General features: G+C 41.8%; 1 protein-coding gene across 1 annotated transcript; it reads right to left on the minus strand.

The window, feature by feature from the left end:
* Positions 1 to 4,107: 4,107 nt before the first annotated feature.
* OPRD1 (opioid receptor delta 1) lies at positions 4,108 to 45,901 on the minus strand. The gene is made up of 3 exons (XM_077480983.1): positions 45,520 to 45,901; positions 10,855 to 11,207; positions 4,108 to 7,818 (listed from the first exon to the last, which is right to left on the minus strand). Exons 1-3 carry the CDS (start codon positions 45,744 to 45,746, stop codon positions 7,286 to 7,288), a joined length of 1,113 nt encoding a protein of 370 aa, XP_077337109.1. The 5' UTR covers positions 45,747 to 45,901; the 3' UTR covers positions 4,108 to 7,285.
* Between the last annotated feature and the right edge of the window lie 26,188 nt (positions 45,902 to 72,089).

Genomic DNA, 72,089 nt, shown 5'->3' on the forward strand with positions numbered 1-72,089 from the left:
ACTAGAAGTGCACTGCAAGTGCAGTTGTTCTAGGCCTGAGGGGAAGCCCTGAAATGAGGGGAAGCTCTAATGATTTCTATCATCAAATCATGTGCAAGCAAAAAAGCAGTTTTTTAAATCTTCCTTGCATGTTCCCCTCAGATCTGGAGAAACTGCACTTGCAGTGCACATGTGGGTGCACTTTCAGTGCACAGACTCTTTACCTTTAGTAAATCAACCCCGCTGTCTCTCTTCCACGCCACAGCCCCTGTGGCTCTACCCATGACTCCCTTTATAGCCCCAATCCAGGCAAGGCGAGTGGCAAGGTACACTTATTGCAACAATCTAGGTAGAACCATCCCTAAAAGGGCCCTACAAGCTTCTTACACTCATGCTCACCAAAAAAATGGTTTGGCTGATGATGGGCCTTACTAGTAACGGAGCTAACTGCACATCCTAATGCCCTTGAGGAGTTCTGCTCACAAGACGGCTCAGTGGATACTGTGAAAGAGAAAACATTCCTTGAATTAAACATGTCTAAATGATGAGTAAATCCAAAGATAAAGGCAACTGCAACACTTCCTCTACTTAGCAACCCTTACTGATCAGCCAAATGACCTACAGTATCATATTAATGACATAAGGAGGTTCCTGAGGCAGAAAGGGGTGGGTCAATTTGGACTTTTACAGGAAAAGTCAACATTTACAAATAAATTTAGCTGCCCAGTCTTTGAATCTTTATTTTCTGAAGGTCTGTTTGGTTGAACTGCTCGGGTCTGCATCAGGTTTATTTTAAAGTAGACTTCTCATGAAAATGCAAGATTATATTATCTGGGAGCCTCTACACCCCCAAAAAATACTAAACAAAAGCTGAAAAAGCAGACCATTTTAGGAAAAAAGAAAATAATACTTACCTTTGACCCAGTTTGTGTCTGTTTGCTAAAGGTGCCAATGATGTCAATGTTCACTGCTGCCTCCTGGGGAAGGACATGTATTTTCATGGGATTTCAAGCTTTCAGCTTGCTCAGAAAGCAGCAGTAAGATGCAGTGACATCACTGGCATGTTCAGGAAGCTGACAGAAGCTGTAGTCTTAAAGCGGAGTTCTACCCAAAAATGGAACTTCCGCTTTAAGTGATGGTGACCCCCTGACATGCCACATTTGACATGTAATTTTTTTTGGGGGGAGAGGGTACCCTGTTTTTAGAGGCAACCAGCTCCCACTTCCTCCCATGGTACCGTGGCGCCGGAGGTAAGATCACCCCCCCCCTCTCTGCAATCTTCTGGGACAAGCCACAGGTCCCAGAAGATTGGCTGGCTATTCACAGCATGGCTCGCGCATGCGCAGTGCATGCCTGGCTGTAAAGCCACAGCCGGGCGCCCACAGTTAGAATGCCTTCACAGCGGAGAGGAGGGGGGAGAAGATGGGAGCTTCATGCGCCCGCAGAGCTGGACCATGTAACAGGTAAGTGTCTAATTATTAAAAGTCAGCAGCTACACTTTTTTTAGCTGCTGACTTTTAAATGGGTGGAACTCCGCTTTGAGTAAGTATATTTTCATTTTTTTTCTCTATCTTTCATTTAAAACAAATCAAACTATTCAGTTTTTTGGGTGGGGTAGGGGTTTCCAGATAAGCAGATGTTGCATTTTCAGGCAAGATTTGCTTAAAACAAAAAAAGTTCAATATTTTGGCGATGTGTTTTACATTAAAGCCAACCAGAGGCAATTTTCTAGCATACACAAGAAAGCGGTTCCTGCAGACAGCACCTTTACTTTCTAATCATCTGTTCTGTTGATGGTATAACGATCTTGCTAGCAAAGCAGCTTATTCTGAAGATCAATACATTTACACCAGGGTTTCTCCGAGCTGAATAAAAATGTTTTGGTTTTCAGATTCTACCCATATACTACTTTCTGAATCACAATGGAGTTCATTAGCTCTTTTCTTTTTACAGTGAATTCTTTGAAGGCTGGCATTGCTTGGTCAGATGAAAATTTCACAGTATGTACGTAAAGTTTTATGGTGCATTTCCACTCATGGCATCATAACCTTAAAGATTAACTGAACTTTCAGTATAAATCAGATAAATAAAGGTTCATCAAAGCAAAAGGTCTTAAAATTCATCTTCTTTAGAAAACAGCCACAGCCTGAGTCCTCTGTCAAGTCCTAACATGAAGGTCACTTGTTCTCTGTGTGGAAAAAATAGCCTCTCTGCAAAGGTCCAGCATGGCCTGTGATGCATTGGAGCTAGAGCTCTGCAACGCTCATGACATCGTAGCACATCCTTCTTCCTAGTTTTACTGCTGGATTTAGCCACAGATAGCAAGACGTTGCTAGCAGAGGCATACAAAAAAGGAAAAAATGATCAGGGGTTGTGACCTGGTGATGCCCCCTCTTTTCCTACCACCTTAGGCACTAGCCCATGGGTGTCTTGTGGTAATAGTAGCCTGTAGAGTAGAATCAATACAGATATAGTTACTGAACTTGCATGCATAAACAGATGTTTGAATGTAGATCTACAACCTTAGTATAGCCAGAGGGTAGAGGAAAACGAAGGCAAGTAGTGCAATATAAGTGTAGTGTAATGAGTATGCGCTATGTCTATGAATTTAGTTTTTGCCCAAAACTATAGTTAAGTTTTGGGGTTAATTGTTCTAAATTATGCTTTGGCATCAGTTTGGTTGGGCTGTATTAAGGTTCTGCCTGGTCATAGGTGGGGTTCGCACCTGTGAGAGGCATTAGAACGCAGTCTGGCTGGACGCATTGGGTACCAATCTCTCTCTCTGAGCCAATCAGTGGGCGTTTGTCTCACTGTGTATTCCAGGAGAGGGCACTTAAGGTGCTGAAGTCATGCGGTTCTGGGTTCCGGTCCAGAAGTTGTTGCTGACTCCGTGGTCCTGATCCTTCTGACCAGCTCCCAGAGGCCCTCATGGCCTGGGGTGTGGATCCATACGTTTCCGAGCCTCAGAACTGGCTAGTTCGAGGCGCAGTAACTAGAAGGAGGATTCCAAGGTGTTTTCCGGTGCCGTCTCGGGTTTGGAGAGGCCCAGCAACTCCTCATGCAACCAGGGGAGCACTCTTCAGTAAGAGGGCCATGCATGAGGCTGGAAGCTGGGCTGCTATGGACATTGATTGAATCCACATTTCTTACGGTTTCGCTGGACTAGCTGCAAGATTCTGGTACAGTAAGAAAAGTTCCTACCGCTATCCTTCCGGTTACAACTACGTTTTTCAACCAAGTCTGTGTGAGAGACTTTGCAAGGCTAGAATTACTTGTTGGCTGCTAGATCCAAGGTCAAGGATGTATCCAACAGTTAAGGAATCCAGTTGCGGGTGGCTATTCCCTGGATTATGTACAGAGAGACCTTTTTTGAAGTCAGCAGTTCCAAGCACCTGAGCTAAACTTTACCCTGATACCCTCTATTCCCAACTGAGAGACTGAGTTTGTTCAACTGTTTTATGCAAAATAAAAATCCTAACAAGGAATCGAAGTGTCGGTCTCTACAGTTACTGAGTCATCAACACTGGGAACCCCTAGACAAGGACAACGAGTATGAGCTGGTGGAGGTAATCGGTAAGCCCGGAAAAATTCAGCCCCTCCTTCGGGGGTAAGTGCTACATAAGGTTAGAATCAGACAAGTACAGATCCCCTTAGAAAATAAATATACTCAGTTTTGTTGGACAGCAACTGTAGATAAAACTTGCACCTAATAACACACCTAACCCTGAGAATGTCATGCAGGAGGCAGCGCTGTTATTAAAATGGCACACAGACTTCAGCCAGACTTGTGAAAAAATCCACTTATTGTCCTTTTGCAGCTATCCAACTTTCCCAGCCAAGCAAAACTGCAGGGGGCCCATTATCAGTAGCAGTGCCATTGCTGTCTCAACAGCTAGCATCTGTCACAGTTACAATGAGCACAGATGAAGATTTTTCATCTGATATAGTAAATGTTTTAGCGACTTTTAAAAGGAACCTGTCAGGATAGAAATATGGGAACTGTCTTCAATTACTTATTTTTATTGGACCTAAACGTAAAAAGTGAAGAATTGCTATGTAATAAGGAACATTTAGAAATTATGTTAGTTGTACCTAAGCAGTATCCGAAAAAATACCTTTTGTCTTGAGATTCTAAACAAATAGCTATGTACTTCCCTGTATGTGAGTGTGCCTAGGCACTCCTGCGCTTACAACCTCATTGCTGTAAATCAGCATTATGAGCCCTAGGCACTTCTTATTTCAGGAGATTAAGAGTGAGATGTGATGGTGTCTTGCTGGAGTAAAGGAAGCAAAGCTCTTTGTCTACCGAAATGGTGGCCTTCGCATAGAGACGCAGTGCAGAGTAAGGCATAGTAAATCAGTATTGGTAAAAGATCAGCTGCATGGAGTTTACAAGCAACATCGGTAACTATTCATTTGCCCTTTGCCTATTTTTTTTACATATTTCCATATGATACAAAGCTGTATTTCTATTCTTGCTTTACTACTTGATGGGTCATTGACCTTAAACAAGCATGTGCTTACCAGATGTCAGATCATCTAACATGCACCTGCTTCTTCTGTGTCAATGACACACTTGGGAGTGAAATCAGGATGATAATTCTGGAGCACGACCCTTAAAAAAGGAAGCAAGTTCAGCTCCCATATGAACAGATGTTTTTCAGAAGTATGCTGCAGTCAGTTCGAACAGCCGCTCTCTAACTTCTCGTCTACATAATAATTCCAAGGTAGTAAAGCTGAACCCATAATGAGTATGTGATTTGATAATGAGTGACCACTTTTAATTAAAGTGTTACTGAACCCAGAGCCGGTGTTCTGACACAAAGTGTCCGCCTATCGAATAGTGTCCAGGCCATACTGCGCAGGCTCAGCGACAAGGAGAAGCCGAACATCTCAGAAGGAGAACGGCGCCTGTGCACTGAGTCCAGGTTAAAGGCCCAGCATCCAAGTGAACATTGGGTTGCTGATAGTAACAGGACCCCTCGCAGGCTCACTTCGCTCGCCACGCTTCAGGGCACGGCCTCGCTTCGCACGGCTATTTTATATTCTAACTCTATGTTCAATTGGATGGTGGGGCTTGAACCTGGACTCTCTGCGCAGGCGCCGTTTATCTTCGAAGATGTTCGACTTCTCCTTGTCCCCCATACTGCGCAAGCGCAGTACAGGGCGGGCACAATCTGATGGGGGACACTATCTGATCAAACACCGGTCCCCCACAGTAAACTAAACATGGAAATGCAATTATTTTAGTAAACATAAACTGCTAAATACCCGTTCTCATCATCATCATCATTCTCAGCAGTATATAACAGTGTGACTTCTATTAGTGCCTGGTAAAAGCTTGTAGGAAAAGTTTTCATACTGCACTGGCTGTTCTATCAGGATGCAGGACTTCTGACCCTCTGTCTGAACAGAGCTGTTTGGCCCTGTGCTGATCACATGCATTCTCCCAAAAAAGAAAAATCTCCAGCAATACACACCAAACGGAGCATGTGCAGCCTGACTCCAGTAACTCTGTCTTATCCAGACATGGTTTGAAGTCAGTGGAAGAAGGGGAGGATCTGTGCATACAGGATTAAACAGCCTTTTTACACAATACAAAGGATTAACCCCTTAGGTTCCAAAATGAGTATTACAAGCGTGCTTTACTGCATATACAGACTGATTTTATGGTTGTGGGTTTAGTAACACTTAAAGAATGGAGTTTACCTATTTGACGGGTCTGTAGAAAAGTGGCAGATTCCTTCTAAAGAACAACAAAATATGAGTGGGAAACACATAGCTGTGCTCAAGGTTGGTGATTGAGCAGTAAGCGTCTATCAGGGAATATTATCTACCATGCCATTATTGGAATATACTTCTATTTCTACATTGTGCATGCCCATCAACAAAATGGGCACAAAAAGCCTAACAATACTGCCGTTTCAAAATATATCTTCCTGGCGACTTTTTAAAGATGGAGGAGGGAGCAGAAATATTTTGAGTGGAAAATTTTCAGACAGTTTTGGCAGTATAATATAATATTCATATATAATTTATATCAAATATTCATAATTAATGTATATACATGTTTTGTACATAGCCAAGTAAGTAGAAATATGTACATCTTTATCAAATTTAGTTCTTTCTCTTCTCTTTTCTTTCTCTCTCACTATACTTATTTGGGAATATTACACAGCAATATCAACGCCACTTCTTTTAACAGACCTTGACATGATTTACATCTTATTTACATAAACTTAAACCCTGTCTGCACTCTAAATATCCCTTTAAGGGACACAATACAAATTACTAGGCAACAGACCTTAGTAATAACATCAATTAAAGTCTTGTTCCATTGCCATTTTGTGATGTGCATCTTTCGAATACTTCTTATAGAAAGATAAAAATATATATAATGATAATGGGATTGTATGCACCTTTTGTGAAATCTACCAAAACGTACAGCTGTTTTATTTATATACTTGAGGTGGCAGTAAGTCAGTTATGTATAAAGTCAAAGGACTAAGAAGACTCTTCTGTATTCAACCGTATTTCTCGTAAGAGAATTCAAGTTCTTTGTGCAAGTTGTTTATTGCTTCCTTTCTGAAAAAAATCTGATTGATTCAGGCCTTTCAATGGTGTTTGGCCCTTGCCCAGATAAAATTCTTAAGCATACATTTCTGATAAGAAGCTGACTATTTGTTTGATGGTAAGTTCAGGTACCTTTCTTCTGTTTGAGTAGATGCTTTGTCCTGTACTGGCCATAACAGGTCTTGTTCAGCAAGACCTGATAGACTTTAAAGACAATCAAACAACACCTGAAAAATGTCTTCATTCTGCACAAGGCTTGAAGATTTGTAAAGAAGAAACTCTTCTTTTGAGGATGTAGAGTACATTGGCTCAAGGCAAAGCAGAGATATTAAAACTGAGATCAGGAGGAAAATGTTGTAGTCCATGGACTGGACTTGCTTTAACTGTGAAATCTTTCAATGATTGGACACTTGTTCACAGCTAAAAGTATAGTCAAAAATTCAATTATATGGAAGATATTTAGGTAGCAATATCACTTATAAACTCTTTACCAAGAAAACGAGTCTGATTGTCTGCTCTGTAGGAAGAGATTGAAGGAGTTTGAAGAAATCCAGAACACAGTAGTAATCATAGGAAAGTGTCACAATGCCTTTGTATTCTGGAACAGCATATAAAGTTAGGCCCAATGTACCTACTGCTAAAATTCGGTGGTACTGGTAACCTGAGTTACTTCTGAGTTCAGATCTTCTCCTCGTCGGCCTCGGGATCCTCTCCTTCGGCCATCCATGTCTAGTCATACCGGCTTGTCTGGAGCATGTGACTGAGCACAAGTGGATACTTGGTCCCGGGTAGTGTTACGGGCTCTGCTGAAACTACTCTGTTCAGCATGCGTACGAAAGGGTAGGCAGAACTCTCGGAAACATCTTTTGAAATTTTCATCTAAGAAGGCATAAAGCACTGGATTTAGGCTGCTATTGGTGTATCCCAGGGCAATACAGAAATGCCAGCTTGCCACAACGTAGGGATTCCTCTTGTCAATTTCCACCATGGTCCACACAATAACAAAGATATGGATGGGTGTCCAACAGATGATGAAGGCAGCCACCACTACTAGAACCATACGCGTTATGCGGCGTAGGTTGCGATCTTTCTCTCTTGATCCAGACAGGAGGCGTACACTACGAAGGCGAAGGATCATTAACCCATAGCATACTGTAATTACCATGACTGGAATCACAAAAGCGAAGATGAAGACACAGATTTTGGTAACAGTATCCCAGTACCAATCGGGGCGAGGAAATTGAAGCATGCAGGTTATTGTACCAGCTGTAGAAGTAGAGGAGATAGGAACTTGTTAGTAACTGATTTACCCTCTGTTATTACACATAGAAAAAAACAAAAACGAATTCCAAATATGGTAGCGCCGTCCTCACCTTAAAGTAACTTTATTTATAGTAACGGACAAATAGAAGCCCTATTGGTGGCAGCTCAATTTGTTCTGTTTTTTCTGTTTATTTTTACGTTCATCAAGTACAGGTGTTTTCACTATACATAAAATTTCTAATTGAAATTACATAAAACATTCCTTCTTCTGAAACCTGCTGCTAAAGTCTGCCCATTGCCTAGCAATGTCAACATCTTTGCACAATTGTGCCAACACGAGTTCCCACAATAGAAATGAATGCTGATCCACGTCTGTTATAAACACTTGTGCAGACACAGTAATGTAGCGCCCTCTAGTGTGTGCTAGTTGTTAATGTAGGTTTGTTAGTATGTTTTTTTTAGTGTAGGTAAATTTAGTCAGGGCTAGGGGCTAGGCCTGAGCTGTGAATCTGGGTCAGGGTTCAGTGAGTCAGAGCTGAATGACTCATCCTGACAGCTGCTCTGGTGCCACCCCCAGTCTAGAATGTTATAGAAACTTCTAGAGCTAGTAGGTGGAGATTAGGAGGAGCTGCCTGGAATATTTATGAGAATCTTGGCCAATTCCCTGTAAAGGGCTGGCAGGGGGCAAAGCTTACTTCATAAATAGGCATGAGCCATGCCAGCAGGGGCAGTAGGGTGGAAGATGTAGATACAGTGCTGTGGAGGCTGTCGTGGCCCTCTGGGGTACCCCCAAGTCTAGGGGGTGATCATGAGCTGGGTGCTGGAAGGATCCTGCCATATAACATGGAGGAAGCCCGTCCTGGCGGTACGGGAGCAAGAGAGGGACAGTGTGAGTAGAGAAGCCCTACTTGGGATTTACTACCACATGTAGCCAGGTCTCCCTAAAGACAGTGGTGTGTCAGCTCTTCATTCCTTCCCTGGGAGATCTCCTGCAGAGTCACACGGGTGGGTTAGTGTGAGTCAGTCTGGGGGACTGTGGAGGAAAGTTAGTCTGGAGGGCTAGTGAATGGGGCAGCTGCAGCCAGGTGGGTTGGCAGTGCCTGAAGAGGTGATGCTGGGACCAGTAGCCATAGGAAGGGAAAGTACAAGCTGATTCTGCTACACAACAGAGGGCTTCGGGTTCCTGCCTGCAAAGGGCTATTGCTAAATCTGACTGTGCCTGTCAGATCCATTAACAGTGATCCAGCTGCAGTCTGCAAGCAAGTGAAGTGCAGGAGGAGTGTCAAGGAGACTGTATATAGACTGTGTATAGGAAGATGTCCCTGAAGTTGTTGCCAACGTTTTGTTGCTGAAGTCAAGTGGGCATCCCATAACCTCCCATCCCCATCCAAGTTATTAACCCTCAATAAACCCTCAATAAACCACATAAAACAAAGCCATGGATTGTTCTCTGTCTCTGGAGTGCCTGTGAAAATTTGGTTTGCCTGGCTGTGCAGGGTGGCGGACCCCAGTTCATCTGCGGCTCCTAAGGGGGTGCACTTCAGTAACATAAATAGACACTGAAGAAGGGGCCATTTAAGTAATGACTATCAAAAACAAATTTTAACAGAGGGTGACATTTGGGTGGAACTCACATATAATCTCGGTTGTACTTTACCGCAAACATGTGCTTTACCCAGTTAGGGCAGAGGAACAGGTTTGCTTTTCCCATCCACTAGCTGGCAACCCAGAATATACGTATTTTTCCTTTGCTTTCCCACTGCATTGTTCAGCATTGGAAGCCAAAGGAAGTACCTGGTAAGTCACTCTATGTGATAATGCTGGCCTAATTAGTGCTGTCACACCGGGACTCCACAGCCCTGTGTAAGCACGGGCTTTTTTTGCTGTCAATATCTTAACAAAGTGGCATAGTAATAAAAGTAAAGAAACAATATGCTGCTTGGGTGGATAAAGTGAACCTCCATTGGTAAAGTACAGGTTCAAGTCAAGGGCTTATATGTACATGTGTCCTTTTTGACACATAAATTGTTATCAGAAGATGCAAATGATATTAAATATATATATATATATATATATATATATATATATATATATATATATATATATATATATAATAAAATACATTTATCTTTATATTTAAAAAAAAAAAAAATGCATTATTATGCATATGCTTTTACATCCATCTGAAATTCCAAATGAAGTGTTGTTTGTATTTACATGTTACATACAGTACACTGACACAATTTAGCATACACATCCTTCATCTGCATAGGACTGCAAAAAGTGACTTATATCAGCATTTTTGTACAGAAGATGTAAAAGAAAATTGGCTCCCTTTTGTAAACAATGCCAATGAATAGTAGTATCCACACATTAGTACAAATAATCTTTGGCTTATGCTGGCTGTTGTATAAAAAAAATTCAAAATGCTGCCATATTTGTATCAAACATACACCAATGGCAAAAAATGAAAAAAAAAATTAAATCAAATAGTGTCTTTTTGTATATAGAATTGTACTGTATATCACATGAAGGTTATCCAAAATGAAAAAAAGTTCTGCCTCATAAATAGTCGAAATTGCAATAGTTAATTATAAATAATGATTTTTTATAGTGTGGTACTGATTGCCTAATGCCATTTTTAAACGAGACTATATGCAAATAAAAATGGAGGAAGCTGTGATCTGATTGATACTATAGTCAGTAAGTTTAAGGAAATGTTAACTATTTTCTTTTCAGTGTATGGACCATTCTTATACTTTATATTACATAGTTACAAAGTTATGTATGTTGAAAAAATGCATACATTCAAGTTCATGTTTTAGAATTCCCATGATATTTAAGGATCTTAAACTATTACCTTAAAGTGATTCTATCACTCTAACAAAAACAATCTACTGACAGGTAAAGTGTGTAGGCACCTAGGCCTACCATAGGTATCTATAGACATCTCTGCACTACAATTTGGGGCATAGTTTAATTCAGTATTAGGTATTCCTTATCATGCCATGTACAGACAACATTAAAGCTCACAATTACCTTTATTTGTTTTGGTGACTGCCATAACCATGATTGGCACTCCAATAATTGATGACAGAATCCATATGCAGACATTTACAGCTTTGGCTTTTGAGGGGGTTCTAAAGTCCAATGCTCGCACAGGATGGCACACAGCTACATAACGATCCACGCTCATCATGGTCAGGGTGAAAATACTGGTGAACATGTTGTAGTAGTCTATAGATAATACGACTTTGCAGAGAACTTCTCCAAATGGCCAGGTTTCCATGAGATACTTGGCACTTTGAAAAGGTAAAGTGCTGGTTGCCAGTGCATCGGCCAAGGCAAGATTGAAGATGTAAATGTTGGTTGCTGTCTTCATCTTGGTGTATCTGTGAAGAACAGAAAATACTATAATCTTAAAGGATAATTTTCTGCAAAGAACCCTACATTTATTTGTTACAGGTACCTGCAATATATAGTACTGCCAATGTATGCAACACTTTACATATATATTGTACATTAAATTTCACATCAGTCCCTGCCTTCAAGGAATGTACAATCTAGGTCCCTAACTCAGTTTAGGGTTAGGGTTATGTTTGTATGTATGTTCATACTGTACATACACATACTAGGGCCAATTTAGACAGGGGGCAATTAACCTACCAGCATGTATTTGGAGTGTGGAAGGAAACCCATGTAGGCACAGGGAGAACATGCAAACTCCAAGCGGGCTGTGCCACGGTTGGAATGCAAACCAACGACCCTGGTGCTGTCAGGTGGAAGTGCTAACCACTTGCTGGCACATAGCTAATACAATTCCAGCACATAAAAGCAAGACATGGCTACCCTTTTTTTTTCTTCTAATGTCACTGGTTGTACATAGGTAGGGAGGAAAAGGGTATTGTCAAAGTGATTCCTTTTAGTGACTAACTAAAATGACTGAAACATATATTGCTGCTGATTGGAGCTATGTGCAGCTGCTGTCCGACTCCCCTATGTGCTGCCAGCATAAGGTACTTTAACCCCTACTAAACACTGAGCAGTTACTACAAAAAAGTAAAAGAATCCCATATTTATTACTGTATATGCAGGCTGACTGCATTTTAGTAACAAAATATGAAGTGGGCTTTAAAAATAAGACTAGTCTGTTTTTTTCACTGATAAAAATAAAAAAGTACCTTAGATGTCAGAAACCCTAATTTAGTTCTAACCCTTAGGTTGACCCTAATACATAGTGTCAATAAAATCTTGTTTCATTATCATTGTATAAGTAAAGATTGCCATAGTGATTCTCATCGCATTGGTTTGTGCTTTTGTAAAAAAGCATCAAAATTCGGTTTTCTATGCTTTGGGTTTTATTGCCCCAAAATTGTTGAGGATGGCATCTCTGAAATTCTAGTCTGGGGCTGAAGCAGTATATATATATATATATATATATATATATATACTATGGTGGTTACATGCAATGCCTCCCTCTGACTACATTTTTCCAAGGAAACATTGCATTATGCGTAGGCATTATTCTGGTACCTTCTGCCTGCTACCTCCTGGTACCTGCCTTAGGGTGCCAGGAAAAGGGGGTGGTAAAATCCAAATCCCCAGCCACTTGCTGGGGTTTTTGATTTTCACAGTGCTGAAGATGTGTTTTTTTACATACTGCCGGCTACTATAGTGTCGGGGAGTGTGTGTACTTTAGTAAAGTCGACTTTCATGTGGGAGTGATAGAAGCAGCTGTGAAGCCACCTATCACTCCCACCACTGCTGCTATGTGCCAACTTCCCCCTCATCATGCTCACAAGGCTCCGCTATCCCACCTGTAGGCCTGGTGCTGTCATGGCGGGTATCACTGGGGCAACGGGAGCTTAGCGGACCTCCGTTTTCTCAGCCTCCATCTTGTACACAGACCGAGAGGTGATGTGTATGACATCACTTTCTGGACTGGAGCTGTCATTCTCTGAGATCAGTGCTGGGGTAAACAGCTGATGGAACATGGTCTGTGTTCCATCAGCTGCAGTAGATTAGAGAAGAGACATCCAGGGTCTAACAGACTGCCGGTGTCTCCATAAAGAGAACCTGTCACCTATATGCTATCACTTAGAGGGCTATTGGTCCCCTATGTGATAACAATAAAAGTTATGTAACAATAAATAAAAATGAAACCAAAATTATTTTAACAATATAAGGAGGCATGTAAAAAATAAATAATTTTTTTAGAGTCCCCCCACATACACACCCACACGTACCAAAATGTGTGCGTTGGGGCACCTATGTATAAAAATGGCAATTATCCTGCACATGTTATATATCAGCTCGCACGCCAGAGTGAAAGCAATCATTTTAGCACCAGTGCTCCTGCATAACTCTAAACTGATGACCTGTAGGGGTTTTTAAAGCGTTGAATGTTAGAAAAGTTTTAAATGTTTATTGTGTGATTATTAAAAATACCCGAGACTGATTTTTAAGATGGTATCTGAGCACATGTTGTATTAACTTGCTATATCTTTTGTTTTAACTGACCCCATAGTAAAATATAGAGTGATTAGGCTTTACCATATATGGTAACCAGGGCCGCCATCAGGGGGGTACAGGCATTACACCTGTAAGGGGCCCGCCTATCTCCAGGGGCCCAGAGCCCCCCCCCAACAATCAAGGTGTTACCATTGAGCAGAGAAAAAAAGAGATCACAAAACTTAACATCGCTAGCACAACCCCCCTGCTTATCTGTTATCGGCTCACAGCAGGAGAGGAGGAAAGTAAATATGAAGAGATCGCCTTTGCTACCACCAGCACTAACAGTTTATCGGCTGAGGAGGAGGATAGAGGAAACATTAAGAGATCACTAATGTAATGTTCGCCAGCATCCCCCCCCCCCCCCTGCACCCTCAGTTTGCTATTGGGGAGAGGAGGGGGCGGAAAGAAAAAGAAAGCTTGCAGAGATTACACTCACAGCGGCTAATTCTCTGCTTATCCATCCCTGTGGAGGCAGAGCCTAAGGATTTGCTGGACTTGGACTGTGATGGGCAAGACAGGGCCAGGGGGAGTGCAAGCTCGTCGACAGTGCACATGGGCAGGGACACCAAAAACAGATCGGAGAGTGCAGCATGGAGGGTAAGTCGCAATTTAATGTGTCCTGCTGACTGTGCCCCCATGTGCTGTTTATCTCCTTTTTCTTGGATGGGACACCCTAAGACCCCTTTCACACTGTGCCGCCACCATCATCAGCAATAAGGCAGCGCTGCTTTACCGTCGTCTTAGCAGCGCTATTCTGCCACTAGTGGGGTGGTTTTAACCCCCTGCTAGCGGGCAAAAAGGGGCTAAATCTGCCCGCAAAATGCCGCCGGAGCGGCGTTTTTCTGGTATCGCAGCGCTGCCCCATTGATTTCAATGGGCATGAGCGGAGGAAGAGCAGTGAGTTCACCGCTCCTTCATCACTCCAAAGAGGCAGCTGGCAGGACTTTTTCGGATGCCCTGCCAGCGCACCACTCCAGTGTGAAAGCCCTCTGGCTTTCATACTGGAGTGAATGGAGCCGCTTTTTTCAGGCGCTATGCAGGCGCTATTTTTAGCGCTATAGCGCCTGAAAAATGTCTGCAGTGTGAAAGGGGTCTTAGGCTGACTATATGTAAGAGTGTTAAAATAAAAATGGGTGCACCGAAGAACTCGTGGGATGGTCAGTGGGCCGATTCAGTGGGACGACCAGTGGGCGGGCCCTGGAGAATGTTGGGGGTCGTGCCCCGGGGGGCCCAGGCCTAAAGCTCTTTAAGGGGCCCCAAAATTTCTGATGGCTGCCCTGATGGTAACAGATTGTACGGGAACACTGATTAGCAAATAAAGTATGTACCATGATGAACCAGGAGCTATCAGTGTTTCCTCAGCCAATAGAAGCATTATAGCTGTATTATTGTAAGCATTAGGAGGGGGGCTGTACATCCCTCTGTGTGATTTCTGCTCCATCCTTTGGCTTATAAGCATCACTCAGAATGTACTGCTACATTTTGAATAAATTACCTTCACCTTGAGAAGCCTGGAGTTTGACTGATCACAGGGGAAGAATAATCCTAACATCATCATCTTTTATATTTTGTGAAAAATTAAAGGTTACGGCGTCAATAACTAAATATCCCAGTGCTGCACCTAAAATTATTGATATACCGTATTTATCGGGGTATAACACGCACTGGCGTATAACACGCACCCCAAGTTTAGGAGGGCATTTTAAGGAAAAAAGTTTTAGGAGGGAAGTTAAGGAAAAAAAAAAACTTACATTTAAATGCCCGTCAATGCAGCCTTATCAGTGTGCATCTGCAGCCTTGTCCATCATTGCAGAATGATCAGTGTCATTTGCAGCTTGCCCAGCATCATTTGCAGCTTGCCCAGCGCTGTTTTCAGCCTTGCAGAGTGTCATTTACAGCTTGCCAGTGTCATTTCCAGCTTGCCCAGCGCCGTTTGCAGCCTTGCCCATGTTTAAATATCCCGCCGCCGAGAAAGACCGAGCCAGCGCCGCCGAAAAAGACCGAGCGCCGCCGAAAAAGACCGTGCCGTCTACTCGGCTCCGCTCGTAGTCCCGCCTCCCTGCTGTTTATGGAGCGAGCGCTGCCGAAAAAGACCGAGCCGACTCTACTGTGTATTCAGCTTGGCGGGACTGCAAGCCGAGCCAAGCCGAGTACACAGTACAGTCGGCTCGGTCTTTTTCGGCAGCACTCGCTTCAGAAACAGCAGGGAGGCGGGACTACGAGCGGAGCCGAGCAGACGGCTCGGTCTTTTTCGGCGGCGCTCGGTCTTTTTCGGCGGCGCTCAGTATTTTAGACTCCCAGACAGTGGGGATCTGCGTATAACACGCACCCACGACTTTCCCCCGATTTTAAGGGGGAAAAGTGCGTGTTATACGCTGATAAATACGATACTAATAATTCATGAAAAAGTGTGTATAAAGGGTGCTACCTGGATAAAACTATATAAGTGATAAATTAATAATTCCTTATATACTGGTAAATACAAGTGATCAAAAAAACACAATTCATCAATTTACATCAAAGTCCATAAATGTCTATATAGACAATTCTTCAATGTATGCTCCAACACAGTGCTTCTAAAATAATATGTGCTCCCAAACTTCAAACACAATAGTGCTTCACCCGAAGTGGCTTTAAAATGCACTCACCAGAATTCCTCGGCCAACAAGTGACCATAAAGCATGTAATGTGAGAACCTCCTCAGTTCATAGGTCTATCTCCACATCTATTTCACTCTTCCATGTGTGGCTACCATACGATCACAGTCGGATATGCAGTGGAACGTGGAAGAAACTCTTTCCATTATCAACTATCATCTGTCTCCCATCACGAGACTCTGTGGAATTGGCTCAGCCACAAAGAGCCACAGAAGGCAGGTATAGTGTAATATTGCTTTTTTATTTTAAAAGCTGCTCTTACATATGTCCATTCAGATGCAGAAAGGCACAAAAGCAGCTCGAGGGTTTGTATAACCAGTCCCGCACCACTGTGTGACTAGCGGCGTGTGTTCCAACTACCCAGCAGAAGTGGAGGGCTCCTTTCAATTTACGTGTCAAGCCTCTCTTTTATGCATTTCACGCTCAAGCGTGCGTCATCAGGAAGTGAGGCTGACGCCATTTTACCAGAGCCTAAATAGTAGTTAGCCAGACGCCATTGGTCAGGATCAACCAATATAAATTTTAGCATCTCTAATTTTCTCTAATTTGTGTCGCATTGAATGTGCCAAATGTAAAAGTGGAGCTAATTAAGACCAATTCTCTTTTAGCATATAGAGAAAAACTGGCTCAGACAGATTTTGCGAAAGTAACAAAGCATGAGCCAAATTCAAGTACAAGTTCTAGACAGGTGATGTATATGAATTTAGTGCATTCTTTACTGTACTTTTAGAAGGCATGAGAGACACTTTTGCAAAATCTGCATGCACCAGTCTTTATGAAGTCCAGGGATTCTGTTAGTTCCCAATTATATTCCAACAAATGCATTATCTAAAGCAGGGGTCTCAAACTAGCTGTTGTGAAACTACAAGTCCCATGAGGCATTGAAAGGCTGACAGTTACAAGCATGACTCTCACAGGCAGAGGCATGATGGAACATGTAGTTTCGCAAACAGCTGGAGGGCCACTAGTTTGAGACCCCTGATCTAAAGTCTTCAATACAGCCTGTTCTCTTTTCCCACTCTGTCTAGGGATACATACAGGTTGCCCCTGAATAGGGATGAGCCGAACACCCCCCCGGTTCGGTTCGCACCAGAACTTGCGAACGACCCCCGCGTTCGATACGAACGTTCGAACCCCATTGAAGTCTATGGGACTCGAACGTTCGAAATGGAAAGTGCTAATTTTAACGGCTAATATGCAAGATAGTGTCCTAAAAAGGGTTTGGGGACCTGCCTCCTGCCTCAGGGGACATGGGTCACTGCAAAAAAAAGTTTTAAAAACTGCCGTTTTGGCGGGAGCACTGATTTTAATGACGATTAAAGTGAAAAAAAAAAAGGTGAAATATTCCTTTAAATATGGTGCCTGGGGGGTGTCTGTAGTATGCCTGTGAAGTGCCACGTGTTTCCCGTGTTTAGAACAGTCCCTGCACAAAATGACATTAAACAGAAATAACACCATTTAAAACTGCTTGCGGTTTTAATGTTATATCTGGTTCCTGCAATATGGTTGAAAATCATTGAGAAAAATGGCATGGGTAGCCCTCCCTGCCCATTACCAGCCTATTTGGGTCTTGTACGCATATTAAGGGGAACCCCGTACCCATATTAAAAAAAGGAAATGCGTGTGGCCCCCAGGCCCTATATACTCAGAACAGCAGTATACAGGCGGTGCAAACAAGATAGGGACTGTGTAGGTTTGTTGTGTTAAGTTGAATCTGTTTGTAATTTTCAACTGGTACATTTTTAAAGTGTAGCTCCAGTCAAAAAAACTATTTTTAAGCTTTTTGGAAAACATAGGGAAGGGTTATCACCCCTGTATAATTTGTTTTGTCGTCCATCTTTTTTCATCTCACTTGCTGCTGTCTCCTTGCGTTTGCAAGTAGGAGATGTTTGTAAGTTGGATGTTTGAAAGTAGGGGCCTGCCCTATATTATAGCGGTATGTACTGGGTACAGAGCACGCAGATAGCACGCACTATCTCCTAACACTACTGACTGCAAGCTCTATTATTAACCACTTGACCACTGGGCACTTAAACACCCTTAATAACCAGACCAATTTTCAGCTTTCGGTGCCCTCACATTTTGAATGACAATTACTCAGTCATGCAACACTGGACCTATAGGAAATGTTTGTCCTTTTTTTCACACAAATAGAGCTTTCTTTTGGTGGTATTTAATCACCTCTCAGTTTTTTATTTTTTGTGCTATAAAAGAAAAAAGACCGAAAATTCTGCGAAAAAATTAATTTTTCTTCGTTTCTGTTATAAAATTTAGCAGATTAGTAATTTTTTCTTCATAAATTTTGGCCAAAATTCATACTACTACATATCTTTGGTAAAAATAAGTACAAATTGGTGGATATTATTTGGTCTTTGTGAAAGTTATAGAGTCCACAAGCTATGGTGCCAATATCTGAAAATTGATCACACCTGAAGTACTGACGGCCTATTTCCTTTTTTTTTTTTTCCACAAAATTGTCATATTATCAGGTTATTTCACACACACAGCATATGCATACCAAAAGACCCTGGAGAATACAATGGTGGTCGTTGCAAATTTTTATCTCACACGGTATTTGCACAGCAATTTTTCAAACGCGTTTTTTTGGGGGAAAAAACAGTTTTGTGCTTAAAAAACAAACAAAAAAAACAGTAAAGTTAGCCCAATGTTTGTATAAAGTGAAAGATGAAGTTATGCTGAGTAAATAGATATCAAACATGTCACTCTTCAAAATTGCACATGCCCGTGGAATGGCGCCAAACATTGCTACTTAAAAAATCCCCATAGGCGACGCTTAAATTTTTTTTTACTGGTTACATGTTTTGAGTTGCAGAGGAGGTCTAGGACTAGAATTATTGCTCTCGCTCTAACGTTCTCGGCGATACCTCACATGTGTGGTTTGAACACCGTTTTCATATGTGGGCGGGGCTTACGCATGCGTTCGCTTCTGCATGCGAGCACATGGGGACATGGGCGCTTTTTTTTTTATTGTTCATTTTACTTTATTTATTTTAGTTTGACATTTTTTTCCCCAAAAATATATTTTTAATTCAATCTTATTTTATTCAGAAAAAAAGGGTGAGAAAGAGAAGGTAAACAACACAAGCAGTAACAAGATACACCAACAGTATGCTTCGTATATGCCTGAACAAAAACATGTCTATGTTACATATAAATGGATTGACAGCACGTAAATAAGGCCTTCCAGGAAACCGTCAATGAGACCAATCCATGTTTGCGGGGGAAGGGGAAAAGGAAAATAGAGAAGAAAAAAAAAAAATATATATATATATATACATATACATATACATACATATATATACACATAAGCAAATACATACAGAAAGAGTAAAATAAATACATCGTATAATCTAAAGAACCTTTCGTCTTCAGTACTGCCAGGGGGGTTCAAAACTGGCCCCCGCGCAGAACTCCGGACGAAGTTATATAAAAATCTGCAGGGAAGATATTACGTAGGGTTCTTACACCAGTTCAGGAACATTAGATAAGTCGGAGCCATGGTACATTAGCTAGATGTATTCCTAGGGGTGTATGGAAATATATAAAAAAGAAAGAGAATCAGGGACATAGAAGAGGGGGCACAGAGATAGGGGACGAGAATCGCTCCATCATGGACCCAGTGCGACGTCGTCCAGGCCACGCTCAGCCCAGGAGATAAACTCAGAGGAATATCGGAACATGGACCAAGATGTCCAGGTGAGAGTAAACTGTTCATTTTTACCACATTCCTCTGCCAACAGACGTTCCAGGTCCCTTATGCGGTCCACCTCCATAGCCCAGTCCCCAAGGGAAGGCATGATCATCGATCTCCAGTGACGGGGGATCACTACCCTGGCCGCCGCCAGGAAGTGTCGTAAAATATCTTTTTTGATGGATTTGAATGTACCAGGGAGTATAGATAAGAGAGCCACTTCAGGTGAGGGGTGTATAGAGGTCGCCATCAGCTTACAGTAAAGTTTGAATATCTGTTGCCAATACTTTTGTACCGGAGGGCATTCCCACCATATGTGTAGCATGGTTCCCCGGGAGCTAAGACACCGCCAGCAGGTATCTGGTACTCCCGGGTTGAAATGGTTTATCGTCGATGGGCATCTGTACCATCTCGTCACCAGTTTAAATCCCTTTTCCTGGGTCTTAGTGGCCAAAAATATATTTTTGATCACTTTTATTCCTATTACAAGGAATGTAAACATCCCTTGTAATAGGAATATGGGGTGACAGGTCCTCTTTACAGTGAAATCTGGGGGTCATTATGACCCCACATCTCACCTCTAGGCTGGGAAGCCTGAAATAAAAAAAAAAAAAAAAGATTCTGGCTTTGATCGTACTGGCGAGTTGGTAGAAGCACCGGAGGGCGGTGAGGGGTGGGGGGCGTCTATGGCTGGGTATTTCAGGGTATCACTGAGTATGGCTGGGTATCTCCGAGTATGGCTGGGTATGGCAATTTATGGCAGGGTATTGCAGAGTATTGGCGGGGTATTGGCGGGGTACTACAGAGTAATAGCAGGGTACTGCAGAGTATTGGGGGGTACTCCAGAGTAATGGCAGGGTACTGCAGAGTAATGGGGGTTACTGCAGAGTAATGGGGGGTACTTCAGAGTAATGGCAGGGTACTGCAGAGTAATGGGGGTTACTGCAGAGTAATGGGGGGTACTGCAGAGTAATGGCAGGGTACTGCACTGCAGAGTAATGGCAGGGTACTGCAGAGTAATGGCGGGGTACTGCAGAGTATTGGGGGGTACTGCAGAGTAATGGGGGGTACTGCAGAGTAATGGCAGGGTACTGCAGAGTAATGGGGGGTACTGCAGAGTAATGGCAGGGTACTGCAGAGTAATGGCAGGGTACTGCACTGCAGAGTAATGGCGGGGTACTGCAGAGTAATGGCGGGGTACTGCAGAGTAATGGCAGGGTACTGCAGAGTAATGGGGGGTACTGCAGAGTAATGGCAGGGTACTGCAGAGTAATGGCAGGGTACTGCACTGCAGAGTAATGGCGGGGTACTGCAGAGTAATGGCGGGGTACTGCAGAGTAATGGCAGGGTACTGCAGAGTATGCACTGGTATTGCAGTGTATTGGCAGGGAATTGAGGGGTTAAATTCGGTGAGCAGCGATGTGGGCACTGCAGATGCAGCCCAAATCGCTGCTGACACCGATCTCTTTCCCCTCCGCTGTACCGATCGGTACAGAGAGGGGAGGGAGGAACCGGCGTCATAACATGACGCCGGTTTGTTTACAAGTGATCACTCCGTCATTTGACGGAGCGATCACGTGGTAAATGGCCGCGACGAGCGGCCGTTTACCGTGATCCGTGATGCGCCGGGTCCTGTGGACCCGGCGGTCACGGATGCTCTCGAGTGCGCGCCCCAGGGGGCGCGCGAGAGCAGAATTCTGGGAGGCCGTTAATTAACGGCCTCTCAGAGTTAAACAACCGCCCTGAAGCCGTTAATCGGCAATGGGCAGTTGTTAAGTGGTTAAAGCTAGATCACTAGCTATATAGGTGAGGTGAATATAGTGATGTATACTGCGGTCAGGGCACAGACAACAACCACTACACAGCAGCAAGATAGGAAATCAGCCAAAAACGATTGGTGTGTACTGTGTTGAAGGTACACAGAACACCCACTGCTTCAGATGCTAACACACTACACGAGGCCGCCTCAAAGGCGGCCTTATATAGTGTGGGGCGTGCACTACACAGCCTGAGCTATGATTGGCCACAGGCAGGATGCCTGTGGCCAATCATGGCTCTCCTCGCTGCTGGCGCTACGATTGGCCAAGCATGCGGGGTCACAGTGCATGCTTGGCCAATCATGAGCCAGCAATGCACTGCGCCACCGCAGTGCATTGTGGTCCGCGCACGCCACTCGAATTTTGACGCGAACGGCCCAAACGTTCGGAATTCGCCGAACGGCCGAACAGCCAATGTTCGAGTCGAACGTACGTTCGACTCGAACACGAAGCTCATCCCTACCCCTGAAGCAGTAAAAAAAAAATCCATGCCGTAACTTACAATATGTGTAAAGAGCAAAAGAAATCCTTAGCTTTTATGCCTGCAGTTTCTAGCAGACTTATTTTCATAGTGTCTCTCAAGCTAGCCATAAACAGCGAGAATAATGGATGTTCACGTGTTTGAAAAATAAAGGTTTGCTAAGATTTGGGCTCCTATTACCTTGTCATCAGATTTAATTAAAATTACGGTTGCACAAAAGACATCATCAAACCATGGATCAGTTATCATCACACATAGTGGAACCAATGTATGCACATATGCAAATTAGAAGGTAATTTGCCCTGTAAAGTGGAAGTACTTGTCACACACTACAAACAGACATTGTAAGTAAACAAAAGCATACTTTAGTATCTGACATTGACAGTTTGACATGAGTGAATGCATGTTCACCCACCAGGTTTCCTAACAGCGTTTTTTCTTTTCAGACAAAAATGTAAGTGTTACTAAACCCAGGACCCTGCATTCACTATACCTAATCTCCCACAGTACACAGAACATGGAAATGCAATTATTTTAGTAAATATAAACAGCTAAATACCTTTTCTCATCAGCAGAATATAGCAGTCTTGTGATTTCTATCAGTTCCCGGTGCAGCTTGTAGGAGGAGTTTTCATACTGCACTGAGCTGTTATATGAGGCTGCAAGACAGTACTGATTGGTCCTGTGCTAATCACATGCACTCCGCCTAGAAAAAAAAAACCTCTAGCAATACACACCAAACTGAGCATGTGCAGGCTGACTCCAAAGGCTCTGTGTTATCTGGACTTGTCCATGGGGACAGCGCAGGGAGGGGAGGATCTGTGCATACAGGATCAAGCAGACTTTTTACACAATGCAAAGGATTAGGTTCCACAATACGTATATCAAGCATGCTTTACTGCATATACAGATTAATTTTACTGGTGTGGGTTTAGTAACACTTTAAGGCTTTAGAACCACTTTAAGGCGTCTCTCTTATCAAAGCCAATTAACCCAAATGTATTAGCCACATATAACTGTTGAGAGAAAAATGAGCCTTCCGCTTTTTAAAATATCAATTTTTACTTCACATTTGGCACGTGTAATTGCATGCCATCATCAACAGATAATGTTGTTTAGCGTATGAGACGTTGGACAAAAATAAATGTTGTATGTCCAATTGTTTGTTGTGGGAACATCACACAAACTTGCCAATAAACCAGATAAATTGGTTGCGTTAATTCTTCGATTCTTAATCAACCTGTTCCATTCTCATCTATAGAATTTAGTGACCAGTTTTTGTAGTCTCAAGCCGCGTACACACGGGCGGACTGTCTGGCCAACTAAGTCCGTCAGACAATCCAACAGACAGTCCGTCCTACTTTCGAATGAACGGACTTGACCACACACGATGAACAAACAGTCCGCTGAAAGCTTGCACGATGACGTGTACAGCACGTACGACGGGACTAGAAATACGACGTCCAATACACTGCAATGCAACCTTTCGCCGTGTAAATCCTTTCTGAGCATGCGCCATACTTAGTCCGTCCAACTTGCCTACTCACGAGTGGACTGTCCGCTGAAACCAAAGTTGGACGGACTGTATTACGGAAATTCCGAAAGACTTAGTCCGCCAGACTGTCCGCTGAAAAAGTCAGCTGAAGCCCACACACGAGCGGACTGTCCGCTGAAATGTGTTTCAGCGGACTAAGTTGGACAGACAGTCCGCCCGTGTGTACGCGGCTTCACACTACTGTCTTTCCCATTATTTCTTATTCCCATTGAAAGCTCTTATGATCAGGACTTTAACATGTTTTTATATTCTTTATTGAGCTAAGTAGTTTGGATATATTGTTGCATATTTTTTTGGCGTTATTTTATCTTTTTCGATGCTGGGCACTTTTAACCCCTTCCTGCCCAGGCCATTTTTCAGTTTTCAGTGGTGTCGCACTTTGAATGACAATTGCGCATTCATGCAACACTGTACCCAAACTAAATTGGTATTTAATGACCACTGAGTTTTTTACTTTTTGCTAAATAAACGACAAAATACTGAAAATTTGGGGGGGAAAAAACGTTTTCTTTATTTTTTGCTATTTTTTTCTTGATAAATTTAGGCCAAAGTGTATTTTGCTACATTGCTACATTGGTGAAAATAAAGTCCAGAAACTGTGGTATATATCTGAAAATTTAGCAATCCTGATGTACTGACTGCCTATCTCCTTTCTTGAGGCCCAAAAAAGTAAGGAAAGTACAAATACCCCCCAAATGACCCCTTTTTGCAAAGTAGACAGTCCAAGGTATTTAATAAGAGGCATAGCAAGTTTTTTGTAAAGTTGTAATTTTTTTGTCACAATTTTTTGTGAAAGGAAACAAAAAACAAAAAAAATTCAACATATTTTCACCAGTGCACTACAGCAGGATCTTTTACCGGGTGTGGCAGTAATCAGGGAAACGGACTGGTGACAGTACAAAAACATATTTGTTTTAAATAATTTTTTTTCAATTTGTTTCAATTTTTTATTACATTTTCTTCCCTTTTTTCTAACACACTGTGACCAGAGCTATATAATGTTACCATAGTAACATTGTACTACTCTTGGAAAGTGAACAGGATTTTTTATTTTTTTTTATACATTATGTTTGCATATAGCAATGCAATACATTGCTATAAGCAAGCATTTTACTGAATGAAACTGTTTTATTCAATCAGTTTTGTTTTGATTAGCTGTGATTTGCTAGAGCTAATCACGTGGTACAGATGGGCTGTGATTGGCCCTGTCTGTACCATGTGATCACACTGACCAATCACAAGCTTGCAACACAGTTGTATTCAATGGATGGCATGAAAGAAAGCGATCAATTGTTTACAACTGTCATGTGACCTGCTGTGATACATCATGACGATCACATGATACACGGCCGATGACAAGTCACGCTGCTGCGTGGCCCCGTGGCTGCACGATCGGCACAACCTGACAGGACATCATATGACACTCAGTCAGGATAACTGAACCACCACTCGGCTGTCAGTTTGCTATTGGGTGGGCAGGAAGGTGTTAATGCCAAACTCAGACAAATAACTAAATACACAGTTGAAGAACCCCAATGGGAGTTGTTTTACCTGCCAAAATATTTGTGTTTCTGTCCATGCAGTCCTGAGATTTACACAGCATAGCCCTGTTAGGTCAAGCAGGGGACCTGATTTTTCTCTGCTGCAGTTAACCACTTGACCTCCAGAAGACTTACCCCCCTTTATCACCAGGCCATTTTTCGCTATGCGCCCCTGCGTTAATTTAACTGACAATTGCGCGGCCATGCAAAGCTGTACATTAATATATCATACTTTCCCCCACAAATAGAGCTTTCTTTTAGTGTGGTTTTTTTTTCTTTTTTTTTTGGCGCTATAAACAAAAAAAGACAGACAATTTCTGAAAAAAAACACTATTTTTTATTTTGTGCTCTAAAACATGTCCAATAGACATGTGCAATTCATTTTGTAATGAATCAAAATTCGGCTAAATATATACGAAAAACTATCTGAAAAAAATAACGAATTTTTGACTAATACGAAAGAAATTATAGCGAAAATAACTAATGAATTCGGCATGATTCGTTCATTCATTAAAGGTCTAACGAAACAAAAGATCAACTCAGAGTAAATCTTAGTGCTGGTTCACACAGGGGCGACCTGTCAGGCTCCATGCATTACAATAGAACCCTTCTAATAGGAGTGACTCAAGTCGCTCTGACTTAGAAAAAGGTTCCTGTACTACTTTGGGGTAACTTCGGAGTGGCTTGCATTGACTTCTATACACTTTGAAGCCGCCCCTGTACAGTCCAATCAGCTGTTTAATTTTGTGCTGGAGGTTGGATTGCTGACAAAATTCATTCCTGAGAACTGAGTGAGAAGGGTGTTGTATTGTATTTGAGCAAAGGAGAAGAGATATTGTCATTGTTTGTGTTAATGGATTCAATATACAAACCAGTTTCCAAACTACGAATCGTTATCACGAATATATATACACAGTATCTCACAAAAGTGAGTACACCCTCACATTTTTGTAAATATTTTATTATATCTTTTCATGTGACAACACTGAAATAACAATACAATGTAAAGTAGTGAGTGTACAGCTTGTATAACAGTGTAAATTTGCTGTCCCCTCAAAATAACTCAACACACAGCCATTAATGTCTAAACCGCTGACAACAAAAGTGAGTACACCCCTAAGTGAAAATGTCCAAATTGGGCCCAAAGTGTCAATATTTTGTGTGGCCACCATTATTTTCCAGCCCTGCCTTAACCCTCTTGGGCAAGGAGTTCACCAGAGCTTCACAGGTTGCCACTGGAGTCCTCTTCCACTCCTCCATGATGACATCACAGAGCTGGTGGATGTTAGAGACCTTGCGCTCTTTTACCTTCTGTTTGAGGATGCCCCACAAATGCTCAATAGGGTTTAGATCTGGAGACATGCGTGGCCAGTCCATCACCTTTACCCTCATCTTCTTTAACAAGGCAGCGGTTGTCTTGGAAGTGTGTTTGGGATTGTTATCATGTTGGAATACTGCCCTGCGGCCCAGTCTCCGAAGGGAGGGGATCATTCTCTGCTTTAGTATGTCAAAGTACATGTTAACATTAAAGGGTTCCCTCAATGAACTGTAGCTTCCCAGTGCCGGCAGTACTGATGCAGCCCCTGACCACGACACTCCCACCACCATGCTTGACTGTAGGCATGACACACTTGTCTTTGTGCTTCTCACTTGGTTGCTGCCACACACGCTTGACACCATCTGAACCAAATAAGTTTCTCATCAGACTACAGGACATGGTTCCAGTAATCCATGATCTTAGTCTGCTTGTCTTCAACAAACTGTTTGCAGGATTTCTTGTGCATCATCTTTAGAAGAGGCTTCCTTCTGGGATGACAGCCATGCAGACCAATTTGATGCAGTGTGCGGTGTATGGTCTGAGCACTGACAAGCTGACCCCCCACTCCTTTAACCTCTGCAGCAATGCTGGCAGCACTCATATGTCTATTTCCCAAAGACAACCTCTACATATAACACTGAGCATGTGCACGCCACTTCTTTGGTCGACCATGGCGAGGCCTGTTCTGAATGGAACCTGTCCTGTTAAACAGCCGTATGGTCTTGGCCATTGTGCTGCATCTCAGTTTCAGGGTCTTGGCAATCTTCTTATAGCCTAGGCCAGTGATGGCAAACCTTGGCACCCCAGATGTTTTGGAACTACATTCCCCATGATGCCCATGCATTCAGCAGAGTAGTTGAGCATCATGGGAAATGTAGTTCCAAAACATCTGGGGTTCCAAGGTTCGCCATCACTGGCCTAGGCCATCTTTATGTAGAGCAACAATTCTTTGGCATGAGGTGCCATTTTAAACTTCCAGTGACCAGTATGAGAGCATGAGCAATAACACCAAACTTAAAATACCTGCTAAACCATTCACACCTGAGACCTTTTAACACCAACGAGTCCCATGACACCAGGGAGGGAAAATGGCTAACTGGACCCAATTTGGACATTTTCACTTAGGTGTGTACTCAGTTTTGTTGCCAGTGGTTTAGACATTAATGGCTGTGTGTTGAGTTATTTTGAGGGGACAGCAAATTTACACTGTTATACAAGCTGTACACTCACTACTTTACATTGTAGCAAAGTGTAATTTCTTCAGTGTTGTCATATGAAAATATTTACAAAAATGTGAGGGTTGTACTCACTTTTGTGAGATACTGTACATACATAAAAATTTAATTGAATCAATATACATACAAAACGAATCGATTCGGTATAACGAATATCGACACTCTACAGAAATAATGAATTATCTGAAAAAAAAAAGTAACATAACGGATATAACAGAACGAAATGATATATTTTACGAATTAAAATGAAACCAAACTAAACAAAATCTCCTAAAGTCTAAAGTGCAAAAAAAAAATTTTAAAGATAGAATTTCTTCATACATTTAGGTCAATATGTATTCACAAAGTGGTTAAGTGACACTCAAAAACCTTTTCCCTCCCCCAGCCTGTGATTGGATAGTAAAAGGATAAGCTCATCTCTCTGTCACTCTGCACTCTCTATCAGTCAGTTCATTGTTAGCACATAAGCACTGCATCACAACTGATTGGCTCCTTGTGTTGCTTCTCTGAGCTCTGCTGTAAAGAGAGAGCTAACACTCAGTCAAATTCAGGTATTTGTGCTACATGTAATCTTAAAAAATGTGAATATAGAACAAAGCATTGCTGAGCAAATATAAAACAAATAAAATAAAAAATAAATATAATAATAACAACAATTAAAGTGAACCACAGAGCTGCCTTATTTAATAAAAAGATGGTGGGTACAGTTTCCCTCATATCTTCTGCTCATAAGTACATAAACAGTTTTTCCAGACAATATTTATTTCATGATTTTTCTGAGCCTCTCTTGAAGGCCATTTTGAAGTGCTTATGGATGTATATGGTATCTACATTTCTGTTTTACAGCTTTACTGTTTTCAGAACAAGTCTGCTTTTAATCAATATTCAGGGACGCATTTGATGTGATGTTCCTGAGCTTATCAAGCACAATATTGTAGCACTATCCTTGTAGAGCTTGCTGAATGTGGACTTCATAGGTCTCTTCCTAGTTACCTGCAGCTGGTTGCCAATGGTTCCCACTTAGGTGCAGAGGGTTCCTACTTAGGTGCAGAGGGTTTCCCACTTAGGTACAGAGGGCTCCCGCTATGTTGCTAAGGGTCCCCGCTTGGTTATGGAAGATCTCCTACTATGTTGCTAAGGGTTCCCGCTTGGTTGCTAAGGATTATCCACCATGTTGCTAGGGGTTCCTGCTTAGTTGCTGAGAGCTCCTGCTTGCTAGCTTAGGATCTCCCACTTGTTCCATCCTGACTCCCGCTTGCTTGTTATTCAAAGATCAGTCCGGGGTATTTGTTTTTTTTTTGGATTTCATTTGGAATTTGGATGGGAGAAGGAATGAGTGGGATACTCCAACCTGAACTATTCACAATAGATGAGGACAACCATTGCGAAGAGCGAGTAAATATATGTTTATTATTTAAAAAAAAAACGCATTTACAATCATTTTAAGAGCTTCAGGAATGCTCCTTGAATTTTTTCCCAAAATATTTTTACTATATATTGTTTACAAAAAAGAAAAAAAATAAGAAAAGAAAAAGAAAAAGAGGAGTAAAAAATGAATTAAACAATCACCACAAATCAGCAGTGGTTAAATTGTCCCACATCACAGATATCTGGAGCAGCATCCATAATACGATCAAATAAAATTATGAGTATATCAGAACAACTGACAGACATAAATCAGGTTAGTTTCAATCATCATGGAGCATGCTCATTGCTACTCAGTACCATCTTATCAGGGCTGGGCTCAACCCTTTCTTCTCTGAGCTGGCAGCTCAGCTGTCGGCTAATTGCCAGCTCCTATCTCTCCACAGTGACTCACCTGTTGATGATATCTTTCTTGTCAGTCCTGCCTTCTTAAGCCGTCCAGCCAGGATGATCTCTGCCTTCACCTTGGTCAACATCACAGAGACTATGTCCTGCCTTTCTGTTTAAGACTTGCTTGGCTGACATTACTTCTGGCTCCAGATCCTGCTTGGGGTTCCACTACGCTGATCCCTGGCTTCCTGACTTTCTGGCTTGTCTGACTATCTTTTTCCAGTTACCGAACTTTGGCTATGTTTTGGCTATGTTTGTTCTATTTACTTTTATTATTAAACAAGTGTGATTTAAAGCTGAATTTTTTTTTGACCTGCAAGGGAAAAGGCATAATGAGCTAGTATGCACGCATACTAGCTCATTATGAAATACTTACTTTAGAACGATATTGCCGACGATCTACGCCGAGGGAGCTGACATGTTCCCTCGGCGTGTCTTCCGGGTATCGTGGCTCCGGCGCTGTGAGTGGCCGGACCTGCGATATCGTCACTCCCGCGTGGGAGATTTCTTTCTGGCAAAGTCCGGCGTCTGCCGGGCTTTCAGCCGAAAATCCCCTGTGCGCATGCGCCACTGCTGTCAGCGGCTCATTGCGAGGGGAATATCTCCTAAACCATACAGGTTTAGGAAATATTTTTTTTACCTACAGGTAAGCCTTATTATAGGCTTACCTGTAGGTAAAAGTGAAAAAAAAACCTGTATACAACCGCTTTAACTGAACTTTTGTCTTCGTCCGATTCATGGTTTCTAACACCTCTACACACAAAATGTGAACTTGAGAGCCAAAAAAAGTGTCAGTAAATGTCAAACCAGGAGAAAGGATAAAGGAACATTCTCACTGCTACCTCCAGTAATGGAAACCAGTTAATCACAACAAAAGTGTGCCTGCTCACAGAGTATCCCAACCACCCACGACTGCCAATGCTACACACCAGACCCTCCAGCTCATATAGCAATAACAGTAGTTTCAACATTGAATAATCTGCAACCATACCAATGCTAAAGGGGCTATACTTGGAATCTGCAGCCATGGACGTAGATGTAGAGGAAAGCCATTTTAACATAATGCTCTTGCGTGCCAGAAATAACAATCTTGATATGGATGTCTGGGCTTTTGGTGTATATAATTCCTCATCCAAGAATCCCAGGATACAATTTAATGGGTCATGTTGTAAAGCAGTCTGGAATGTAGTATCAATAATGGAAATAACACAATGCCAATAATACACCAGTTTGGGACATCTCTAGAGCACATGCATTAGATCTGCATGAGATCCTCCCCGTTTGGGACAATCTGGAATCTTTCTACGGTGCCATTGAATTTATATCCCGTTTTATAAGCCCTGTACATGACAAAAAGTTGTGTTGGTGAAATGCAAGCAAGTAAAACCTTTTCCAACACCTCTTGTTACATCTCTCCATCTAAACCAGCAATATGTTTATCTAATTTTTTCCTGCCCGGGAGCTGTTAATTACCAAGAGAACTATCCAATAGGGATTTATACATGGAGGAAATTAGACTTCACGCTGAGGCAGTCATCAGGCGTTTTAGCGCAAAAAATATAAAGCATCTGAAAACTGCCTCCCATTCATTGCAATGGGTGCTTTCACACCTGGACAGTGTGCTTGTGGGATGTTAGAAAAAGTCCTGCAAGCAGCATCTTTGTGGCAATAAACGGGCAGCTCTTCTGAAGCGATTGAAAAGCACTTTGGAAGCGCCGTAACACGGGAGTTTTTTTTCATATTCTTTATTTAAATTATCCAGCATACACAGAACAGCAAATCCTTTTATTCCGATACATGGATAGAGTGATCATAAATCAAACCAGTACAAACCGGAAGAACAACATCAGTTATGATTAATATAAGTGCATGGACGGCTGTACTGGAGTGCCCAGTAATCATAAAATCTGCAGAACTTAAACTGTTAAAAGAAGAAGCAACACTCTTAGTTCAAGTAATCATTGCCGCCATGAATGCAGGCATAAGGTAATTTTCATTAACTCCAGTGAGCTGAAAAGATACTAGCTAGAAAGAGTAGGAGAGGAAGAGAGTACAGTAGGGGGAAGACACAGGAGTTTTTAACCCCTTTTTTAGGGTTAAAAGCGCCCCGCCAGTGACCGAAAAGTGCCGCTTAAACATTGTTAAATCGCAGCTAAAATGAGCAGCGCTTTACCGCAAATGCACGGGTGGCCCCAGTGTGAAAGGGGTCTTATCTGTAGCGTTAGCTAACTGTTCCATAAATGAGACAGCAATCAATCTAAAAGAAGATTCCATGAATTGGGCTGAAAGGGTGTGATGGAGTTGAAGGTATTTGATAAAACCTATGAGAGGGGATTTCAAATTCCATTTGTATATCGTGAAATGATTTTAAATAGTCCTTAGCACATAATTGAGATAGGAACCAGACACCCCTAGAGTAGCAGTTATGAAAATTATAAACATCGTCCCTCCCAAATGGGTACATAATATAATACCCCACAATATCTCAATATTAGCTTCATCTCATAACAAACCTTGGGCATAAGGGTTAAGGTAGGATAATGAGGACATTCCCAAAGCCTGTCTGCCTCCAATTGCGCCAAAAGTGAATACTGGAACATGACAAAGGAACAGCTTGGATAGGATCCTTATGGTTCAAAACGTCCTAACCAGCAAAGTGTTGTAATTGAGCAGCCAAGAAATATATTATTGCAGATGGATCAGCTAATCCCCTACCATCTTTGGGTAATTGTAGTATAGGTCGACAGATTCTTGGATTTTTACATTTCCAAATCAAAATTCTAAAAAGGGAATCTATTTTTTAAACTATTGTAAATTGATCCATACTGGTGCATTATGTATAACAACTGCGGTACCCGGATCATTTTAATCATATTTTCTTATTCTACCACAGACAGCAGAAGTTTACACCATGTTTTACATTTAAGTTTACATTTTTCCAGAAGGACCTATACTTTAGGTTATATTGTAAATACTCCTCTACTTTGGGATGAGCCAATACCCCTAACTATTTAAAGGAGGACACTACCTTAAGCCCTGTACACATGGGCCAAATGTTGGGAGACATTGGCCGGTAAAAAAAAATGGCCAAAATTCCGCCCATATGTATGCCACCCTCTTCCACAGAAGCTGGCTGGCTTCTGTCAGATGAACATGCTGGAAAACCAGCAGCCGTCCGACTCTTGATCAGCACTTTCTGCCAGTGGCATCCCCCTATCAGAACCCAACAGCTCAACAGGGAAGATCGCTTTACTAACTTTTCATAGTTACTGTAGTACAGCGGCTCCGGCTAGGGCTGACAGAATGAAAAAAAAACTCATAGTGTGTACCAGGCTTTAATCTGTTGTGCACAATAGGGGTGTCACCTGCTGGGAATCTAATAGAAGAAGCACAGATTTGTCCCAATTAATTGTGAATCCAGAAAAGAATACAAATATTGAGATAGTGAACATAAGAGAGGACAAGGACTCACCAGTATCTCACAGAAACAGTAGTGCGTTGTTGGTATAAAAGGCAGCCTACAATAGAGTCGGACTGACAGATCGCCGTCGTCAGCGGCTCACTCACAAGTGCGAAAAGGAGAGGGGAAAGTGAGCACCCCTGAAGTGTGCTCCTTGAATTTTAATGTTTATTTGCTTTGTTTTTTTACTTTTATTTTAATTTAATTTACCTTATTGTATCTTTCTCAGTGTTTACATGCAGATGATGCTGTCCAGCAAAAGTGGCAGTGAGAGATGTTTAACAGACTGTAACATTTCCATTGGTGGTTACATCTGTCACATTTTATTTACAAGATTCAAACCTTATTTAAAACAAAATATTAAACTGTTGCGGCAACTACTGTAACACCCCTAGCAGTGTTGTGTGTTGTCTCCTAACCACAGTCACTTTCGCCCTTTTGACCCTATTGCATATTTTCTCTTACTTCCTGTTCAGTGAAATCATTGCCAGAAAGACAGGAAATAAGGGTAAATCTCATTAACAAAGCCCTGGATAGCAGAACAAAGAAACAATAGAAGCTCTTATTCTTCCCAACTCTATCCAAAACTAAAAATAAAATGTTTTTGGCTGTCCCATTGGTCGGACTTATCCTGTCCTTATAAATGCAACAGGCAGCAAGAGAACATTCAAAGTGAGGGGAATTCCCCTCTTAAACAGTCATTGGAACAGGTGCTTCTATTGCAGGCATCACACTAAATGGTGGACCGCAGTCCAAATGCACGGTCCAACCATTTAGTAGCTTTTTCTATCCCTTGCCATCGCTTTGTCATCCCCACAGAGCTGGCAGCGGGAGGCAGGACAGTTCTGGATGGAGGGGGGAGCTGGCCGAGGTTAACAAGCAGGTGATTGGCAGCTAGGATGAAGGGCTGTCCTAGCAACTAATCACTATCTTGTAACCTCCAACCTCCATCCAGACATGCTGCGTCTCCCTCCAATGTGTCGGTGTAAGGTAAGACAGTGAGGGGGGTAAAGATAAAGAGAGTGGGGACATTAGTGTGAAGGGTGGCTAAAAAGGAGCAGATGACTGAACGTTGGGGGGGGGGGGGGGGTGAGGATTGTAATATGGGAGGGTCTAAGCATATTAGTGGGGGGGTGCTGAGGACAGTGATGTTGGGGGGGGGCGGAAGACATTGAACTTGGAGGAGCCCGAGGACTGTAATGTGGGAGACTGATGACATTGAAGTGGAGGGGGCTGAGGACTGATGGGGTGGGCTGAGTACTGATGTGGGGGGCTGAGGATATTAAAGTGGGGGGCTGAGGACGGTCATGTGGGGGGCTGAGGACATTAAAGGGGGGGACCTAAGGACTGGAATGTGGTGGCAGCTGAGGACTGGAATATGGGGGGAGCTGTGGACTGGAATGTGGGGGAGCTGAGGACATTACAGTCGGGTGAGCTAGCTGATGTGGGGGGCTCAGACTGATGGGGGGGTTCTGAGTACTGTAATGGGGGGCTGATGACTGTAATGTGGGGAGCTGATAAATGTAATGTGAAGGACTGAGGACTGTAATGTGGGGGCGCTGAGGACTGCAATGTGGGGGGATGATGTAAATAGGGACAGATGACAGTACTGTTGGGGGAGAGGGGGGGGTCATGTCAAGTAATTGTAAGAAAACTACTCTGGTAAGGGGCGGAGTGGTCTGATGTAAAAGGGGAGCTGAGGACACTCATCAAGAGGAGATCATGATGTGAAGGGGGAGGGCACTGTTATGTGCAGGCCTCTGCTGGAATACTTTTACTGACCATACCTCGTTGAATTTTAATAATACCACTGCTCTATTGGAAGATGTAACCACCACTCTTGATCTGGTGATAACTGTACAAATGTTAATTTCCCATCATTTACTGTCTCGGTTACAATGGCCCGAGATCACATGGGGCCAGAGACAAGGGATCTACCTAGCAGTAATAGAGACAAAGAGACAGCAATGACCCTACCATACCCTATTCAAAACTAAAAAAAGTTTGCTATGTATACACTTTATCTGCATAGATCAGAATATCACAATTCCCCAACAGAGGTCCTTTGACAAAGTTGCATAGTCATTCCTAAAGAATAAACCCTTGTACACACGGTCAGACATTCCGAACACAAAATCCGTCAGATTTTTTCCGACTGATTTTGTCCGAAACTGGTGTTGCATACACACGATCGTTCGGAACGTGATGACGTTCGTTGGTTACGACGGGACTACGTTCAGGCTAGTAGCCAATAGCTTTGGTCTCGTAGTTTGATCTGAGCATGCGTGGCACTTTGTCCGATCAGAATTCTCTACAACTCTGTTGTCGGAAAATTTTATATCCAGCTCTCAAACTTTGTTGGTTGGACATTCTGACAGAAAAAGTCCGATGGAGCCCACACACGGTCGGATTACCCGACAACACGGTCCGATCGGACATTTTCCATCGGAATTTCCGACCGTGTGTACAAGGGCTTAGAGTTTCCTCTGCACTTGTCCTATGTACAAAGATTTAAATACTGTACAGTTGACATCTTTTTAGCTTGCCACTCATTTACCAGTTTTTACAGATGTACAAAGTTAAAGCAATTGTAAAGGTAAATGAAAAAAACAAACAAACAAATAAACAATATAAACATGTCTATACTTAACTGCTCTGTGCAATGTAATTGCACAGAGCGGCTGTGACTCGCCTATTCTCGGGGTCCCCTGCCGGTGCTCCCATAAGGGCACTGATGTGTGCTTGCTCCTGAGCCCCATTGCTGTTCCATTGACACAGACAGTGAGACTCGGCCCTGCCCCCCGCTCCCTCGTCACTGACTTTGATTGACTGCACTGGGTGTCAATGTCTCCCGGTGCCCCAGCAAAGCCATCGAGACCCGGAAGTGAGGGGAGAAAAGGGCTGCAGATGTGCACAGGGCTGGAATGAATGAGGGCTCAGGTTAGTAAAGGGGGAAGGGGGGATAATGATACCTTAACATTTTTTACCCAAATACATGGAATGCATTAATTTAAAAAATGTTTAAGCTTTAAAACCCCGTTAACTGCTTCTCATACATTACCAAGTGAGACCCTCCATTATTATAAAGATCTATTTTATTGAACCTTGCAGAAAATTATTCCCAACAGAAACTGTATAATTTTCAAGCTCTTGGGAGTGTTCGACTGGACCTAACTTAGCTTGAGGATATTTTGTTGTGCAAAATAAATATCCCTTTGAAATAGAATAATGGTTGGTTCTAGCTTGAGACGTAGGAAGTGCCTGGGGCAACAGAGGCAGAGGCAATCTTCACCTTTCATATAGGTTATTTAAATGTAATTTGCGATGAATATGAAGCCAATAAAATCTGAGAAGTAAGAATCAATATGACTAGTTATACTGTATATATATATATATATATATATATATATATATATATATATATATATATATATATATATACTCTCATTTTTGTAAATTATTATTATTATGTATTTTATTATATCTTTTCATGTGACAGTCCTGAAGAAATGACACTTTGCTTCTGAAGGACGTTCGGTGCGAATTCAATCCAACAGCTTCGATGTAAAGTAGTGAGTGTACAGCTTGTATAACAGTGTAAATGTGCTGATTTGCTGTCCCCCCAAAATAAGACAAGCAGACTAAAGACATGGATTACTAGAACCATGTCCTGTGGTCTGATGAGACCAAGATAAACTTATTTGGTTCAGATGTGTCAAGCGTGTGTGGCGGCAACCAGGTGAGGAGTACAAAGACATGTGTGTCTTGCCTACAGTCAAGCATGGTGGTGGGAGTATCATGGTCTGGGGCTGCATGAGTGCTGCCGGCACTGGGGAGCTACAGTTCATCAAGGGAACCATGAATGCCAACATGTACTTTGACATAATGAAGCAAAGCATGCTCCCCTCCGGAAACTGGACCCCAGGGCAGTATTCCAACATGATAAGGACCCCAAACACACCTCCAAGACGACCACTGCCTTGCTAAAGAAGATTAGGGTAAAGGTGATGGACTGGCCAAGCATGTCTCCAGATCTAAATCCTATTGAGCATCTGTGGGGCATCCACAAACAGAAGGTGGAGCACAAGGTCTCTAGAACACCACCAGCTCTGTGATGTCGTCATGGAGGAGTGGAAGAGGACTCCAGTGGCAACCCGTTAAGCTCTGGTTAAACCTCCATGCCCAAGAGGGTTAAGGCAGTGCTGGAAAATAACGGTGGCCACAAAAAATATTGACACTTTGGTCCAATTTGGATATTTTCACTTAGGGGTGTATTCACTTTTGTTGGTTTAGGAATTAATGGCTCTGTGTTGAGTAATTTTAGGGGACAGCAAATTTACACTTTTATACAAGCTGTACACTCACTACTTACTATACATTGTAGCAAAGTGTAATTTCGTCAGTGTTGTCACATGAAAAGATAGAATAAAATATATACAAAAATGTGAGGGGTGTACTCACTTTTGTGAGATACTGTATATATATATATATATATATATATATATATATATATATATATATATATATATATACACTCTTCCTTTTGCTTCATAAATGCTTTCATATCTTCAATGGAAAAGAACTGTTGCCTTCAACGATTGCATGTCAAACCTATCACAAACCTGGGCAATTCAACAAAAATGAACAAGCAGAGGTTATCCTCCATAAAAAAAAGCTGTATGTCAAAACAATTGTTATCTCCTGAATTCCACCTTCTGAGCCTTCTTATTGGTGAGTAAGGCATCTTCATATTGGGCCTTCATATTGAAGGCCCAAAAGGGAGATTCAGGAGGTTGGAGGAGTCAAAGCAAATACAATATAAGCTGAATTCCATGCAGATATAAAAACACATAGGGGAGATTTACTAAAACTGATGCACACAGAATCTGGTGCAGTTCTGCATAATAACCAATAAGCTAGCAGGTTTTATTGCCAAAGCTTAATTGAATAAACTGAAGTTAAGAACTCATTAGTCTGCTGATCCACCTTCCACTGTCCAGTGACAGGCTGAAAGAACGACCAAGACCTTTAAGTACTACTAAACTGCAGCAAAGGAAAATCAGGTCTCCCTGCCATACAGGGCTGTGCTGTGCAACAAAGCTGTGCACATTTTAGAACTGCATGGACATGAATACATCCTTTATCGGGCAAGATAGCACCATTATATGTATAATTCTGTCTATTTAGCCTGGAGTTCAACCTTATGTCTATATCTTTGGATCCTGTCATGGGTGCTCAACCTGTGGCCCTCCGGTTGTGGTGAAAGTCCCATCATGCCTTGGCCTTTGGGAGTCATGCTTGTACCTGTCAGCCTTCCAATGCCTCATGGGACTTGTAGTTGTGCAACAGCTGGAGAGCCACAGATTGATCACCCATGTTTTGACATACCATTTTTACTGAAGATGGCGGCTTATACATTTTTTTTTTAAATCATATGATCTGAATTTTATCTAACCTAGATACTATTGAAATTCAAAGGCGTAAATAAGCTGACCAAGGCCAGTGATCATACCCTTTAAAACAGCAGCAGTGGAGCAGGTTTGGCTTCAGTAAATTTCATTTTGATTTGTTTCCTATTTCCTTCACTTTTTTTGTACAGTGTGTATTGAATAATTCCACATGTGTACATTAAGACAAGAAGATAACCAAGGACAAGGCCAACAAAGACAGGGTCTTTGGGTCTTGGGTGCCAGTATTTTTATTTATTTTTTGTGGAAAATTGAAGTTTTTCTATGAAAAGGTGCATTTACCCACACATCTGGACCAAGATCATTTTCCCATCCTGAGTCATATGATATCACTGTAGATAGATGTTAGCCTTGCAAGTTTAATTCTGACCCATAATGGGTTAAATATCAGCAGAGAATATCCTAAATAACCTTTCTTAGCAGACACTGTGCATCCAATATTCCCATTTTCTCATCCTTTCCGTTTTAGAAGTAAATTTGACTCTTGTCTAATTCTTTTCACACATTTACATTCTAACCAGTGCTTGCCTTCTTCTAAACTAAGCAGCATCTATTGCGTCATCTCAAGCATGATATAACTAAGATACGGGTGCATGGTTCATCACCTGCACTAATTATTGTAACACCAGCCTTTGCAGCATTCCAGAACAAAATTACACAATTCAGAATCTATCACCTCCTCACATCTAGCCTCTAGTTATACTTTAATCCAAAACCTTTGTTGTGCTCCTGAAATTGTTTTGTCCTCTTACTTTTGCCAGAACTTCTCTCATTCTGTTCCCCATCCCTGGAACCCACATGTGCTATTAAAGGAAATGTATAGTCATGGCATACACTTCATTTTCTAACATCAGCATTGTAATGACAATACAAACAATACTTATGTTTGCCAATCCAGTATAAATTTACATGAAAAATATCCTTTCATGTTGTGAGTCCTGCCTGTCTGCTGGACATTTCTTTTCACACGTTCCTGACTTCCCTGCATGCTTTGCAGCTTCTCTTCGGCTGTTTACTTTCAATTTTTAAGGACTACATATTCCATGGTACCTTGCTCCCAGCAAGCATTGATTCCTATACTGACTCTGCCTCCTGAAACTCCTGTTTTAAACACCCCTGTAGTACAAAAGGCAGGCTCTGTGAAACTTGTGACAGTAATGTTTATAATATGCTGTACATGTAAATGACTCTCTTCATAAAGCTTGCATATATCCACTAAGGCAGGGGTGCCCAACCAGTGGCCCTTGGACCACATGTGGCCCGCGGAGCCCTTTGATGTGGCCCGCGGCCTCCTGCTCTGGGATGGCGGGTTGGCAAGCCTAGATTGTAGCTTTTCTACCCACCATGCCAGAGCATCAGTGTTGTGAATGAAGCCAGTGGTAGAGGAAGCAAGCAGCTGTGGAGCAGAGCCGCATAAGCCAATGCTTCCTGTATAGCACCGGCTCCTGTCATAGGGGGAATGATACCAAATGCACTCTGCCTGGGACAGCAAGTTTATTACTAAAATCCCAGTGTATATATGGACATATCTGTTTTGCAGTGGTTACTGGGCTGTTTTTAAACTGATCCTCAGGTGTAGCGCAGTGTACCTGTGGTTTACCTGCACTGAGCCATAGACTGGTTTTACCTGTGGGTTTGGTGCACTTTCAGAACGTGCACCACACCTGCAGGATATGATAGAATTCTATGGCAAAGTACAGCTAACCTGCAGGAAAGCCACAGGTGTGGGTAGACCGCAGACCATCAGTGTAAACGTAGCCTTAGGCCCCTTTAACTTGATCTGTCTGACCCAATCAAAGCCTCCATTCACCTCTATGGAGCGGCAGATGTAAACAGACTTGTGTCCGTTTACACCTGCCTCCTTCCAATCCGATCTGCTAAAAAAAGGAAAGTGGATCCGTCCCTTTCCATTTGATCAGATGAGAGGGCCTATAGCAGGCTTTCTCAACCTTTTAACCCTAGAGGAACCCCAAAAATAATTTTTATGTCTCCAGGAACCCTTACTAAAACCAAATCATCAAGGCTCAATAGGAACAATGCTCCTTATATTAGTGGTCAATAGGAAGAATGCCCCCCTTAAAGTGGAGTTTCGAATGCCACCCTCAAAGACAGCTAAAAAGATATTTGGTGTCATGCTGCTGGCTTTGCTAAGTGGTGCTGAACCTTGAACTCTTTAGGCATCATCAAATAGGTGGTTCATCAGCCACAGCTCAAGGAACCCCTAGCAACCTCTGGAGGAACCCCAGGGTTCCACGGAACCCTAGTTGAGAAGGGCTGGCCTATAGAGTAGAGTGGGCTGTGTCTGTGTCCGCATACGTAGAGTGGACGCAGGACTGTAATTTGCTCATTTTGGCCTGCGACTAGTTACTAAGTCGGTTAAGTGGCCCTCACTCTTCAAAAGGTTGGGCACCCCTGCACTAAGGCAATATTGTTGATCGGAAACTCTTGTACAGTAAGTGCTATAAAAACTGTAAACTCATAACAGAGTGAAAAAATACAATTTAAAGATGCTTAAATTTCACATTTAACTCTTTAACTTTAATATTGTATGTCTGCTAATTTTCTTACACATGCTGAGTCTCGAAATTTAAATTTGATTCCAATGTAAATAACTCCTCAGAGCTGTAATATTGCCTTAATCTGGCACAGCACATCTATGCAATAATGGATTCAGCAAATGGCTTTAACAGACCTAGACTCTCAGAGCGCCTCGTCTGAGAGTTTTCTCACTTCGCTCCTATACACTAGAAGAAATCTTTATTAAAGTGGTTGGCATACAGTTTTAGAGCCTGTGAAAACATCCAGTAGATGTTTCATCATTTTGTTTTTCTTATAGGCTAAAAACCTAGGTAGACCCTGACTCTACACAATACTGTATGTTCAGCTTTCTCTAGACATAGGACCAATGTAGTGATGTCATTAATAAGTTCTGTACCATGTTAGCCATAGATGGTATCTGAAAAGTAAAACGGCATACCTTTCATTGGCTGAGAATATGATAGGCTATAAGCCATTGAAATCTTTTTAAAGCAGAGAACTGAATGTTTTTGAAAGCTTTCATCCGAAATATATTCAGTTAGCATATGAAAGGTATTGTCTGGATTTGTGGTTCCCAACTTGGGATATGTGTACCACCAGGAGAACATGCCAGGGCATTTTGGGGTATGCAAAAGAATTCAGTAATGGCACCACCTAGAAATCCTGTATCATTAGTTGCTAGGATTCAGGCAGCTGGGTCATGCAGCATCATGCATTTCCATGGTGCAGGGGAGGAAGAGGAGGAGACACATACACATTGAGGAGTGGGTGAAAGGTACACAAGGTGCAGGTCACCCACACTAAAGAGGAAAAGGAGCTCAGCTGCACTCCAGTAATGACCAGTACAGATGTCCTTTAGCTCATTACACTACTCAAACCTCTGTCCCACTCCCATTCTCAGACCCACTGATTTCACAAATCATATCTGTGGACATGTTCATAATAGTGTTAGTAAGTAAGTGAAAAAAGTTTGGGAACCACTGGCCCACATCATTGCTAAGGCTGGGAACACATGAGTCGAACGTAGGGAGACATTTGCCGGTTCAAAAAAAAATGTCCGACACTCGCCCCATCTTTATGTCAGCCTGCCTGACAGAAGCTGGCCAAGCATGCTGGAAAACCAGCAGCCGACCAACTCCTGATCAGTGCAGGTAGAACGCTATACTTACTTTGCATAGTTAGTAAAGCAGATCCGACCGGAGCTGTCAGTTTTTTTCATTCAGCCAGCTGGGTTGAACAGAAAAAAATGAATAGTGTGTGCCAGGCTTAACAATGTGTCAGACGTACCAGCCATTTCTATCTATTTATGTTTCTTTATTCATCTCTTATAAAAATCAAGAAGCACCTTTTTTTTTTATTTACAAAGAGCCTTTAAAGTGTTCTCATATGTTACATAAAAGGCAACATGTCTGTTTTTCAAGCTGGCATTTAGTCCCATTATGCATTGTTTCAGTAACTGTTGGGTATTTGCATGCTCATAGGCAAGCTGCATCTTCTGTTGGGTTCAAAACAAGCTTGCAGTTATTTTAAATAGCCATTACAAAAACCCACAAATAAAATGAGTAATAGAAGAAAGAAGAAAACTACAGTAAATTTGGGGAATTGATATCCTGTTAATCATGCGTTTGCTCCTGATAATTTACTTAAACAACCGGTCCACCTAAAACTCTGTTTTTAGTGGATGTTGATGAAATACCTAAACTTGAGTTCTAAATTCTATTAAATTGCAGTAGCCATTGTAAGGGGGTTCCACTCTGCATGTTCAACCATTATTACAGGGAGATCTTGCTGTGGTAGTATCCAAACATTTAAATAATAAGGGGCTGACTCAGCTCTCACGGCTATGCTTCTAATTTAAGTTCACTTTTTGGTGAACTGTAGCCTATTACAAGCCTGTTGCATTAGCCGTTAGTAACTTGAATATACTGCACTGAAAATCACACAGCTGTTGTCCAATTTGCACTCATTTAAAAAAAAAATGATTTTTGTCATTCTGTTAAATACCTATCTGCTGGAACCTGCCATTGTCTGGCTTACAAGCTCCATACTTATTCCTTGGCAGGTAGACAATGGCATCTTGTGTCAGAAAATATCTACAGCTTGATGAGCAATTTGATGGTAGAATTATAACTTGAATTAGGTATAGTCTAGAGAAAATTGTGCTTAATTATTTTGCTTTAGTGGATATTAAAAACCTTAGGCATTCTAAAATGAACTACTCAAAATAATTGCTCTTTCTCTAACAAATGAACAAGGCAATAACCATACAGGTTATGGTGAGAAGGGACTAAAGTAATTAGAAAGCCCTCCAACCATACAACAAAATGTATTCCCATGTCTCAAATCACATTTCCCAAAATTAAGAAGATTAATCCTCATTTCCGGACAGTGGGTGGAGCCATTCAATCATTTTTTTATGCCCCAACAGTCAAACAAATACTAGTTTTTTTGCATCATACCCACTTCTTGTTTTACATGGTAATATAGGTCCATTTATACCGGCCTGCAGTACAACAATGGACATTCACCTAATGTCAGACATAAGTACCAATGCAATAATTCGCAGTAATCATCACACTAAAATCAATAGGGTGTTAGGCAGACTTGTTGGTACACGAAGCCAGTTAAAAGGCTGACATACAATAAGCATTCTGGTTGTCCTTGGTCTAATCCCTTCATATGTCAAAATGCCAATGACCAATAGTGACTCCTGTGTTGATATACGCTAACTGAGGCCAGATATCTGGACAACTTTGTGAGTTGCCATATTGTATATTAAGTCTTTTTGCAAACAGTAGGCATTGTCCCTTGTGTGTGATATGCTTCTAAATGTATTTTTTACCTTTATGTATGTGAATCTTTTAAACAAGAAAGGCATATGGGCCTTTAGAAGGCATTCGATTACATGTTTTACTAAATTAGCTAATAGTCACTGTTTAATTATTGTTACAATGGCTAAATGCCTAATAAATTAGAAGTATATCACAACTCCCCAAGGAATTCTGGATGAAGGATCACAGCAGTAGACATGTATAGGATCACAAATCATTCTGCTTCTAGATTCAATGCCAGCTGTCATCCTTTACTACAGAGCCAGTGCCAGAAAGAGAAAAATATGCTTAAACAGACTCTTGCTGAATCAACAACCAATAATTTGGTTGTTGCGCTAGACACTTTTTAGTTGAATACTAATGACTTTAAGTATAATACCAAGTTCCCAAGAACATTTCACTGCTGCTTGCATAACTGGTGACATTCACAGTAATAGCACTAATTTAGTAATAACATCCTAAAGAGGTAAATATTAATATACTATGTGCTCTATGGGAGACCAACAAATACAAAGAGTACTGCAAAGAGTAAAGAGAAGCAATATGTTTAAACCATATTAAAGTTAAGTGCCCATACTGTATCAACTTATAAAATATGAATAACTAATGAGAACAATATTACACAAAAGGTGTATTACTTCATATGTAGGAAGCTGTTTAGATGGAGTTTTAGGAAGCAGGTAAATTATCCAACCAGTTCTATGTATAATGCATCAACAAGATAAAATATAGTTATGGAAAGTTATAGATGATAGTCATATGGAGAAAGAGGAGGAATAGAGGTCATATTAAACAGCTATATGTAGAAATAAGAGAATGAATAGGGAGAACTTTTGCTGGGAGGACCAGAAGTTTATGACACTTTTATTTCTAAAATAGTAGGGATTTGTAAGGATCAAATGTAGATCTATAGTTAAAGCATACATAAAGATATGTAAGCTATAAACATAAGAATAGAAAAAAATTAAAGCTAATATAATAGATGATTGGCCATAAAGCTAAAGAGCATTACTGCACAGTTCGTAATAAATATTATAGTAGATATAAGCTACTTGGAAATAATGGAGAAGTAGGTAGTTACATGCATTACACAGGGAGATGAGATTAGACTAAACAAATTAGAAAGGAATAGCATTCCCCTGCTCTCTTGTTTCTAAAATGCCATCCTAATTGAGATGTCTGTCTTCGGGTCATTCATGCTCTTATTACCAGTGGATCCTGGACATGTACTGAAAATAGAGGACAGTTGTGGCACACGCACACAGTACATACAGCAGTATTCTTAAACAGAAAAATGCAGAATAAGCACACCTGCTCTGAAATTGCTTTACATATACAGCAAAGAAACCCACCTTATTGAACAAACTTACGATAAGTGAATGCATTTTTGCATTTTCAGTCTATACTAATGAGCAGTACAGTATCTCATGATTGTCCATGTATGTATACATACACATGCATACACCATTCTATCTACTCTATCTATCTATTTCTATCTATCTATCTATCTATCTATCTATCTATCTATCTATCTATCTATCTATTTATATTTATTTATCTCTCCAGGCTCAGAGGTGACATGCAGAAATGAACAATTATCTCCCTATTTTCCACGTTGCATACACCCACTCCTCATAACTATTCATTACAAATATTCTCAGCAACATAGGATGTACTCTGGCGGGTAAAAAAAAAAAAAAACCTGACACTTAAGAGAAGAAATGGTTAATGTGCCGTACATCCAGGCAGGTCCAGCCCGTACCTCACAATCCCATACATGACCAGGATGTTGCCGAGGAGCCCCACTACGCACACCACTGAGTAAAGGGCAGTGATCGCCACAGCCATAATTATTGAAGCATGGTTTCTGGAGACTTGGCCTGGGACACTGAAGCTGCTGTTGGACGTGGGAGAGAAGGAGAGGTTCTGTGTGGCATTGTAGAAGAGGATGTCTGAGTACAGTCTGGAAGTGGATAGCTCAAGCTCCATATTCAAGCAGTGGGATAATGCTTGCTCTTGCACGGCTGCTAAGTACAAGTGGTACCCGAGTCTGGGTTGCCGTGGAGACAGCAGGAAAGATGTTGAGGGCAGGATGCTCGATTCTCAGCTACTGAAAGGAAAGGATGGAGTGGAAGAAAGAAAAATACTCCTTCTCTCATGAATGCAGATCCTCCTCTACCACCCTTTGCTTTATTAGTTCCCTCTCCAACAGTTACTCCTCCTACTCGTACATTCTCTTCACCCTCAAAGACGTTCTCTGTTTCCTCTAATCATATTTTGTTCCTTACAGCAATACACTCACCTTCTATGCACCTCTTATGGCTTCTATGAATAATTCTTACATACCTCCAGTAAATCTTTTCCTTTCACTTTTCAATATATTTATCTCTCTCTCTGCTTCATTACCTCAGCGAAAAAGCCCCCTTATCAGTTTCCTTTTTTATCCGTCATACTTCTGCTGCAATTTATGACTTTCTATATTCCTACTGCTAATTAAGGTCTCACCTTATTATTTCATCTTGTCTTCTTCACAACCCTTCAAAAAAAAAAAAAAAATCACAGTTTGCCTTTTTTTTATATATATATATATATATATATATATTTTTTTATACTTTTTCATTGTGTTAAATACTTTAGCCTTTTGTGTCTCATTCTCGACATGTCAAGGTCAATCAAGCGTACTTTACCGTTGCTAATTAAGTGTGATATGATTAGCAAAGAATCTGTTTTATGCTGTCATAATGACAAGAATCATATTTGCCTTGAAATAAACAAATACAATTCATATAAACAGTGACAAAGCTAATTAAAGTCAGAAGCTGACACCTCAGGCAAAGCTTTCACATCAATAAACAAGAGATGATATACTAGTCAAAATATGTTGATATTGAGAGCATATTCAAGGGTGTTTCTATAGGCGCATTTAGGGCACGTAAATCATATTTAAACCCAAGAACAACAATATTGCAGCCAAACACTTTTTAGCTATAGTGGCTGCATTGGTCTTCTTTTTTGCTTTTTCCTTTACTTAGTGATCCTGCCAGCAATACACTTCTTGGTTCTAAGGTGACAATGCTTACTTACTAAGCTATTTTCACCCTAGGACAGAAAGTGTGTTAAAACAGCTTTCCGTTGTTTCTACTCCATTACACAGGGGGATGCGTTCCATAGTTCACAGAGGTAAGCTCGGCATTCATTTTTTTTTTGGGCAAAATAAACAGACTTCTATTTTTTCTCAACCAAAGGCATGCTTGAATGAACTGAGAAATAGATGTCAGCTTGTTTTTTTAGTAAAAATGCTAAAAGAGAGCGTCAGGACCTGTGGCTTTATTAACAAATGCAAATTTCAATATACAGCCTTTGGAATAGATAGGGAAAAAATAAAAAGGAGTGGTCTGGTGTCCCCGGTAACCCACCTCCATCCCTGAAATATGCAACAAAAGATTCGCTCTAATGGGACTTTAAATGAGGTGGGCACCATTTGGCCAAAAAGCATCATACCAATAATTGAAGAGTAAAGTATATGAGTTTATTCAGGTAAAAGTCATGCATACATTGGTATCATCATCAGCAATGGCTAGTTATAAAACAAAATACATGTAAAAAAGACAATGGTACATACATGGATGATAAGCATTTAAAACACGGGCATTGGTATAACATAAGAGTGGAAAACATGTGATAAACAAGCATCTAGTGTATCCGACGCATTTCGTGAGACCCAGCTCGCTCTCCAGGGGTTGATGTGTGTAGAGATGTACCTAAGATAGAAGAATATAAATGGGTAGGTGGTATTTCACATGGTGCGCATGTGAGAGTGCGATTCAGTGAGACTCCTGGGGACACACTCTCAAATGCGTACCATGCCTATCCTCTGGTTTTCCCCGCAGGGGTCCTGTTCGGCTCCGCCTCCAGGGTTCCCAGTTGAGACTCCTGCTGCTACCTCTGGGAACCACACACTTGCTGTCCCTGCCTCATTTAGTGATGAGTATGGGACCCCATACTCTTCAACTACTCCATCAATACTACACCACCTACCCATTTATATTCTTCTATCTTAGGTACATCTGTACATGCATCAACCTCTGAAGAGCGAGCTGGGTCTCGCGAAATGCGTCGGCTACACTAGATGCTTGTGTATCACATACTTTCCACTCTTATGCCCCATACACACGGTCGTACATTCCGACCACAAAATCTGTCCGATTTTGGGCGAAACTTATGTTGCACAGACATGGTCGCACAAAGTTGTGGGAAAATCCAATCGTTCTGAATGAGGTGACTTTAAACACGTATGTCAGGACTATAAACTGCCCAGTAGCCAATGGCTTTCGTCTTTTAGTTTATTCTAAGCATGTGTGGCACTTTGTCCGTTGGAATTGTCTACACGCGATCGGAATTTATGCGATCGGATTTTGTTGTCGGAAAATTTTAGATCCTGCTCTCAAACTTTGTGCGTCGGAAGATCCGATTAAAAACGTCTGATGGAGCCCACACGCGGTTGGATTTTCCGACAACATGACCCGTCCGCACATTTTCCATCAGAAAATCCAACCGTGTGTATGGGGCATTAGGGTATACCAATGCCCGTGTTTTACATGCTTATCATCCAGTTATGTACCATTGTCTATTTTACATGTATGTTGTTTTACAACTGGCCATTTCCGATGATACCAATGTATGCATGACTTTTACCTGAATAAACGCATATACTTCATACTTCAATTACTGGCATGATGCTTTTTGGCCAAATGGTGCCCACCCAGTCCCATTAGGGCAAATCTTTTGTTTGGAATAGATAGGCAGCTTCTGTGTCAAAAAACAGCAAAGTATTTACTCAAACAACTTTCTATGTGAACAGATCCTCTGCAGAACCAAACCTTTGTGACATACATGTCTGTTCAGTTCTTTTCTCCATTTAAAAAGCAGTGCTTTCTGGAACAATGCTGGATCCTTGATTGGCCAGATGTACATAGATTTGCATTTGTTTACATTAGACTACCCCTATCCATGATATTTAGGTCCGAAAAAATTGAGTATTTCTATTTCTTTTTCTGGGTCGGAATGGACTTGGGGGCAAATGGACATTAATGGACAAATGTCCATTTACACTATATTACCAAAAGTATTGGGACACCTTCCTTTACACGCACATCAACTTTAATGGCATCCCAGTCTTAGTCTGTAGGGTTCAATATTGAGTTGGCCCACCCTTTGCAGCTATAACAGCTATAAAGACATGAATGAGCGAGTTTGGGGTGGAGGAACTTGATTGGCCTGCATAAGGTCCTGACCTCAACTCAATAGAATACCTTTGGGATGAATTAGAATGGAGACTGCAAGCCAGGCCTTCTTGTTCAACATCAGTGCCTGACCTCACAAATGCGTTTCTGGAAGAACAGTCAGACAATCCCATAGACACACTCCTAAACCTTGTGGACAGCCTTCCCAGAAGAGTTGAAGCTGTTAAAGCTGCAAAGGGTGGGCCAACTCAATATTGAACCCTATGGACTAATGCCGCATACGATCGGAAATTTCGCCAACAAAAGTCCGATGTGAGGTTTTGGTTGGAAAATGCGACTGTTTGTATGCTTCATCTGACTTTTGCTAGCAGAATTCCCGCCAGCAAACGATTGAGAGCAGGTTCTCTATTTTTCGGTTGGAAAAAATTCAGATCGTCAGTACAAATTCTGGCGCGCAAAATTCCTATGCATGCTCAGAAACAATTAGACGCATTCTCAGAAGCATCGAACTTCATTTCATCAGCTCGCCGAAGTGTTGTACGTCACCGGGTTCTTGACGGTCGAAAGTTCAGAGAACTTTTGTGTGACCGTGTGTATGCAAACCAAGCTTGAGCGGAATTCCATGGGAAAAAACCATCCAAGTTTTTTCAGACGGAAAATCCGCTCATGTGTACGGGGCATCAGACTGGGGTGCCATTAAAGTTTGTGTGCGTGTAAAGGCAGGCGTCCCAATACTTTTGGCAATATAGAGTGTATATGCCCACCCATAGACTTACTTGGAGCTTCTGATCAGGTCTTCCTGAAAAGCTGACAGGCAGACCTAATCAAAGGCCCATTCAAATAGACCCTAATGGGTCATTTTTTTCTTAAATATTTGGGTTCTGGGTCTAAAATAACAAACATTTACTTTACAATGGCCTATTTTTTCAGCTCTTCTGACTGAAAATGGACAGCAAGCTTCTGGGTCTAAAACTGGTATGTATTTTCTCAAAATAAATCTCTATTTTTTCACACAAAAAAAAGGCACTTTTATTACACTGACATTAGACGTAGATAGTTAGCTCCTAGGTCTAAAACAGCAATTTGAAAAACAAAGACCTCAATTTTTTTTTTTTTACCACAAAATGCACCTTTTAAATGACCAAGAATACAGATAGTAAACTTTTGGGCCTAAAACCGCACATATTTTTATAATTATTAGATATTATTTTTACAATTTCTACTTTTAGAAACCCTGCCACCAGACCATTTATTTGTGCAAAAAATCTTCTCAAAAATGGTATTTAACTGTAAAAGCCTACATTCATGTATACATCAAAATCCCTGAGACTGCTCCTGGATCCCATCATCTTGGACGTGATGTCAGCAGCCCCAAAGGACTCAGTGCTGTCACTCAAGTGACACTCTACAATATTTCCTCTTGTTCCTCCTTGTCAGCTACATGAATGATTATGTAGGAAGGAGATGGGAGGGCTGGAAATGCCGGACCTGCACTAACAGTGATAAGGCAGTCCCCGAAGAGAAGAGGGTGATCACATGCAAAGTGGGAGAGGGGAACTGTGCTAGAGAATTAACTATCCTGAAGCAGTCAGATTTTCTAGGAATTTCAAAGGCACATTGCCAGTGAATAAAAATCATGTATGGAAGTTGCAGACAGGGCTTCTTTTAATGCAAACTCTTTTTCTTGGTATAAAAGAGAAAAAAGTAAGGCCGCGTACACACGCGCGGACTGTTCGCCCAACTTTGTCCGTCCAACAGTTTCGGCAAACAGTAGCATGGACGGACATGGCCACACACGACGGACGAACAGTTTGCTGAAACCGTGCGCGATGACGTTTCGGCACGCACGACGGATCGAAAATTTCGACGTCCAATACACTGCAATGCAACCTTCCGACGTGGAAATCCTTTCTGAGCATGCGCGAGACTTAGTTGGCCGAACAAGCCTACACACGAGCGAACAGTCCGCTGAAACCTTGTACAGGGCATTACTGTGGTGGAGCCAAAACCGAGATATACAACCATCCCTGTCAAATCAAATGAAAGTAGAACTAAAGGCAAAACCTAACTAACGCTAAACCTACTCAGACCCACATTTTAGGCCTAATTTATTTAGCCCTGTAAATAGAAGATCTCTATACTTACCTATTCTGTAGCCACTACAGTCCAGTCCCAGGCTGAGCTGTCAGTAGCACTTTCCGTGTGCAGGAGAGACAGCCGACAACGGAAGCCCCATAGTAAGTCTAAGCCGTTGTCAGCTTTCTCCTGCACACAGGGAGCGCTGCCAGAGACTGGACCAGAGCGGCTTCAAAATAGGTAAGTATAGCAATCTTTTCTTTACAAGGCTAGATAGAGTAAGTTTACAATGTAGTAGAGAGTAAGTTTAGAGTTAGCTAGGTTTTGCCTTTACTTCCACTTTATAATTACAACGGGCATTACTGAGGTGGTAGGTAAGTTGTTTCTGCAACAGTGAGGAGTTAACATAATCCACCCATTTCTTTTTAGTCTGAGATGCAGGAGACATCCAGTATCTAGCAATCAATTTTCTATCCAGATATAAAAGCCGCAAGACCATGTAAACCCCCTGGTCAGTATAGTTCATCATCTAATGCACCTAGGAGACACACCAATGGATCTAAGGGTATATTTTTTTGGGCAGCTAATGAAATAGTTTGCACTACCTCTGTTCAATATCTTAAGAGCTTGGGGCAGTTCCATAACATGTGGATGAAGTCGCCCTATGTGCTGAGCATGTAGGGCATATAGGGACATCCCTCCTACCCCATTGAAACAATTTATAAGGGGTCCTATAAATCCGATGAAAGATAAACAACTGAGGAAGCTTATGGGAGGCCGACAGGGGAATTAACCCCAAAGCCAAGTTCCACTAATCTCTTCTAAGTCTCTCACTCACTGTGTGCTGCTTTTAAGAGTAGCAGGGTTTTGTATTGTAGATAGTAGGTGCGTGTAGATACGAGAGATTAACCCTTTCCGAAAAGTGTCCGGAGTAACCTCATTGCCAAGCGTAGAGTCTGTTTTGCTTAGAACAGTGACGTGTGACTGAGATTGCATGACACATCGAAGCTGTAGATATTGAGAGAAATAACTATAGGACATGAGGAATTCAGATTGTAGTTGTTCAAAGGATTTAAAAGTCATATCCAAGTATAACTGGGCAATAACGTGTATTCCCTTTCTGCTCCATATTGAACCCCTTCCAATTTGGCTAATTCAGGGTAATTAAGATTGTTCCATAAGGGAGTAATCTCTAAAAAAACAGAGGTATGTAAGGAGGCCTTAAAAGACTGCAAGCATTGAACTCTCTGGAGATGAGACGCTTGAGAGGGGAGATGATTTCAATGTACAAATACTGTAATGGTGACCCCACAATAAAACTCATCAGCGAAAGGGAATTTAAAAACATACGCAGCCATTCACTAAAATTAGAAGATAAGCGCTTTAACCTAAACTGCGTAGAGGATTCTTTACTGTAAGAGCGTTAGGATGTGGAATTCTCTTCCACAGGCAGTGGTTTCAGCAGGGAGCATTGATAGTTTCAAAAACTATTAGATAGGCACCTGAGCGACCATAACATACAGGGATATACAATGTAATACTGACATAAAAACACACACACAGGTTGAACTTGATGGACTTGTGTCTTTTTTCAACCTCACCAACTATGTAATAGCACTTCAGACTCTCCAACAGATCAACAGTAGAGCAGTTAGGGGGAGGGCAGGTAAGCCATCTCTAAATGTGGCAGCGTAGGTAACTAATTTTACTATGGAGTCTGAGTTGTCCTATATCCCCCAGCCAACTAAATGCTGGAATTGAGCAGCCAAAACGTATATTGCCATACTGTAAGGTCAGTAATCATAGTCTAGCCTGTTGCTTTTTGAAAATGAAGGCCCTGAATTGGATGTCTATACGCAAGAACAATTTCTGAGGGATTCAAATAGGAGATTTGTGAAAGATATATAAAAGTTGCGGGGGCCAAACCATTTTAATTTCTGTAAATGGACTCTCCCCACCACAAAGAGGGGCAGTTTACTCCAGCTATTACATTTCACGTTGTGCCTGTTCTGTAGGGGCGCTAAATTTAAGTTTAAAAATTATGTAGGGACTAGAGAGACTATTAGTCCTAGGTAAATAAATGAAGTAGCCACCTGTATTTGTTGGGCATAATCAGGCAAGGGGTAAACCAGTGGATCCAAAGACATAAGAACTGATTTTTTCCAGTTGATGCTAAAATCCACGAGTGTCTCCCAAATACAGCAGGGTATCATCCACATATAAGAATATTTTCTCTTCCACTATACCTCTGCAGAACCCTACAATATCAGGAGACTTATGGACCATAATGGCCAGGGGTTCCCTTGCAATTGGAAACAGCAGGGGCAACAGAGTTTTCTCAGCGTTTCAGAAAGATCATTACCAATACTGAGTTGAGCCCTGGGGCAGCATAAAGAATACCCACCCAGTTAATAAAGTGATCCTCAGGCCAAATCTAGAGAGCACTATCCAGAGATAAGGCCATTCAATGCTGTCAAAAGCCCTGGCAGCATCCAAGGAATGGCCCTACCCCCAGGATTGTCCACTGATATTTGCATATGAAGAAAAAAACACCTAATGTCATTTGCAGTTGATCTAGATGGAATGCATCCCAACTTATCCCTGTGGGCCAATCTACCTATCACCTTAGATAGCTTGGTGGCCAATATTTGGGCCATTAAAGGGGTTGTAAAGCTTCGTTTTTTATTTTCTAAATAGGTTCCTTTAAGCTAGTGCATTGTTGGTTCACTTACCTTTTCCTTAGATTTCCCTTCTAAGCCCCTGTACACACGGTCGGAGATTTCCACAACCAAATCCGTTGGATTCTGCCCGTCGGATTTTGTCCGTCGGATCTTGTCCGAAACTGTTGCATACACACGGTCGGACAAAGTTGTCGAAAAATCCGATCTTTCAGAACGTGATGACGTAATTTCGTTACGATAGGACTACATTCAGGCTAGTAGCCAATAGCTTTGATGTAGGAATTTGATCTGAGCATGCATGGCACTTGGTCCGATCAAAATGCTCTACACATGATCGGATTAGGTCTGACCGGCCCAGTTGATCGGGAAATATTTCCAACATGTTGGAAAATTGGGTCCGACGGAGATTCGGACGGAATCAGTCCGATGCATACCACACACATTTGGATTATCTGACGTCACGGTCCGATAAGACGCATTCCGACGGATTCTCCGACCGTGTGTACGTGGCATAAATGTTTTTTTCTTTGCCGGAATTTCTCACTTCCTGTTTCTCCTCAGTAACCTTCACACCATCATCCGAGCGGTGTTTAGTCAGCCAGAACAGCTTACTGAACAGCTTACTGAGGAGGAACAGGAAGTGAGAAATTCAGACAAAGAAAACAAACAAAAAAAAAATTTTGAAGGGAAATCGAAGGAAAAGATAAGTGAGCCAACAATGCACTAGCTTAAAGGAACCTATTTAGAAAATACAAAACAAACCTTTACAACCCCTTTAACTTTACATCCATATTCAGTAAAAAAAAAAAAAAAAATAGGACGGTATGATTTAGGGAGTAGTTTAAACTTCCCTGGTTTCGGGAGAACTATAACAATTGCTTCTTTCATAGAGTCCAGCAATTCCCCTATATCTGCGGCCTCGTGTAATGCCCGTAGTGGAACGAGCAGGAGCACTTCCCTATATCTATTGTACACCTCAGAAGGGAGACCATAAGCCCCTGGGGATTTGTTATTAGGAGCCGCAGCTAAAGCCTCTGTGACAGACCCAACAGGGACAGGGGCTTTTGGAGCAGACTGCAGGGTAGCCTCTTGCCTACTGACTATGGGCCCTGGCTTTTGGGGGGCTCTTTGGGAGGTGTGTGCCTGGGGTACATTTGGAGTAGTTTTGCTTAAGCTTTGAGTCCATGTCTCCCTGTAAACACACAGACTCTGGGAACCGAGGACCTTGATACAGCCTCTGTGCACAAACCAGCATTGACTGCTTCCACCCCCCCCCCCCCCCCACTCAGATATTCTAAGCAGAAGATTATAAATTAGCTTAAAACAACCTAATGCTGAGGTCTCCTCCTGCTATGTGTAATCTGTTTATTAAGATATCTTTCTCTCATTGTGTGCCTCATAGGTGTGTATCCCCATTGTTAATTGAATCACATATTGTTTCTGTCTGTCTTCTAGTATTATGTCCACTTCAGCTTGTTACCAAACTTTTGTGGCATAAACATGTGTTTATGTTTAAGTTAGCTGTTCATTAGATGTACTGTTAGACATACTGATAATATTACTGTTTACTGTAGTTTTCATTGTTCAGGATAATGTGATCAAGCTCTTATCTGATTTTGTGTGGTATAAATTCTGTGTGAATTTTCAGTCAAGAGTTCCAGTTTGCACCTAAGCTAGTGTCCTCTAGTCCTTGGCTGCAATATTCAGCTATAATACCTGTTTCCAGAGTGGAGGAAGCTGTATACTGATGGAAGCGGTTCGTCACAGCCTCTGTAAGCTCTTCTATTGTGATAGGGGAGTTAAGCATGACCTTCTCAGGCCCAGCGATCTAGGGAAAAGGGCAGCCCTCTAGAAATTTCATTAGTTCAGTGGGAGACAGGACTTCTTTAATAAACTAACTGTTGAGATACTGTGGATAGCTAGATTTAGGGTTTGAAACAGTAACGTATTTATTCAACATATGCCTTTATTTTTGACCACAAGGTTTAGCTTGCTCATGTTTGGATGACCTTTCCACTTCAAGCTGCATCTTCCTGCTGCCACCAGAGCACAGGGTGCTGAAAATCAAACTGAAGGGTCTGGCATGGATTTGGGGGGGACCCCACACAGTTTTCTTCACATTTTTTAATTGCCAGCAATTGTTTTTTTTCCCCGCTGACAGCTGATGACTCATAGGTTGATAAGGACACAGCAGCGGCCTGCTCCTTAACAACTATGTTGTTTACTGTTTTTTAAGGAGTGGATGGCTGCCCGCTCCTCAACAACTAGTACACATTCTACAAATTCCACATGCCTGGATCACTACTTAATTTCCTTAAATTTAACACCTTTTCATGCGGTATTTACCAAGCGCTTTCAGCATTTCTTGGTAAATACCGCAAAACGGTCTAGTGAATTGACAGTTTCAGGATCACATGCGATATTTAGGCAAACTGTGTCCTGACACCTAAATATCTCATGCAAGTTCATTCTGTAAATGGAGCCCACTGTCGTTTATCCATAAATCCTCTTCTTTTGTCCATTCACAAAACACCTTGTATTTGATGTAGAAAATTTAAGCCACATTCAGTTATTTACAGCTTTTATCAATGATACATGCCACACTTACCATCATGGAATCTACTGCTTGCATACAGATGGGGGGGGGTGCAGAGCCTTTTTGCAGAAAATGTATAAAAATCGAAATATATAAATTAAAGTGCTGCACTATAACACAACAAATATATAGATAAGTGCAAGATTACTGTATGTGCAAAAATAATTTCCATCTAATAACTATAAAAAAAAAATTTGATAAAAAAAAGAATTCCATAAGTTTAATATGTTATCAAAACACCACATATAAAGTCCACAAATAATGAGCGAAGAGCCCGAGCTAGAAGAACATTACAGCTCCTTACCAGAAAATATTGACCCCTGTATTACAGATGGTCAAACAGCACTTAAAGTGGATGTAAACCCTCACACATACACAGTGAAGTGAACAGCTCCTGCCTCTTCCCCGGTTTGCCTGCTGCCCGCCTGTTACCAACCCGGCCTGTACCATGACTCTGCTTCTGCCTCTGAACTTGTACCTGACCCGCCTGTCTGCTACCGACCCAGCCTGTCTTCACCTGCTAGTGCCCCGATCTACAGGACACCTCCCTCTGTGACTGCTGTGTCCGGCTTCCAATTGTTCCTGTCTTAAGCCAGACTGTCTTCGCAGAGTCTTCGGAAGCACAGCTGGGCTCCAGCACCCGGGTTCCTGCCAGGCACTTGTGCCACTCTGTACTCCCAAGCCTCCTGTCTGCCCTATCAGGGGTTCTCGAGTCAGAGTTGTAAGAGAGGCCTCTCCCTGCATATCAGGCCCCACCACCAGGTACGTGACAATGGCTTAACTCCAATGTAAAAATACATATAAAAGCAAAGGAGAAGGCCTTCAAAAAATACAAGGTTGAGGGATCATCATCAGGGTGCAACTAGGGCAGCTAAGATAGAACACAAAAGACACATAGCACATAGCAAAAAAAATCCCAAGAAATTCTTTAAGTATGTAAACAGTACAAAAGGGAGGGCAGACCATATTGGCCCCATAAAGAATGAGGAAGGACATCTGGTTAGAAAGGATGGGGAGATGGCGAAGGCATTCAATTTATTCTTCTCCTCAGTCCTCATGAGGGAATCGGGGGGCTTCAGTAACCAAAATCTGCAGTGTTTATTCTTATGACACATCACAGGAAGCACCTCCATGGTTAACAGAGGACAGATTTAAAATTAAACTTGGGAAACTCAACATTAATAAATCACCGGGACCAGATGGCTTGCATCCAAGGGTACTTAGAGAACTCAGTCAAGTATTTGCCAGACCATTGGTCCTAATTTTTACTGACAGTCTACTGGAATGGTACAAGCTGATTCGAGAAAAGCCAATGTAGCACTAATATTTAAAAAGGGCTCAAAATACATACCTGGGAATTACAGACAAGTTAGCCTAACATCAATAGTATGCAAGCTCTTGGAGGGGATGATCAGGGACTATATACAAGACTTTAGTAATGAGAATGGTATCATTAGCAGTAATCAGCATAGATTCACGAAGAATCTTTCTTGACAAACCAATCTATTAACCTTATATGAGGAGGTGAGTTGCCATCTAGATAAAGGAAGGCCCGTAGATGTGGTGTATCTGGATTTTGCAAAAGCATTTGACACAGTTCCCCATAAACGTTTACTGTACAAAATAAGGTCAGTTGGCATGGATTGATAGGGGTGAGTACATGGATTGAAAACTGGCTACAAAGGCGAATTCAGAGGGTGGTGATAAATGGGGAGTGGTGGGTAGTGGGGTCCCCCAGGGTTCTGTGCTGGGACCAATCCTATTTATTTTGTTCATAAATGACCTGGGGGATGGGGTAAACAGTTCAATCTCTGTATTTGCGGACAATACTAAGCTAAGCAGGGCAATAACTTCTCCGCAGGATGTGGAAACCTTGCAAAAAGTTCTGAACAAATTAATGGGTTGGGCAACTACATGGCAAATGAGGTTTAATGTAGAAAAATGTAAAATTAATGCATTTGGGTGGCAAAAATATGAATGCAGTCTATACACTGGGGGGAGAACCTCTGGGGGAATCTAGGATGGATAAGGACCTTGGGGTCTTAGTAGATGATAGGCTCAGCAATGGCATGCAATGCCAAGCTGCTGCTTACAAAGCAAACAGAATATTGCCATGCATTAAAAAGGGCATTGACTCCAGAGATAAAACAATAATTCTCCCGCTCTACAAGACTCTGGTCCAGCCGCACCCAGAGTAAGCTGTCCAGTTCTGGACATCAGTCCTCAGGAAGGATGTACTGGAAATGGAGCACAAAGAAGGGCAACAAAGCTAATAAAGTGTCTGGAGGATTTTAGTTATGAGGAAAAGTTACGAGCACTGAACTTATTCTCTCTGGAGAAGAGATGCTTGAGAGGGGATATCATTTCAATTTACAAATACCTTACCGGTGACCCCACAATAGGGATAAAACTTTTTCACAGAAGGGAGTTTAACAAGACACGTGGACACTCATTAAAATGAGAAGAAAAGAGGTTTAACCTTAAACAACGTAGAGGGTTCTTTATGGTAAGAGCGGCAAGGATGTGGAATTCCCTTCCACATGCGGTGGTCTCAGCGGAGAGCATCGATAGCTTCAAAAAACTATTAGACAAGCACCTGAACGACCACAACATACAGGGATATAGAATGTAATACGGACATATAATCACACACATAGGTTGGACTTGGTGGACTTGTGTCAACCTCACCTACTATGCAACTGCGTAACTGTGTAACTATGTTGGCATTCATGGTTCCCTCAATGAACTGTAGCTCCCCAGTGCCGGTGGCACTCATGCAGCCCCAGTCCATGATACTCCCACCACCATGCTTGACTGTAGGCAAGACACACTTGTTTTTGTACTCCTCACCTGGTTGCCGCCACACGCTTGACACCATCTGAACCAAATACGTTTATCTTGGTCTCATCAGACAACAGGACCATGGTTCCAGTAATCCACATCCTTAGTTTGCTTGTCTTCAGCAAACTGTTTGCGGGCTTTCTTGTGCATTATCTTTAGAAGAGGCTTCCTTCTGGGACAACAGCCATGCAGACCAATTTGATGCAGCGTGCGATGTATGGTCTGAGCACTGACAGGCTGACCCCCCCCACCCCTTCAACCTCTGCAGCAATGCTGGTAGCACTCGTACATCTATTTCTCAAAGACAACCTCTGGATATGAGGCTGAGCATGTGGACTCAATTTCTTTGGTCAACCATAGTGAGGCCTGTTCTGAGTGGAACCTGTCCTGTTAAACCACTGTATGGTCTTGGCCACCGTGCTGCAGCTCAGTTTCAGGATCTTGGCAATCTTCTTATAGCCTAGGCCATCTTTAAGCAGAGCAACAATTATTTTTTTCAGATCCTCAGAGCGTTTCTTTGTCATGGAGGTGCCATGTTGAACTTCTAGTGACCAGTATGAGAGAGTGAGAGTGATAACACCAAATTTAACACACCTGCTCCCCATTCACACCTGAGACCTTGTAACACAAGTCACATGACACAAGGGAGGGAAAATGGTTAATTGGGCCAAATTTGGACATTTCTTAGGGGTGTACTCACTTTTATTGCCAGCGGTTTAGACATTAATGGCTGTGTTGAGTTATTTTGAGGGGACAGAAAATTTACACTGTTATACAAGTTGTACACTCACTACTTTACATTGTAGCAAAGTGTCATTTCTTCAGTGTTGTCACATGAAAAGATATAATAAAATAGTTACAAAAATGTGAGGGGTGTACTTACTTTTGTGAGATACTGTATATAGACTGATTTTATTGTTGCAGGTGTAATAACACTTTAGGTATCTGAACTTATAGTGCTGGCAGCTCGTTTCATCTGATTTGTCAATTGAGCCTGAATGCAGTTCATTTTTTTCTTTTTCTTTTTTTCGAGTTTGCAGAATTTGTCGGACATTGACTTTAATACTCACACATGTCCCAAATCTCATAAATGCAAAGATTCTGCTGGTCACGTTAAGTAGGGAAAGCCAGATAAATTAAAATCCAAAGCACAAAATCCGAAATAATTATTCTTTTGGTGTAAAAAACTATCCAGTGCATATTAGGAGTCAAGATTAGATAAATACATACAAATAAATATTTAAAATATTCAATTCGGATATCCAATCATGTGAAAAGCAATTTCTTGTTCATTATGAATACCCAATGATGTGCAGATGCTTTTCATACGACTGGGTATTTTTAAGGTGCAGCAGAGCTTTCTTAGAACAGAAAGTATTCACATGTTGCATTTCATCATATTCATCATTTTGGTTGGAGCCATACAAATTATTGCTAAAAAAAAAAAGAATAAAGGAGTATATACAAATGTATATTATTGACAATAAAGCATCTGTGTTGAGGTACCTTATACTTTCCAGTCCCAATGTCTAAAAAAAAAAAAAATAATGGAATTTTTACTCCTTTGCTAAGCCAAACAATCCAACACACTGTGTCATTGTGGTCCCTCCTGCTGGCTCCTACTCCACTGAAACATTATATTACCAAATAACATACTGCTTGTTGTAAGGTATCCTGATTGTCCTTATTTTCAGTGACAAGTAAAGGACTGTGCAGGACGCTATATTACCAAATGTATTGGGACGCCCGCCTTTATACGCACATGAACTCTAAAGGCACCCCAGGCTTAGTCCGTAGGGTTCAATATTGAGTTGGCCCGCCCTTTGCAGCTATAACAGCTTCAACTCTTCTGGGAAGGCTGCCCACAAGGTTTAGGAGTGTGTCTATGGGAATGTCTGACCATTCCTCCAGAAGCGCATTTGTGAGGTCAGGCACTGATGTTGGCGAGAAGGCCTGGCTTGCTGTCTCTACTCCAATTCATCTCAAAGGTGTTCTATCGGGTTGAGGTCAGTCAAGTTCCTCCACCCCAAACTCACTCATCCATTTCTTTATGGACCTTGTTTGTGCACTGGTGCACAGTCATGTTGGAACAGGAAGGAGCCATCCCCAAACTGTTCCCACAAAGTTGGGAGCATGAAATTGTCCAAAATGTCTTGGTATGCTGATACCTTCAATGAAACTAAGGGGCCAAGCCCAACTCTTGAAAAAACAACCCCACACCATAATTCTCCTCCACCAAATGATCTGTATCAGTGCACAAGGCAAGGTACATAAAGACACGGAAGTGCAAGTTTGGGGTGGAGGAACTTGACTGGCCTACAGAGAGTCCTGACCTCAACTGGATAGAACATCTTTGGGATGAATTAGAGCGGAGACTGTGAAACAGGCCTTCTCGTCCACATCAGTGCCTGGTCTCACAAATGCGCTTCTGTAAGAATGGTCAAACATTCCCATAGATACACTCCTTATCCATGTGTACAGCCTTCCCAGAAGAGTTGAAGCTGTTATAGCTTTAAAGGGTGAGACAACTCAATATTGAGCCCTACGGACTAAGACTGGGATGCTATTAAAGTTCATGTGCGTGTAAAGGCAGGCGTCCCAGTACATTTGGTAATATAGTGTGTGTCCTGCACAGTCTTTTACTTGTCACTGAAAATAAGGACATTCAGGATACCTTACAACAAGCAGTGTGTTATTTGTATTTCATTGTACTCTGCAGTGGGTTGATCTGCAAGTTTCCAACCCAAGTAGTTTACATGCCAGGAATAAAAGCACACTTACATCTAACATCTTCGCTGTTTCTGCACATGTTTTTGTACTCATCTTTCCCTATGCTTCTTAATATAACAACCATTATTAAAGCCAGCTATCTACTATTCTAGTTTGACCCAACAGCTGTGGAGCACATGGCATCATTACTTCCCAGCAGGCAGTATTCTATTTTCTCCACCTGCATTTGACTATTCTGAATTTATACGTGTGTGTATTACAGAAAAGCCTGTGCATTCCTTTTTTAACCAAATGAAATAGAACATTGAATGTAAAAGCTGCTTAGAAATCATATCAATGACAATCATTCAACTAGGATTATTTGGTTAGGTAAACAGCAATCTGGAAAGTGAGGTAAACCATAACTAATCAGAAATCATCTTTTTTTGGCTAGTTGTTTCTAGACCAAAGCAACTGGGACACGTGCCCTGTCCTGCCTGGTGCCTTGGTCTAGACTTGCTAGAGCTAGGAGGCATATGGTAGTGGCACACAATGACTTCTGTAATGTCTCTTTCAAGTAAGTAACCACAGAACACCAATAATTAGATAATTCTTTTTTTTTTTTTGCTAATTATGTTAATTTTCTGTTGACAGAAAACATGTATAATAGAATTGGAAATAGAGTTTAATAAAAAATAAAAGTATCCTTTTTGCCGAGGCTTGTGGGTGTCTGTAAGACCCTTGTTTTATGCCATAGGAATTAAAACCGTATATAAACCCAAAAAACAAAGATTAATAATTTGCAGCTTACTAATTCTTTATTTTACTGAATAAGGTTGTCTGTGATTATTATTATTCTGGATTTATACAGCGCCAGCAGTTTGCACAGCGCTTTACAATGTTAGGGCAAACAGTGCAGTTACGGCACAATTCATTACAGGAGGAATCAGAGGGCCCTGCTTATTAGAGTTTACAATTTAAAAAAGGAGAGCCAAGTGATACAAAAGGTAATAACTGTGGTGGATTAACTGATGGAGAAAATAAAAGTACAGATGTTAGGTGGAGGCAAGATAGGCTTCTTTGAAGAGGATGTTTTCAGGGATCGCCTAAAAGTGTATAGAGTAGGAGATAGTTGGACAGATTTGGGTAGGGAATTCCAAAGGATGGGAGAGTCTTGGGAAAAGTCCTGGAGGCGAGTACGGGAGGAGATGACAAGGGAATTAGAGAGCAGGAGATCTTCGGAGGAACGAAGAGAACAATTTGGTTGGTATTTTTTAGACCAGGTTAGGGATGTAGCTGGAGGCCAAGTTGGTAGTTGACCTCCATTGCAGAAGCACCACAGTTTGGTCAAGAAGCAGCCACCCCCAGCCTGTTGATTGGACAATAAAGCACATTGTTCTCCTGTTAGCACATGTGCATTCAGTATAACCTGATTCATTCATTTTTATGCCCCTACTTCTCCTTCCAAGTGCTGGTATACAGGGAATTACAAAAAATTGTCAAGCGATACGTATGTGCATGCCATGACAGCCTTCAAAGCAAGCCTATTATATACTGTAATGCAGAATGTTATTTAAAATGAGGTAAAGTAAGAACTATATAGTTACTGCCAGAAATACATAATAAATAACACCCAAACAGCTATTGCCCTGTTTATGGTTTATTATAGCAAAACCTATATGAACTAAACAGCTTATTTTAACCTATCAATATGTTTTTTCTTTGTAGGAGGAAACTTACTTGGAGCATAGTTGGTGAGCAGTCTTGCAACTTTGCCCTGGGATTTTTTTCACTATCCCACAAGCTGTCAAAAGTCATGTTTATGCCACTTAAATCTTAGTTTCAGAGACTGTAAACCTCTCACTCCTTAAATAAGAATTAAAATAAATGGAATGTTAAAAAAGGCCACAAGCAAAGGACAGCTCTGTGTCAGGAACAAGTGGCACAACCATGCGTGAGGGTGGCAAGCCTTTGTCCCTTGACTTTCCCCCTGGAGCTTTGGCTCCAGTTTAGTGGAATAAAGTCACCAGATGAAATAAAAATGATGTCAGATATGGTAAACAGTGTGACAAAATAAAGGGGGGTGCTTTAGAGTCAACATCTGCTGTGTAGAATTGTGTGGTGATTTGCTGCATGCAAAGGACAGCTTTGTATTTTAAGAAACGCATCTGAAACCGAGGCCATCTTCTTAGATGGATGGACAGACTTTTCACATTCAGTGTTCCCCCTTCACAGGGCCAGACTGGGAATAAAAACCAGCCCTGGAAAAAATTTCATACCAGCCCCACATCATTATTATACCAGCCCAACAGCATAACGTCATTATTTTCTTGTTCATGAAAGGGAAAACCATACATTTTAAAGCACATTTGATGAAGAGTGTATTATATATATATATATGAAATCACATAGGGATATACTGTATATATATATATATATATATATATATATATATATGCAAATTCCAGTTTAAAATAGTAAGTGTACAATCATCAAGGGGGACCCCAGGAGCCCAGAACTTGGGGGGGACCTCATTCCACAGAAAGAATACACTAAGATAAGGGGGGTGAGTGCCCACCAAATGCAGCTTTACGCTGCCCGTGAATACAGTCTCACTGTGTCCACAAATACGTCCGCACCGTGCCCACCATTGCAGCCTCACTTTGCCCATCATATGCAGCTTTACTGTTCCATGAATGCAGTCTCACTGTGCCCATGAATGCAGCCCCTCCTGTGCCCCATGTACCAGTCTGCAGCCCCTGTCTGTGGGAAGGTGTGTTGTTGATGCTCGGTACGGTACCTTGCATGCCAGCAGGATATCCATGACGGCAAGCAGCAGGCAGGGTCTATTCTCGTTTTGGATGGGGACGGCGCTACTTCCAGAGGATCTGTTTGCTGTAAGATGGAGTGGTCCCTGGCCACCTGTACCTTCAGCCATCCCCAGTCAGCCTGTCCTCTGGTTCTGGGGAAGTGGAGAGCACTGGGTGGGAGCTGGAGAGAAGGGGGAGCAGAGTACTGGCGGGGTTGGAGAACACATGGGTGGGGGCAAAAAGCAGGGGGTAGTGGAGATCACAGGGGTGGGGAGCAGAGAGCGCTGGGGGTAACTTGAGAGTACTGGGGGGGCAAAAAGAACAGTGGTGGAGAGCATGGTAGGCTGAGAGCACTGAGGGGGCTAAGAGTGTGGAGTGGCGAAGAGCACGGGGGGGGGGGCAGAAAAACAGGGGTGGAGAGCACGGGCACTGGAGAGTACTGGGGGGGTACAAAGAGTAGGGTGGAGTGGAGAGCAATGGGGGAGCTTGAGAGCACCAGTGGGGGCCAGAAAAAACAGGGGGAAAAGCACGGGGGACTGGAGAGCATTATGGGAGGTGGACAGCACTGGCAGAGTTGGAGAGCACATGGGTGGGGGCAAAATGCAGGGGGGAGTGGAGAGAACAGGGGTGGGGAGTGGAGAGTGCTGGGGAAGCCAAAAAGAACAGGAGTGGAGAGCACAGGGGGGTAGAGAGCACTGGGGGGCTGGAGAGCAATAGGTGGAGCTTGAGAGCACCAGGGGGCCAGAAAGAACAGGGGTGGGGAAAATGGGCGACTGGAGAGCACTGGGGTGGGGGCTGGAGATTGATGGGGAGAGCTGGAGAGCACTGGGGGGGGGGGGAAAGAACAGGGGGGAGAGCACTGGGGGCAAAAGAACAGGGGGGGAAGAACAGGGGGAGAGCACGAGCGGAGAACAAGGGGGAGAGCACTGGGGGGAAAGAACAGGGGGGAGAGCACTGGGGGGAGTGAAGAGCACTGGGGGGAAGAACAATTGGGAAAGTAGAGCACTGGGGGGGTAGAACAGGGGGGAGAGCACTGGAGGGAGTGAAGAGCACTGGGGGGGGGGAGAACAGGGGGGGAGTTGAGAGCATTGGGGGGGAAGAGCACTGGGGGGGTGAACAGGGGGGAGAGCACTGGGGGGAGTGGAGAGCACCGGGGGGAAGAACAGGGGGGAGAGCACTGGGGGGAGTGGAGAGCACAGGGGGATAACAGGGGGGAAAGCACTGGGGGGAGAACGGGGGGAGAGCACTGGGGAGAGTGAAGAGCACTGGTGGGGGGAGGAGAGCACTGGGGGGGGGAGAACAGGGGGGAGAGCACTGGGGGGGAAAACAGGGGGAAGAGCACTGGGGGGAGAGCACTGGGGGGGATGAAGAGCACTGGGGGAGTGAAGAACACTGGGGGGTGAAGAGCACTGGGGGGGTGAAGAGCACTGGGGGGGTGAAGAGCACTGGGGGGAGAGGAGAGCACTGGGATGGTGGCTAGAGAAGGATGGGGAGAGCTGGAGGGGGGGCAAAAAGAACAGGGGTGGAGAGAACTGTGGGGGGGGGGGGGGGGGTGGAGAGTGTGGTGGGGGAGGAGAGCACTGGGGGGCAGGGAGCACAAGTTTTCTATATTCCTCCATGCAGTCGCTGAATGCTTGATTTTCCTCCTCTCCCTCCTGCAAGCATTCAGCGGCTGCATGGAGGAATATAGAAGGCTAATTTTCTCTATATGCAGCCCCCCTGCTGATCCTCCTATCCACTCCAGGCACACAGGGAGGGCTGTACGGATGGGCATCTCCTCCTCTTGATCACAGCGCTGGCTGGCTCTGTGTTCGGCGGCCGCTCTGTAACATGGCCCCGCCCCCCCGATCTGCTTATGTGATAAGCGGAAAGTTGATTCTATCTACTATCACACGAGCCAGATGGGGTGACACTTGAAGAGTATCTGTGAGTAACAAGCCAGGGACCCAGCAGGGAAGCGGGGGTGGCACTTGAGGAAGATACTGAGTCATGGAAGTGATAGAGCTCAGGGGATCCAGTGGCGATTGGGTCTGAGAAGTCTATTGAGAGACTAGAAGCTCTGTGAGTGAAGACTTAAGCCTCGTACACATGGTACGATCGTTGGTCAACTGAGCGTCTGATTTTTGTCAAAAGGGAGTGTGCTAGGATCTTGTCTTGCATACCAACGGTACACAATTGTCGTGCCAAAAACACGAACGTAGTGACCCACTATGAGGAATTTCAGCTCTCGAGCGCCACCCTTTTGGCCCCTTCTGCTAATTTCATGTTTGGTGAGCATTGATTTCGAGCATGCGTGTTTGCACTTTTGACTTGTGTGACGGATTTGTGTACTGACAATATTTTTGGGTTTTGTTATGTACATGCTATGTGTTAGCAATATCTTATAAATGGACAACTTTCTATAAAAAATGTAAAAAAATCAGTTTTAATTTTCTTGCAACGATTTCCAAACACTTGTGGAAAAAAATTAATGTTCAAAAATCTCATTATCCCTCATACATTATACATTGGGGTGTTTACATTCTAAAATGGGGTCATTTTGTGGACATTTCCATTGTTCTGGTGCTCCAGGGCTTTCAAAAGTGTAAGAGGTAGTCAAAAAATGAAATGTGTAATTTATGTCCCTAGAACACCTGACATAGCTCCCTGCATGTTGGGCCTCTGTATGTGGCTAGGCTGTGTAAAAGTCTCACACATGTGGCATCGAGGAGTAGTAGAATTTTTGGTTTTGGGGTATAATTTGTGGTATGCATATGCTGTGTGAGAGAAATAACCTGTTAATATGACAATTCTGTGGAAAAAAAAAATCTTCATGTTGCAAAGAATTGTGGGAAAAAATTACAACTTAAAAAAACTCATAATGCCTCTTACTAAATACCTTGAAATGTCTACTTTCCAAAAAGAGGTCCTTTTGGGGGTATTTCCTGGCTTGATGGTGTCTCAAGAAATGAGATAGGCAGTCAGTACTTCAGGTCAGATCAATTTTCAGTGATTGGCACTATAACTTTCAGACAGACCAAATAATATACACTGGTTTGGGTTATTTTTACCAAGGATATGCGGCAGTATAAATTTTGGCCAAAGTTTATGGAGAAAAATAACTAATTTGCTAAATTTTATAACCCAAACAAAGAAAAATGCTTTTTTTTTTTTTACAAATTTTTCAGTCTTTTTTCATTTATAACGCAAAAAATAAATAACCCAGTGGTGATAAAATACCACCAAAAGAAAGCTCTACTTGTGTGAAAAAAGGACCAAAAATACATATGGGTAGCATGTTGCCTGACTGAGTAATTGTCATTCAAAATGTGAGAGCACTGAAAGCTAAAAATTGGTCTGGTTAGGAAGGGGGTTTAAGTGCCCAGTGGTCAAGTGGTTACGTAAAACTCCAATCCTTTGTCAATTTTTTTTCCCCAAGTTTCTTTTGATGTTATATATACATGAAAGATCTACTTTTCAGATATATTCATTTATGATTGAAAAATGATAAATTTTATGTGTATTCTTAAAAAAGACATATGTTTTGTTTTGTTTTTTTGATTCATACTTACCTTGGTGGATGGAGCATCAGACCGATGCTGCAGCTGTCCCCCGCCATCTCTGCATGGAGAACCAAGCCGCGGAACATCGCTGATGGCTCGGTTCTCACAGATCCCAGAGAGGAAAGCTGCTGACTGTCAGTCAGCGTCTCTCCTCTCTGATCCTCCAAGCTCACTTGAGCGCTGAGCTGTGGAGGGGCTGGGAGAGGCCCTCTCAGTGGCTCGCAGAGACTGCCATCAATCAAGGCAGCTGGTGGATCCAGACTTGGAAGTTGTGCTGACGTGGTGCTTCAACTGATGGCTGAAGTCCGCTCTCCGCTGAAAACGGGTCACAGGAGTACAAAACGAATTGCACTCCTGTGACCCATAGGAGAAGCCCAGTCTAAAAAGCTCAGGCTGGACTTCTCCTTTAACAAAGTTTGCTTGCTGACAGTCAGTGAGGTCATTTCCAAAAGCCTGTAGCTACTACCATGCAATCAATGTTTTTTGCTATAGAACTTGCAGAATTCATTATTTTGTATAGTTAAAAAAAAGAAATACTTGAGTTTGTTGGCTGCAGTCCATACTTGTGCATACGTGAATCAACAGGCTTCAACAGTTTCTATAGACACAAGCAACATTGTATTCTGGGTAAATAATAACAGCTTGCCCCCTCGCTAAATTCCAAGGACACTTGTGTTTCTTGTCCATTATATTTTGCTACAATGTATGCTACCCAAGGTTTTTCAGCTTCTGGTTTAATTGGGCATGAATTGTTTCACTGTGAAAACCTGAAATAATTTGTAGGCATATTCAGAAGTCAGGTCATGTTACGCTTGCAATGCCCTAATTTTTCATTGTGTTCATACCTCCAGATACTGCTAGTGGAGAACACACCTTTTTTAATGTGAATTTTCATGCTTTTACAGTTACATGCACTCACCAACGTTAGGCAGTCAGAAACAATTAGCTGCAATGTGCTGAAAAACCTGTCATGCTACGGTCATGGTTTTATCTGTATTCTTAGTTTAAGCGCTTGTAAACAGTTCTAGACCATATATACTACCCCTATGTGAATATCTTGTATGGCTTAGATTGGGGGTGTCCATCAGCTTGGTCGTGAGTCCCATTAAAAGCTAGGATCACAGAAGACGTGTCTACAGCATAAAAATGTACAGGTAGTACAGAAATAACGCTGGAGGAGAAAAAAAATCAATTATTCTCTATGGAGATGGTTCGCATCTCCACTCCAAGTCGCCTGAAGCCAAATGCCTGAAGCTCAAAAAAGTTCTGGAGCTTTTTTTGTTGCTCAAATTGAGCAGATTTGCACATTGCATTTTTATTCCCATAGAAATGAATGGAAACAAGATATTTGCACCTTTTTGTGCATATTCGTACAATATTTTCTGCTCAAAAGAAAACAATAAAAAAAAAATTATAGCAATAATATGAATAAATAAATGTAATAACACAAATAACTCAAAATAATCACACATAAATAAAAAATAAATACTATTTAATAATACATAAATAAATAATAGTACAAATAAAATAGTGTGCACTTGGCCAATATAGTGTAAGACTGCAGCACTGAAAAAATCCTTGGATTAGTGGCATGTGGTAAATGTGGTATTAAGTGTAAAGTGCACTGTCAAAACTAATGCCGCGTACACACGGGCGGACTGTATGGCATACTTAGTTCGTCATACAATCCGACGGACAGTCCGTCGTACTTTCGACTGAACGGACTTGACCACACACGGATACCCAAACAGTCCGTCGAAAGCTTGCGTGATGACGTGTACAGCACGTACGACGGGACTAGAAATAGGAAGTCCAATACACAGCAAAGCACCCTTCCGCCGTGTAAATCCTTTCTGGTCATGCGCCATTCTTAGTCCGTCGAACTAGCCTACTGACGAGCGGATTGTCCGCTGAAACCAAAGTACGACGGAAAGAATTTTGAAAAATCCGAAATACTTAGTACGCCAGACTGCACGCTGAAAAAGTCCGCTGAAGCCCACACACGAGCGGACTGTCCGCTGAAATGTGTTTCAACGGACTAAGTACGCCATACAGTCCGCCCGTGTGTACGCGGCATAAGTTTATAAGTTCATAGACCTATATACAAGTACCAAATGTGTGTAAAAAATTGATAAAAATTACAAAAAACTTGAAACAAACCAGTGAAACAAAGTCTGAAAAACAAGAGTCCTGAAATGAAAAAAAAAAAAAACCCATAATATACAGTATATATAGATATCTATCTATCCATCCATCTATCTATCTATATATATATATATATATATATATAGGTGCGAAAAAACTCTAATAAGCGAGTTAAAAAATTATGATTATGTTAAAGACAACCTTAATTTAAAAAAATTATGTGTATAAAAAAAATAGTCCATCTGTGAATCAGCTGCTAGGTCCAATGAAAAATGTCCATCCAAAACAATACAAGAGTATAGGTTCAGTGCAAATATATCCAAAAATACTTCACCACCATGTTGATGAATAAATAGATGGCAGGTTACCAGGTTACCTAAAAGGATCTACAGAATAGACATCAACTGGGATAATTAATAATAATTAACCCCTAACCTTAACAAAATATATTAAATACATTATTATTATTAATAATAATGATAATAATAATAATAATAATAATAATAATAATAAAATAGTAAACATCCAAACCTGAACAAACAAAATATTATTATTAGTGATAATAATAATAATTTGTTATATAATCATTTATTTATTTTGTCTCAGGGGTAGGGTGTTTAGTATTATTATTTTATTATTAATTTTTTTTTTTTAAGTATTAGGGGTTAAGATTAGGGGTTAGATGACCTATAGGTCGTAACCAATTTTTTCATACTCACCAACAAAACGAAAATACTATCACACGTGACACAATGAGCTCCAAAATCTCTGGACCGGCTTCCCAGATTGGGAACAATGAAGTCTTGACAAACGGTTACAACTTGTTATAACATTCATATGCTCTGAAAGGTTGAGACATGCTGACAGTGTAAACAAAATGGTTTTGTCCTCTGTACCAAAGTATGATTAATGTTATTGCCTTGTCATTTCACAAATAAAGAATAAAAAAAAAAAAAAAAAAAGATTAGGGGTTAATTATTTATTTATTAAGACATAATATAATATAATATTCATTTATTATACTTATTTATGATTATTTTTATTGATTTATGTACTTATTTTACATCTATTTAAAAAATGTATTATTATTAGTGTTAGTAGTAGTAGTAATGGTCGTATTAACACCCTAACCCTAACAAAAAAATAAATAAATAACCTTAACCTCTAATCCTAACCATAACTCCTAATCCTAACCCTAACCTAACCTTAACTATAACCCCTTACCCTAAAAAAAAATAATAATAATGAATGAATAATTAACAATAATAATAGAAAAGAAATAAAAGCTAATGGAAAAGCTAAAAAAGCAACGACCATGATGCAACAGATAATAGTTTTCTCTATTGGCTAACAAAAAACTGACAAAGCTCAAAAACGCTGCAAAAAACACGCAAATAACGCATAAAACATGCAAAAAACGCAGGGAAAATGATCAAAGACGCTATGCTCAGGTGTGAATGCAGCCTATAGTAGCTGTTTCTCTAGCCAGCCAATGCTGTCTGGGCAGTGTGTTGAGGTGTCCAGCTTTAATAACACTTTTTTCTTCCAAACACTCATTTCTAAGGTAAAATAGAGATTGTCATTTAGTTCAGGGATGTTGCTAACATGCTGTCGGTATTAGGGTGAAATATTATCACCATTGATATATCATTAAACATAATTTCAAGCTTTAGGGGTGGAAAATTCAGC

The sequence above is a fragment of the Lithobates pipiens genome, unplaced genomic scaffold (genome assembly GCF_037356315.1).
Source record: "Lithobates pipiens isolate NorthernLeopardFrog02 unplaced genomic scaffold, aLitPip1_a1.2 Scaffold_16, whole genome shotgun sequence".
Classification (NCBI taxonomy): domain Eukaryota; kingdom Metazoa; phylum Chordata; class Amphibia; order Anura; family Ranidae; genus Lithobates; species Lithobates pipiens.

Excerpts from the sequence above, each read along its gene's own strand:
- OPRD1 (XM_077480983.1), bottom strand. The coding sequence starts at position 45,746 with ATGGAGCTTGAGCTATCCACTTCCAGACTGTACTCAGACATCCTCTTC. Across the intron at positions 11,208-45,519 it reads GTCATGTATGGGATTGTGAG|ATACACCAAGATGAAGACAG; the intron begins GTACGGGCTGGA and ends TGTTCTTCACAG. Across the intron at positions 7,819-10,854 it reads AGTCACCAAAACAAATAAAG|CTGGTACAATAACCTGCATG; the intron begins GTAATTGTGAGC and ends CTACTTCTACAG.